General features: G+C 42.3%; 2 protein-coding genes across 2 annotated transcripts; both read right to left on the bottom strand.

The window, feature by feature from the left end:
• Positions 1–29,316: 29,316 nt before the first annotated feature.
• Positions 29,317–63,452, bottom strand: net1 (neuroepithelial cell transforming 1). The gene is given in 12 exon segments (XM_087177736.1): positions 29,317–31,119; positions 31,232–31,418; positions 31,644–31,795; positions 31,798–31,813; positions 31,927–32,184; positions 32,290–32,463; positions 32,698–32,760; positions 33,169–33,333; positions 33,447–33,554; positions 43,961–44,023; positions 54,181–54,244; positions 63,298–63,452. Coding segments are annotated over 12 exon segments (1,845 nt in total). The 5' UTR covers positions 63,438–63,452; the 3' UTR covers positions 29,317–30,664.
• Positions 63,453–64,103: 651 nt separating this feature from the next.
• rint1 (RAD50 interactor 1) lies at positions 64,104–71,232 on the bottom strand. The gene is made up of 12 exons (XM_023420409.2): positions 71,062–71,232; positions 70,810–70,950; positions 69,840–70,029; positions 69,499–69,609; positions 68,504–68,729; positions 67,314–67,451; positions 66,836–66,930; positions 66,014–66,118; positions 65,502–65,722; positions 65,243–65,423; positions 64,996–65,114; positions 64,104–64,665 (listed from the first exon to the last, which is right to left on the bottom strand). Exons 1-12 carry the CDS (start codon positions 71,211–71,213, stop codon positions 64,452–64,454), a joined length of 1,893 nt encoding a protein of 630 aa, XP_023276177.2. The 5' UTR covers positions 71,214–71,232; the 3' UTR covers positions 64,104–64,451.
• Between the last annotated feature and the right edge of the window lie 857 nt (positions 71,233–72,089).

The raw sequence follows: 72,089 nt of genomic DNA, 5'->3' as shown, positions 1-72,089 counted from the left end.
TGGTTTTCATTTGGTTTGTCTGTGGTTTTTTTCTTCAACATATTACCACAGTTTAACAAGCCCATTATCAGTAATAAACATCTCAACTCATGTGGCAAGACAAACCGAACAAAAGACATATTGTTGACTGAGACATGAGCTCACTAAAAGGCACATTTATCTCCATGAACCGGTTTTCTGACACATGACACTCTGTTTCCTCATAACCTTACAGCGACAGTAAAGGCATGCAGAGGGCCATTGCTTTTATGTATAGCTTTCAGTGAAGTCCAGCTGTACTAGGTAATGCCTATTATTTGTTATAGACTCTATTTGTTATCTACTCGGCTTTCACTTTTAAACCCTAACTATGTCCTAGACCACAATCCAAAGTATAACAAACACTAAATCACTCAAAGAGCAGTTGCAGTAGTCTGTAGTACTCACAGGCCTGTGGTTGCACTGTGGACTTGCAAATGGGATGCATGGTGGACCTGAGGAAAGACTTTTTTCCTGAGTCCAGTTTACCTCAGTTAAGTTCATGTTTCCATACATATCAAGTTCTGTGGTGTGTTGGAGATGTCTATATATTTTTTTTTTTTAAATAATGTAGTGTCCCAGTAGGTGTTTCTTCTTCACAATTAAGTAAGGAGATACTCGGGTTTCAAAGATCCACTGGGATATGCGGGGGTGTATTGTGTTGATTGACAGATCAAGCTATGACGCACACATAGTGGATGCCACATTTCTACCCTGTCGGCTCCACCTTAGCTCCACCCTGTCGCCAAGATATTTAGCACATAGTAAATTAAGACTTTAATTTAACTTTTAACGGTCATGTGCAAAGATTCGTTTATCCTGTTTATCAGCTAAGAATATTTAAGGCACTTCCTTTCTTGTTCTATCCATTTGGAGAAATTTATTCATGCTGTTATTTTTTCCCCATATTGATTAAAGATACAAGAAATATCATATATCTTGCTGCTGACGTTGGTGATCCCCATCCCATCACAGAAGACGAACCCTAATGACTTTGACGATCCCCGGACCTTTCCTCCAAAGTCACCAGCAGATCCAAGTGGTGGTATGAGGTGAAATATCCTAATAATTTAATATCTATAAATTTGTGGTCCACAGATAGTGAACCCTAATGACTTTGGCTTTTACCCTAGTGTCACTGTGTTTTATTGGATAGATAGATGGTACAAACATTCACCAAATTTGTGGTGATTCATGCTAATTATAAAATGTTACCATGTGGATACGCTAAATTATGATGGTGAAGATGGTAAATGTTATCATTATCATTAACATCCATGTCAAGGTAACACTGTATATAGCATCAGCACGTTAGCATTCTTATCAGCATGCTGACATTAGCTGTAAGCTCAAAGCCCTGCTGCGCCTTATCATGGCCTCACAAGACACCAGCATGACTCTCTTGTCTCTGTCAAATACTGATATCAACAGTTACCTTCAGTGTTAGTCTCCCTCCTAAAACACAGCACAGAACATCAAAGTCCAGAGGGAGGAACAGTGAAGCGGTGGTTTAGTCTGAGGACACAGACATTAAAGGACTATTAGGATCAGGACCAGGACCGTGACTGTTCTGATCTCTGAGGGCAAAGAACTGAGACACACTGAGAGTTGTTTATCTTATCTGCTGATATGGAGGTTTTGGCCTTTTTAATGTCTCATCCTCTCTTTGTCTCTCAGTTTTGTTATGTCTTCAGGTCTTTCACATCACTGTGAGTCACAATAAAAAAACCACAATTCATCCTTCTCCTTTTGTCATTCTAGGAAATTTTACCTCACAACACACATGACAGAAGAGCAGCATGAGCATGATTTTTAACACCACCACCACCACCAAGTGTAAATGACCTTTGGAGGGATTTTAATATTCATTTAATAGATGTTTTCTTAAAGCTGTGCAATTACCTGTCCGTTTAGTCACAAATAAGAAAGTTCAAACTCTTAATTTGAAGGTTTAATGTGTCACATGGTACGTGTGTGTCTTCTTAACAAAGGAAAATGAAATGTTTTGTGTTTGTTGAGCACCAGATGCGGGAAAAGTGTTAGTATTTTAACATTTGTAATGATCAATTAACATCCTTTAGCTTTGCTAGCTTGAAGAAATGCTGAACTATGAAGGTGTGTTTAACAGTAGTGCAGTCTTATACACTGCACTACTGAAGAGCACACCTGCAGCATGCCTTTATGTCATTTTAAAGTAAGTATGCAATACCTGTAGGACTCTATCAGAGATTTTCATCATGATAGTCAGAGGTTTATAGCACAAGATGTGCAAGACTTTGTGGTTAAATATTATTAGAAGATTGTACGGTTACAGTGCGATATTCTGTTAGGATATGTTGGGCTCCTTCGGTGTGTTTATGGAGACTTACTGTATATCTACAAATTTTGTTGAATTTAAAGTGATTGACTTGCAACTTTAATTTGAAGGTGTTTACCTCCACATTAAGGCAGCATGTCTAGAAATTATAGCGCTCAGAAAATGTAGAAACTTTAGAGGATCAAATCCAAGACAATGTCAAATTAATTCATTACGGTTCAAATTCTTTGCAGTCAGTAACTAATGACGTCTGTGACCAACAGACATCAGCAGACACTTGGTATTATACCTGAAGCTGGTCTGTCAGACCACAATTCTTACATGTTTTAAAAAACTGTTTTTTTTTTTTTTTAAATTAGTCTGCTCAGCAGCTGAAAGTACTTTAACCTCATAAACAATATTTCATTTCAAATATAATGTGCTGTAAGAGCCAAAACAATTAAAAGGTGTCACTCTCCTGTACTGCACAGTGAACCAATGGGTGATGCCGCTCCTGTTTTTCTTGTCAACTCTTAGCTCTTGCTGACGTATTTGTCTCACCTGTGGGAACTTTCCATTTTATCTTTAAACCTTTATTTATTCAGAGTAGTTTGACTGAGCTGCGTCCTCTCTTGTCCAGGAACGCCCTGATGGTTGGCTGGAAAAAGGAACGTCAAAGTGTGTGATTCAAATGTTTATATCATTACAGCTGATGACCTTCTGGTTTCTGAGAAAAGATCCCACAGCATCAACTGGTCATATTAGCAGAAATCAGCAGAGTAAAAATATCAGACCACCATGACTCTGTTGACACATCACTGACTGTGCTGGTACTGAGTACATGTTGCCTGTTTCTAATGCTGTAGTCACACTGTTACCAGATATAAAAACAAAGGCCATGTGCTAAGTTGAACTGCAAATTACTCTTGTGCCGACCTTATTAATGCCAGTCTGATGCTGCCTTTCACTATTTCAGATCCCTTTTATTGCAGATAGTTAAATTCTATTTCCCATTTTCTTAACATCTGGAATTTTTCCTTTTGCAACAATTTTTCTGAAACATTTCTGAAAGATAATCTGTTTTCTCTTTTGCATTTTCTGTTAATGCAGTTTGAGTGTTGGTAGAGTGTGTACTTTGTTTTAGTTCATGTTAAATCCCTGTCTATTACAGAGACCTATCTGACAGCAAGGGTTCTTCACATTTACCCAGTGGCCTACAGTGTTGAAACCTGTAGCCCTGTGTGCAGGTCACCTTTGTGGTGATAACTCAGTTGTGATTGTTGTTGTTGTTTCCATCACAACAGGAGTTCTGACTTTTCAAAATCAATCAATCAGTCAATCATTTTATTTGAATATCACTTTTCATACAGGTTAGTGCAGTTCAAAGTGCTTCAAAGATGACTGATAAATAGATTTAAAAAGATTTAAAAAGCTTTAAAAAGCTGCTTGCATTGCAGCCACATTTTTATGGGAACAAGAGGGGTAAGGGATTAAAAACAGGATTTTTCTTAAAGCTAAAACTCATCACATATTGTCACAACCTGTTGAGGAGTGACACAATATCTGACCTCACCTCGCCACCGACATATCAGCAATCAATCCTTATCAGTTCAACAATAGACCTGTACGCTCTCCCTCCTTATCCCCACAGCTACAGTACATCTGCCGCTGCTGCAGGACTCAACCACCCTGCTGGGACTGTGGGACTGGGGCATGAAGCTGAAGGGAAAAAAGGGGGTTTCCCATCACTTTTCTCAGGGAGGTTATTCCACAGCGCTGAGGATTAGTTTACAGAGACACAGTCTCACAGATCAGCTGCACCAGTCAATCATTGTTCGATCGCTGGCAGTTAATTCAGGACAAAGGGGAGAAGTGACAGCTTCTGAATAGAGGTTGCAGGAGAAAGTAGAGCAACAGCTTGACTTCAGGGGGAAGATAGAGGACAGTTACAGGACAATAAAACAATCTGATGAAGATGAAGACAGAGAACTTGGCTAATGTTTCAAGGAAAATTTTACTCTATGACAGCCGTGAGGATGCATTATGCAATTCAGGGTTCATTTTCATGACTTTTTTTTCCAATATTTAATCATTTCCATGAGCAGCAATTCTTTCAGAGGTGAAAATGTGACCATCTATCTATAATGTAACTGACAGACATTTTACCATCTTACCACAGTAGACTGATAGACCAGAATGGAAGTAAATGGTATGAGTCCTCATTTTCTCTTCCTCTCCTCACAAAAAACTGTAAACAATAGCATAGCTGAATACAATAGAATGGGGGGGGGGGGGCTATTTAAGGTCCCCCTGGCTCTGGAAGTCCCATTCATTTTTTAGACTATGTTATGTGGCTCACAGATGGAGAATATCTACTGTTTGGATTGGCATGAAAGTCTTGTGATTAAATCATCAGTACAAAAGATTAAGAACTCCATTAAAACTCTACTGAAAATATCTTAACCCTGATAAAAGTCCAAGGTCCAAGGTAGACGTTAACTACAAGTCCTAATGGCGTTTCAATTCATTTCATAAACATCCAATCACCGGGCTTGAAGCATGTTACGTGTTACGCCGCTGATAGCGAGTTGAAGCTAAATATGACAGTGATGAGAAATCTAACAACACAATCTGCAGCTTAAACAAGTTCTTTTTTAAATTCTTGGTCAACACTGTTGCATGTATGAGCTTTAGGATGAGTTTCCTCAGCGGATAAAAAGGTCATGACCGTTTTTGCTATAAATGGCCTATTCCTTGACGACTGAACTATAAGCAAAAGTATTAAAGAAGATATAATGAATATGCAACATGGCATATTGATGCTTCCACAGCTCCAAAACAGTATTCATCAACCTTTATCAGATGTTTCTCTCTATTTGCCTTCTATAACTTTTTCACCTCAGCCCAGTGGAAAAATTTTGTTCCACTTATGCACAAATTGAAAATACCCATACTGATAAAAAAAAGTATATCATACAGGCGGATCAAATGGACCCACAAATCCTGGATATTTTTAAAGTGACTGAGGCTGGACTTTTCTTTAAGTCACATTTCAGATAATCTCACTCATGTTCGGTTTTTCACTTTTCAAGCGTTTTATTTGACCTTTTGACAAATCCCCAAATCTCAGTGTAATTTAACATGTCCTCTCTCATGCTTGCCTCTGGAGCTCTAACAACAAGATGTTTGGTGTTGGTCTCTGAGCCTCTCTGTTGATTAGCTGACTGTGGCCCACTACTGTAGCTTGGTAGAAATCCTAGTATTTCAGAAAAAAAGAAATGTAACTCTCCATATTTTCCTCTTCTCCTGTGTTTTTAGGAAATGTTGAGTGTTGTTGTCCAAGTGAATTTTTGTGCCAAATCTAAACAAATTATCGTGGACACATGGATGTAAGTACGGACTGTCACTGGCGCGGAGGCACGATAAAAGTGAGCAGTATTTTCCAGAGTTAAAGTCACAAAGAAGCCCTGCCACTGCAACACTAACAGCATTTTCCTCGCTGTGTTTATAAGGAATAAATGCACATTACATTTCCAAACCAGGAGCTGAAACATCCAAAATCTCTACATCTCAACATCCGTCCCCTCAGTTCCCCGATGACACAAGCGGTTGCTTGGATGACATAATGCAGGTATTTAGTCAGGATATCTGATGTAATCGAGCCAACTTGGCAAAATTCAAACGGATACAGTTAAGAGTTCTTCATCAGTTTAATGACAGTGACCTCCCCTCTACCCAGAACAACAGCATGGAGTCATTAATAAAGCGTCCAGTGGGGGTAAACTGTTTTCATAGGAGCCTGGAGGACGCTCATAAAACAGGAAAAGGAAAACAGCATTGAGAGGTTGAGATTTTCATTTCTCTGCCTGCAGATTGCCATGTTGTTGTTTTTCATTAAATTTTCATTAGATGAAGTCATGGCTGATGGGTGTTATTATCTTTAACCATTACAAGGTAGTCATTGTTCATTTCCTTCCAGTTGCAGCATGAGAGGATGATTTAGGTTTGGTCTTATTAATGGACAAACACAAATTTACATAATAAGATTGTGGTTTAGTCAGCAGGACGTCAGTTTAAATGTTGAATGGGGTGATGGCTTGATGGTCTTATATTGCAGATGCTGTAGTACAAGGGTCTTGGCATACTTTAATTGAGAAATGAATTCCACTGAAAGCTGCTAATGACATTTTTACAAACCAAACACATGACCAGTTTATAAAATAGATGCAAAATTAGATTTAACTACTAAACAGTGTAAAGCTACTTGACGTTGTGACTTGAACATTGATGTTTAGTAAAGGCGTTTTATAATCCCATGAGCAGTGGCTCATGGAGATGGAACGGCACTTTAAATAAAATAAAATTCACCCGTTCATTTTTTCATTCAGGTTGTAGAGAATTTTAACACTGTGGTATTTAATCTCAGTGTAAGTTTAACTTATTCGACCACCGCTGAGCTCACAACTGAATGCCCCCCCAAGGTGATCAGAGGGCGCTTTAAGGGAAAACACCATGATTTTGTGGTAAAAAATTAACTATGAAAGTCTCCTGGTGTAGATGCCAAGGCAGTTAGCCGTAATGACTGTTGCAGGGGGGCGACTTTCTGTGTTTACTTTGAGTCAGAGAAAAGTGTTGGGAAAGATGAACGTAAAAACCATGTTTATTTTAATAGCTGTAGGAGGTCCTCACAGTTCACCCTGATGGAAATTGTTTGGTGTGCGTCGTCATTTCTTTCTCTACAACAAGGGGCGAGAGTGTTAAGTTGGCAGAGAGACGCAATCGCCATATAGGCCTACCAGAATTTTTATTTTAAGTTGCTGATGTAACCTTATTAAAGGTCCATATAGTATAAAGGTAGATGTCAATGTGTTATTTGATTATAACACAAGGACATTGTGTAGGATTTGCAGGTACCAGGGAGCTGCTATCACTAAGTGGGAAACTCCCAGAGGTTCTGGGTCTAGGATTTATGAAGCAGAGTCATAAAACTCCTTTATATGTACACAGTTTTTGCTCAAGTTGAGACATTGTCAGCTGGAGGGGATGCGTCTTCGCTTCAATCTGCATCTCCCCCAGGAGAATTCTCGTTTGCATGTCTTCCAACTGCACCGCTTTTAAAACTTGCCGTGTGTTGTATTTGAACTTATCGTCAAACTGCATCCTGTTTAAAGGTCTCATATTGTATAAAGGCAGGTCTGAGTTCTAATATTAATACTGTGAAAAATCAAAGCCTCAGTCCACAGAGAAATGCACACAGCCTGTATTCAGAAACTGAGCCTTAAAACCAGCCGTCAGGACTTCTGGAACTGAAGCCTGAGAGAGGAGATGTAAAACTACATTGAGATGGTCTTTGGTTCTTAAAACCACAAATATATCTTCTTGTGCATCAACACTTCAAATAGAATATGGAGCTTTAAATGAAGATTCCTTTGTATATTGTCATGGTGGCTTTGACATTTGAACTTACTGCCCTTTGTCCTTTTTTTGTTCTACGAACAGAAACATATTCTTATAGTTATGAGTTGCACCATTACAGTCATTCTGAGTTGCTTTGCCTCAACTTGTTGCTGCTTTTAAAGGCAGGAAAAGGCCTGAACCTCAGTTACATCAAGGGCAGTTCAACCTCAAATAAACCACATGACAGCTCAGAGTGCTCAGACAGATCTTCAGTGGCAGTTTCAAAGGGAATAAACTGACAACAATAGACAACAGATCAGTCCTTGTCTTCTAGACTTTGGAACAACCTTCCAGAGGAGTTTCTATCAGTTGTCAATCATTTCTTACACTCAATTATCAGAGCAGTAATCGCAGTACAATGAGGGTTAGCCTCCGACATGACCACAGCGTCAAGTCAACACCTGTGACACAGTTAGCAGTTACTGTAGGGTTGTTGTGTTGGATTATATTTGCAGGGTTGACAGGCTTTGATGCATTCAGAGAGACTGATACTGACGTAACAGCATTATGAAAGAACTGTCCAAATTTCAGTGATATATTTCATAATAGTTTGAGGGGATTATTGTAGGAATTCATCTCAAGCCTGAAGTTTCTCCGAACCCCCTCCGCTCTGCATTTTGAACACAACCGTAGGATGCCTCCCTTCCTTTCAAGCTAATCTCTGGCTTTTTATCTTCCTCCTGGTACTTACCTTGTCACCTGCTCTGTCACTTCAGAGAAGCAGAGAAATGAGGCGAGCATGCCGGCAGACAAAGGAGACATTGTTAAAACCTGCCCCAGGAACATCCACTAACACAAAAAAGAGGCCTGCTGGCTGACATCCAGAGAGCCGCGAGTCCACGACGCAACACGATCCAGGTGTGGAGGTACAGTCGGTGCACGTCGGTGATTTCACCTCACCCGGGCTTTGAACTTCTCTGTGATGTCAGACTCCAGAGGATCAGAGGCAAACAAAAGGGAGCTGGTTTGAGTGTCGAACACATCAGTAATAACAGTAACAGTAACCATCGGCTGACTAACTACAACTAATAGTAAAGCTCTTATTGTGACCGATGTGATTTAAAGGTTTGGCGCTGTAGTTGTTTGTTTCACAATCACGTCAACAGAACTTTTTCCTGCGCCTGACTGAACACAGCACTCATTAGCCTGTCATGTCTTCGCCTGCAGTTTTTAAGGCTGGGAAAACAAATCCACCAAATCCCTTTTCTGAGTAAATTGCATCCAGATATAGGTCAAGCAGTCGCAGAAAGAACAAACTGTACAAAACTTATTGGATTAAACTACAATCATTATAGATAAAAAAACACAAAAAAATAAAAAAGATTCTGTGAGAAAGCTGAATAACACAGATCCACAAACATGTATAAGGCTTGAGGAGGAGGATGTGACCTACTGACACTTGTGTCTTTTATAAGCAGATCTAGGGAAGGATACAAAAAGCATTTCTGCTGCAGTGAAGGTTCCCAAGAGCAAAGTGGCCTCCATCATTCTTACATTCATTCAACCAGGACTCTTCTAGAGCTGGACCTGGACTCAGGTGAAAGAGGAGACTAAGAACCTGATGGTGTCTCCAATAAGCTTCAGAAGCTTGTGATTAAATCTTCAGTCACTGCCTAAACCCTAAAACCTTAAACCCTAAAAAGAATCCATTACATCTGTCCCATCAGTCCAAAGGTTAATCCAATAGGCAGGATTCACAGTCCTGGTTGTTCCGAACGTCTTATTGGAACGATGGAAATCACTGTTCCTCCTGGGAACCTTCAAAGCAGCAGAATTTGTGCAGCTTTCCCCAGATCTGTGCCTCCAAACAAGCTGCTGTTTCATGTCGTGTTGGGTTGTATTGTTAGTATTGTTTCAGACTGAAGACAATGGATCTCTATAAACCACTTCTCATCGCAGCTGTGGTTCGCTCTTGTCTTCATGACTTGCAGCCTGTAGCAGCAACATCACATGTCATGAAACCTCTGGATAAAACCGATGAATCAGAAACCGTTGGATGTAAATGGACGAGTTGCCGTGGAGAGACGTCATATGTTATTGGTTTTGAACTAGAAACAGATGATGACTGTCGTCGTAAATATAAACTGATCATATTGAAAAGTGCGCTGATGACAGTGCTGTTATAATCATTTCACATGGACCCACAATACAAGAGTTTATAGAACTGGTGTGACTGATCTGTTTTCATTCAACACACAGACAGTCTGTGTTGAAGTGTTGAAATTGTCCAGACTCATAAAAACTAGAGAGCTGTGTTTGATGACAGACTGAGATTCTTTTGAAAATACAGATGTGATTATTAAAAAAAAAAAAGGCTCAGCAGCATCTGTTCTGTCTACACAAACTACTGACAACATCTTATTCCTCTTTCATTTTTATTTTCCTTTGCCAAAAGGACAAGAACTGATTGCAAGATGTTGTTAACCTCAGCTCTGACACACAAAGATCCCGCACATGGAAGATTATCAGCAGCAGCACACAAGTCTGATTACACAGAGCTAATGAGCTAATGAGCTAATGAGCTAATTAAAACAAAGAGAAGGAAGCCACAGTAGAAGAACCAGTCAGTTTGCTTTGTATATAGACTCATACATGACTTCTGCTCTTCTGTAACATGATGTGCCTTTGTGGTGTTGGACGTTATAGATCCTTGTGTATTGTAGCTTTTTATGAGTGTGATGAGTTGTGTGCTTACAGAAATTGCCGACACATACTGTACAAGTATCTGGGAACAGTGTTTGACTCTCAGCTTCAGTTTGATGGAAACATCGAGTCAGTTGTGAAGAGGGGACAACAGAGAATTCACTTCTCTCCTTTCATGTCTCTGATTCTGTTCTATGTCATTTTTTTTATCAATGATTGACTGAAAGTCTTCTAACTTGCTCATGTATGTATTGGTTTAATCGGTTGTCTGACAGTTAAAGTTAAATTCAGTCATTAATTTATTCATATCCTTTATTTACTGTATGAATTGTAACATAATGTGTTTGTTTCTTGTTTATTTGACTCACTGCTGCTCGATGCTCCTTGTATTGACCCGTATTTGTTGATCTGCTGCCTCTGACATTAACTGAAGTTGGGTAGAATGGCGGTTGTTGGGTTTAATAAAGTCTCAGTCTGACTCGCTGTCTTTAGCTGCTTTGCAGTCGGTGCTACAAAATGATGGAACCAGTCGACACGTTTGTATTTACTGGTCTTTTTGGCTCAGAAACCTTTTAACGTGTTGTCATGTTACATTATGTATTTGCTCCTTGTGGTTTCTTGTTTCTGTTTTATATATTTAGTATGTTTTCTTTGTGTTTTTACTTATTTTATACATTTGATTTACTTGCTTTTATGTATTTGAATGACCTCCGTACAGCTCTAGCTGTGTTTAAATGCGCTTGACTTGACTGAAGTGAAGTTCATCATATCTGATCGCTGCAGTCAGTCATCTTTACGGGACAATGATGATGATTTAATCTTTTTATTCAATTGACGTGAAGCCCTGTAAGTGACGGCAATGCAACATTCAAACAGTCAAACGTCAGGACAACAAGTTATATGAGGTTATATAAATGCAGTCAAACCTGACTCCTTGTTTTCACAGTCTCACAGTCACTATCATCATATTTGCGTGAAAGGCCTTTCAGAAATCAGATATCTTTGCTTGTGGCTGAGCTTTTTGATGTGGCACCACCTTCACTCTGACCTATTGTTTCAGAGGTTGCGAAATTGTTTTGTTGGTGAATCATTGTTTATGTGTTTTGTTCAGAGCTGTCTTCTCGCTTCTGCCTATCACCGCAGGCATGAGGCGTGTTCGTTGGCAAGGATCTGCTGCACTGGCGGCGGCGGGGGCCGTCTCACACGAAGATGTTCTGAAGAGGAAGGGAGGGAGTGAAGGTGTGAGTAATTGAGTTCTGAGGTGACTAATGGCTTGAATAATACGGTGTGTGTCCTGCGGCGGTGGAGAAGGTCCAGGTGGGTTACAGGAGGCTCACACGCAACAGACCGGAGCGGAGCGTTCGACTCTGGCGAGGTCAGACTGATGGAGCGAGGCGTCCGGTGGTTGGCCGCTGCCTTAATCTGCACTAATGTGTCGGGACGTGTTCGCACCGAGCAGCTCTAGAGCAGGTTATTCAAAGCCTGCGGCCATCTCCCTGTCACTTTGCTTCATTAGATCAGATCATTCTCACCTCCTGTGGCAGTGCAGCGACTGCACTTCCTCTTTTATGCAAAGTGTCATATAATTGCGGTCAGTGCACTCACACGTAGCACACCGTGTACACAGTGTACCTGGAAGGGAAGTGTTGTTCCAAATCACTGCACTCACCGGAAATGACGATAGCAACACAGTTGTTGCTCACCTGCAGCAGCTCTCACTCACTCGCTTCAAAATGAACGTTTTACTTTCCTCTGTGCGCCCACCCCATCGGTGGCCCCTCCCCTTCTGCTACGTAGCCAAGATGGTACAACAAACTGTTCATTTTGGAGGCTGTAGTTAGTGGTGGGGTTGTACTGGATTTACATATCCCAACCAATTTATACACATGTGGGGGACAAAATATGAGAAAATGAATAGGACATTGTGCTGTCTAATAGAAGATGAATGCTTACATCTCAAAATGTCTTTAGAATTGGATCAATAACTTTATAACAGACAGAACAAAAACACAACAGGCTTTGCAAAAGTTCATTACTGGTGTGTTTTATTGAATTACAATTCATCACATCGTACAGGTGAAACTAACACACTGCTATAGTCTGAAGTAACTATAGATAACATCACATTGAATGCTGCTGCTAACGTGCGGTAAATGGCAAGACCAGGCTGAGACTTGTATTCATCACTTATTCAGATTTCTGTCACCAAAATATCTGCTTAAAATCTACAGCCTGGCAAACTGAAGAGAACATTGACAGGACATTGTGCCAGAGAAGCTGCTTGTAAATCAGTGTTGAATTTATGTAACTAGACACCAAATCCCTCAAAGGCTCCGTGTGGTGGCGCTACCACATCTAAAGGGCAGACAGTGGTATTTGGAAACCTTTAGAGGGATGATGCCAAAAAAGCAGGTCAAAAAATGATATTTATAACAAACATGAACAAACAGAGAAAAAAAATGAAACCTGGGAAATTCAACAACAAAAACAAAAACACTCTAGCCTCACACCGAGCTGCCGCCTCCTCTCCTCCCTATTGACCCCTGCGTGTCACCTTCTCATACCACCTGCTCAGGTAAATATAGGGGTGAGCTTCACACACACACAAGTACAAGCAGACAGACACAACTGTAAACACCGGATTCTTCTGTCACAATCTATAATAAGCCTGTATCTCCCCACATCCTAACAAAGCCCCGCCCCTCACTACTAAGAGGACCTAATGATGCAACGCTTTGGATTTAGAAACATTTGTAATGTGACTGGAAAACAATGTAATTGTTAAGTTGTAATTACACCTCTCAGTAAAAATGTGATTATATTAGAAACTAATTACACACAATGTTGCGAACTACCAGCCAGGGATGCTGGGCAGGGAGAGGACCTGTCATAACACCCACAACACGTGAGTCAAAACCTACGAGGCCGAGTCCAAGTCAAAACACCCGTGAGACAGAGACAGGTCCAAGTCAAATCACACACACAAGACCAACACAAGTCACAAGTCAAAAGACCCACAGGGCCGAAGCAAGTCAGAGATACAAAGTCTCAAGAAAGAGACGAGACAGAGACAGACTCCAAAGCATCGCTAACAACTGGTTGAAACCAAAACAAGTAGCAGCTCGAGTAATACAGCAGCTGGAAGACATCAGCCAGAGGAAAAGGTGCTCTCACTGCCAGCAGACTGAGATGACCTGCATCGTCTGCAATGCGCATTGAGATCAAAGTCACACTGAAACGTCTGATTACCCCTTTAAAATATCCCTCCATATGTTTTTGTGTATTCCATGTTTGTAATCAGATCCTTCGCTAATGGATGCAAAGAATGTGAAGTGGGTCACTGTAACCTGGCAAAATGAATGCATCAAAAGTAAATGTCTCCACTCAGGAAAATAAAACACGCTGCAGGTCTGACTGATGCAGAGCAGCGACTTCACACCCACCAACCACACACTGAACTGCTGACCAATATGACTGATGTGCTTTGTTTTGCTTCCTCCACACCACTCACACCCAAAACCAAGAAACAGCAACCACATGTTTTTACGAGGCCGGTGGGTCACGGTCCAGCTGCTGAGATCAGCGTGGTTAATGACAGAGGCTGTTCTGTACATATACTCAATCTCAATGAATTTTATGTAGATATAAAATGAAAACACATATGTAAAAATCATGTTTAGAACTATTGAAATTGGAATAATTTTCATTTATTATATAAGCACATAGAGTTTTTATATGTATGTTATTTTAATAAACTTGTATACATAAATTAAATATACTGTATATAATTACCATATTTTTACGGTATACCATGTAAAAATTCATCATACAGATATTTTAATATATATACATATACAAGTTTTACTATGGGTATTTCATATATGTTATGAACTCATTTATGTGATAATAGTATATCCCCTTACAGGTGACATAGATGGCAACATCACTCTTGATACAGTGATGTCATATATTACATTTCTGTGTGGGTTCCTTTCTGAAGAAGAATTACTGCCGCAGTGATCACAACATATACTGATAGGCTTTGAGATGGATATATATTTATATAACATATGTCTATAAGCATATATACATAAACTATTTGTATGAGCTGGACGTAGCCTATATGTCAATATAAGAAATTTCTCCAATTTCTAACAGGGTTTATATATAACTTTTACATTTATGTCTCTATTTTATTTGTATATATATATATATATATTACGTTTGCATATGGGAAATAGTTGCGTGCACATGCACACATAACGTGACTCATCATCACTTTCCTTAAGTTTCATTCCTTTTTTCAACCCCTCAAAACCTGTCTCAGTTAATTACAAACAGTTGCACCTCAGGCGAGATGACTTCCTGCTAAAGTTCAAAAACACTGAAGAAGCCTGGCACCTGCTCACCTGCCCACCTACCTGTGTCTTTCTCATATTTCCAGTAAAACTCAACCCTTTAACACCCTCACCTCTTGACCTCTGACCTTGAGCCTGTGGATCTGTGCAAGCTGCAGCCAGGCAGCCACATCCACAGCCTGCGGGCGAATGCTGAGGTGTTATGAAAACAATCTTAGATAGATAGATAAATAGTGTCAATACACATCTGTGAATAAGTTTAAGGGTATTAAATATTGAGATGTAATTTCTACCAGTTTGTACTCTTCATCGGTCCACGCCCTGCGGAGTGAATTATCACCTACCAGCGGGTGTCATTTCCTGGTGACTTGGCGGAACGACATATACGGCATTACTGATCGAATAAATCACAACCAATTTTGCAGGTGGAGCTGCTTTCTGACACAAGATGTAAGGCGTCACTTTCCACTGAACGCTTTCATGTGCGTCTGAATGACAGGTGGCTGCTATTTTGCATTTGCATTTCAGGCATCTAGCCAGATCTCTCAGCAGGGTTCCCACACCCCTTTTCAAAAGTCTTGAATACTCTGATGCAAAGTGTGAGTTCGAAGAAATGTATAAGACCTGAAGGGATTTTAAAAGTGAAGATGTTTGATTTTTAATCAAATGCAGCTCATAAATTGATCAGTATGCCTCAGCTCTCCTGGCTGTTGTCTGACACAGCATCAGTGGTTTTTAATCAGGCAGAAAGGTTTACTCACACTGACACAGGTCTTCACAGGGCCCTTTGGTTGGTAGCTACAGAGACCTGATTTTGGACCCAAATGTGGGTCTAAACTGAGTCTAACTGGGTTAAATAGAGTCATTGTATTGTATGTGTTTCATATCAAAGTGGATTTGCCTACGAGCTCCGAGCATGTGTTAATCAAAATATCGTATTTTGATATAAGATGTAGAGTCTGTTTAGGCCAGTTTTGGATCGAGTCTAATTATACCGAGGACTATTTTGATGGGTTCTGACTGTGGCTGGGTGTATTTATATTAGGTTTGCGCAGGCTTTCCACAGGTCAGGATCTCTTGAGACTTGTATCAAGCAGTCCTCATAAATGAAACCATCATTTCCTGACATTATGAGGAGATTTCTCATTCTACACTATCTGCCCATGGAACAAGCAAATGGTTAAAGCAAGGGAAAGATTGTGGCCAATAAACTATAGTTAAGGTGTGGTTGGGGTGGGGCTCCAGCTCAGTTCCAGCCAGTGTTGCTTTTTTAATATTTAACCAAGACCACACTCTGCCCCTAACTTAAAGGTCCTATATAGTACAAAGGTAGATGTCCATGTCTATTTTATTATAAAGCAGGTCTAGCTTCTATATTAATACTGTGAAAGTATCAAAGCCTCAGTCCACAGAGAAATGCACACAGCCTGTATTCAGAAACTGAGCCTTAAAACCAGCCGTCAGGACTTCTGGAGCTGAAGCCTGAGAGAGAAGATGTAAAACTACATTGAGATGGTTTGAGAAATCTTCTTATGCATCAATTCTTCAAATAAAATATGGAGCTTGAAATGAAGATTTCCTGTATCCCTGTATCATCATGGTGGCTGGTCAGGACTTCTCGAGCTTTGTGATGTCACAACTATACAGTCACTGTCCTCAGCCATGCCCCAAGCCCCGCCTACCTGGACCCACCATCCAACCTTGCAGGATTTGGTTTCTCTCAGTGTTAACCTGAAATCTGCTATATTTTATTGGATCACTCAGAAAAGTCAGCCAATCAGAAGAGATGCTCAGAGCCTCCTCTCTTCTGATTGGCTCACTGACCTGTTGTTACTAGAGCTCCAGAGAGAAGCCTGAGAGAGGAGATGTAAAACTACATTGAGATGGTTTTTGGTTCTTAAAACCACAAATATATCTTCTTATGGAACAACACTTCAAATAAAACACAGAAGAAGAGGAAAATATGGAGCTTTAATCAACTGTTTTGAGTGACCGGACCTAAAAATGAAAATTGTTCAGCATATTTAATTTTGCAGTATATATTTTTGCTATTACATGATATTTATGCTTGCCTTTAAAGTGGGATTACATTTCCTACTCTCGTGTCTTTTTGAACATCATTTTTTTCGAGGCAGAGCTGTGTCATTAAAATACCTGAAACATTAGCTAGTGGTGTTATTATATCCTGAAAAGCACACCACACAACATCAAACACTGCATGTTCTCACAGGTGTAGTGTTTTTTTCTCTTCTGCAAATAAAATCAAGGATGTGCCCGGCTCACCACACCGCATACCTTCAGCTGCAGCGATTATACTGATACTTCGTACTTTGACAACATTTGCAAATACTTTCGAATTAAGGCATTAACTTCCTATCTGCCGAGTGTAAACTGTGTTACATCACTAATCTGCTGGCAATCTAACATAATGAACCTGAAGCAGCTCAGGGAGAAAAGAGGGAGTGATTCAGAGAGCGTAAGGACACAGGGGATTAGTTCTGCTGCTGTGGGGCCTTCGGAGATCTCAGGTTTGATGGAGGATCTGTGGTCGACAGGGAGGAGAGCACATAGTGTGACTGATAGGACACTGGCTGGCTTTGATGTCAGAGAGCGGAGCAACCATCTGGAAATAGATCACCGACTTTATGTAACTCTCTCTTACCTCATTTAACCTTTACAGGGATGTAGAGCAGGGAGTAGTTTAAATACCTCTCTGATCTTTGTCCCAGATGTTTTACGACCTCTAATGCAATGTTCTGAATGGTCTTATAAAGTAATACAACATTAATCTTTCAGGTAAATTTACGTAAAACTGCGAACAGAGAGGTTCAAAGAGCCCTACGTTAATGGAAAATCATCAATATGACATTTTAAGTGCGTTTCAAGAGAAATCTTGTGATGTCCATAGGCATATTATTCTTAATAATGCTGCATGTTTATGGCCAGATGTGGGGAAAACAATCAACCTCTGAGTGTTTGAGTTACAAAAACAGGAAATAATAATCAGAATCAGCTGTTCTGCCCTCTGATTTAAGTCAGAAGAAAAAGGTTGATGCACATTGCTTTAATGCTTTAATATATTATCCAGATAAAAGGTTTGCACTGAACTCTTGAGGAACTTTTATTTTTGATACATTGCAAGAGACACGCTGTGCATTGTGGGATAGGGAACCCTCAGTAGTAAACAAGCAGTGTTTGAAGCACAGATGTGAAGCGCAGGGTGAGAGCTTCTCCTGTGTCGTACACTTTTTTCTCACGCCCTCGAAAGCAACGGCTTTTCACTCCTGAGTTTTCACCTGTCACGCACAAAGATTGTCAATAGAGGAGTTCGCTCTCCGGCTCCTGACAATCGAGTTTGGCCGCCTGCTGAGCGAGCTTAAAGTGATAGTTCAGGTTATTTGACGTGGGATTGTGTGAGGGATTTATCCATAGTCAGTGAATTACCTGCAGCAGATTGAGATCAGAGCGCTGCCAGTTTAGAGAAGCAACATGAGCACCGGCACAGAAGCTGAGTGATGAGCTGCTGTGGACGGGGGTCAGCGGAAAAACATGTTTTAGCCATTTAAAAACATGCCCATAGAAAAAGACTAATAGCAGTTAAAGTGCTTTATTTTGAATGTTTTCAACACTTTATCTGCCATCAAACAGCCCTTTACTTTGGAACATTTATGGAGTAAGTAATATTGTAATATAGTGCGTGTTGTAGGTACACTTGTGCGTAGGAATACAGAAGTTCAACAGTTCACACACTGTAGTTCCAAAGGAAGGAACTATTGGCCACGCATTTGGCTGGACCTGCCAGAGTTAGTGAGTAAGTGAGTTAGTGAGTGATGAAGTTACACCATTGGTTGGTCGGGACCACTTTTCTTTTCTTTTTTTTTTTTTTAAAGTGACAAATCAAAACTTTTTGGACAAACCTGTGGCTACTTTGAGTGGCAAAGAAGTAGAGCAGCAGTTTGTTAGACAGACAGGTTGTGCGCTGTGTAAGAGACAAAATAAGAAATATATTCTGTCTCATATAGTCACTGAATATATAGAGCATATAATATACACTTTGCTTTTAATGTGCTTATGAAATCAGGATTTTAACAGCAGAGCAGCAGCTCGGAAGCGACTGCTGGTTAACATGTAGTCTTAACGGGCCGTGTTTCCCTCACCATTTCAAACTTGTTCCATTGTCATGACAACAGAAAGAGAAAAACATGAAAATGAGAAGAGCTTTGTTGGGAATTCGCCTGTATTAAAATACAGTATATGTAAGCACAGAGAGGAGGAGAGAGGAGAACAGATGAAGGGCTGAAACCAGTTGACAGTAGACTGAATGCAAATACGACACAATGACATCATGAATATGCTGATTGGTGTATTACATCATCTAGCAGTATTTAGCTACTTTTCCAGCAGCTGTATCTACCTTCCATTGAAAGTAGTTATTTACAGTGGTTCCCCAGCAGTTTTCAACTCTTCAGTTTCACACAATGATGATACACGGTCCAGACATGTACAGGGCTCTGGCCTAGTCTTTTTTATACATACAAGGAATTTGACTCTGTTTTGCAGAAGCACCCAATGCACATACACACAGAGCCAAGAACAAATGTTCAGACCTTCCTCTAGTTCCTAAAACCGGATAGACTTCTAAGTTCAAAAGATTTCTCATTGTCTTTTATTGTATAGTCTCGTGTGTTTCATGAACACCTGTAAAGCCTGTTTTATACAAATCCAGAATAAGGAGTTATTGTCGTTCACTGTTCTGAGTCAAGCCTTTTGCATTCAGACTTACAGGTTCTTAATCCGTGTCCACACAGAGAAGCAAAGCGCACTTTAAGCAGACAGGCCGTGGCTGGAGATCAGAGCCACATGGGATTACAGCACAGTGATGTTCCCCTGGTTCACTGCTGCTGCTCTTCTGTCTGACAAGAACAAAGTCCTGTACTGCTGAAGGCTGGTGGAAAGACGGGGGGGGGGCCACATTTTCTCCCGTTTTTTATTTTCCAGGTCTTTATTTGCTAACGTGATCTGTGGGTTTTTGTACAGTGAACAGTGGAATAGCTGCAGCTGCATCATATTTGATATTTCCTAAAAACAAACGTATGAACGAAATGAAGCTCAGAGTCATTTCAGTAAAAAGGATTCTGTTAACTTCCCCTGCAGCAATGAGAAAAAAGAAGATAAGAAAGTTTCAGAAAGTGTCAAAGTAACAAGAACAATGTACAACCTGCAGGATTTGACTGGATATGGGTCATGTCTCCTCTCTGTCCTCCTTCCCTGAACTTCCAACACCAGTTTGGACAACTGGCAAACACGGGCTGAGGGATCATGCAGACAGTCCAGCTCATAATTCTGATAATCAGCTCCTGTTTGCTTCCACGTCTCAGCATTTTCTTTAGGGGTGGGGGGGCAGGGGGGGACCACACAGCTTGGAGAAAACATCACTGGGGGTTACAGTCATACAGACTTCCTCCTGGGTCGAGGCGCTCAGATATGGATCTGTGTGGTCTTGAGGGAGGCAGGACATCCTGTCCACATCTATAAATCCAACTCCAGGTTCCCCCTCTACCTCTCTATGTTTTGTCTGTGGGGTTATATTTCTAAAAGCCTGACAGATGACACATTTTGCGCTCGTAAATGCGAAACTCCCTTACTTCCTGTCTTCCTTAAGGTGGAATAACTTTTATTTCTTCTTTCTTGTTCCTTCTTTAGTCTTGACTGGATTGCTGCTATGAGTCTGACCTTTCCCCTCTTTCATGCATTTCAGTGATGTAATAATTTAGACTTTTTACACAGCTGCATTCAGAGTACATTACATAAGCTAAAAGCCTGAAATCTAAATGTAAACCTTACAAACCTGTTATTTTTAGAGTCTGCCCAGAGGAAAGGATTCGATGAGAGGAACTGCTATCGAAGGATGAAATCACGATGTAAACTGTCGGAAGAATGAGAGTGAGAGTTGTATAAGATAAGCACTTCTCGCCGAAACAGTGTTGTAGCTTTGTGTGCACAGATGTAACGTGCACAATGTTCTCTGAGGGCCGCACAAAAGGTCTTGATGCTGTGGTGAAAGGTGTGTTCTCATCTGGATGCCGTGAGCGGACAGGCCGCTCCCGCCGAGGCGCAGCTGCACGCTGCCTCTGCAACCTGTGATTAGTCTCTCAGCCAAGTTTGATTAGGTCATCTGATTATTTAATACAATTATGTAATGGTAGAAGAGCAGCGTGGTGTGAAGAGAGGATCAAATAAGTAAGATTTCCATACAGATCAGTGATTGTACTGTTTGTTATTTTGCTTTGACAGATGTAACTGTTACTGATTTTAACTCTAAATCATTGTGATTTCAGTCTGGAAATGTGTTTATTTACTCTCTTGAGGAGGTGAAATTGAAGAAAACGCTCGTGTCTGTGCGTTAAGACCGGAGGAGTCACTGATATGTTTAGCCCAGCAAAGAACTTTAGAGATATCAGGTGGTTTTTAATGCTAAGCTAAGTCAATCACTCCTGGCTCTGGTCCTGCATAGTCACTGTAAAACATGAGAGTGGTCTGAATCAAGTCAATTCTTGACTCGAATCCTTAAAGGCAAAACTGAGGCTACGTCCACACTTCTACGTTTTAGTTTTAAAACGCATCACTTTTTCCACGTTTACGCCTGGCGTCCACACGCATCACGACCCGTGTTTGAGACTTTTGGAAACGCTGCTGACCACGTTTTCATTTGAAAACTCGGGGGTTGTGTTGTCGTCTGGAAACCCTTTGGAAACGATGATGTAGACACCCACGACCGATCTCTGATTGGGTCTCATCAGCCGAAGTGTAAAAGTGTGACTGACCTTGTTGTTTTTGCTAGGACCAACCATCTACAGAGTAGACAATCTGCCTCCTGTTTACACCAGCATGCACCTTCCCAGTGTATGTGAATGGTAGGGTTGCCACCCAGGATTTTTCTCTTTTTGGACACAAATGGTTCTGGTCGTCCTAACCACAGCGGCCCAGGATTAATCCAACCTGCGGCCCCTTGCTGCATGTCATCCCCTCTCTCTCCCCCTGAATTTCCTGTCTCTCTTTCACTGTAACTGTCAAAATAAAGGCAAAAATTTTAATAAAAAACATTGACAGAGGCTGTAAACAAGACAAGAGTTTACATGATTACCTAACCCGTGGATCCCATAGTTGCCAAAGAAAAATCTGAGCGGTCAAAAAATGATTACAGGATAGGAAAGCCCAAGTGAATTACTGGATGATTTAACCTTTAAAAAATGTTGAAATGAAACAATGAGAAAACTGAAATCTTTGGTAAAAGAATATAAACGCTGTTCTTTTCTTTGGTGAGTGCAATGTTATATTATAGAGAAGAACAGCAGCCAAAACTACAAAAATAAGGATTTGTTTCTGTAGAAGTGTTAGCACAGCTAATCTAAAAGCTACAGGCTCAGAAGTATTCACCAACTCTTAACCTTTTGTACTCGGTTATAAAAAGTCATTTCCCCCTGGACCTTGCAGACTTTGCCAGTTTTAATAATCCGTATAAGGTCATGTGTTTTTTTTTTTTATCACACAAACTCTGGTCCTTTTCCACAGCGATAAGAATCCTCCGCCGCTGCACAATGAGAGAACACGCGAGCTAATGCACCGCTCTCCGAGTCCCCCCTGATTGGCTCATTTGCTCCATCTGTCATAAGCTGTTTCTAAACCATAACCATTATCTGAGAATGTTGCTGCTTTAATCCCCATTAGACCCATGAAGGAATATTTATGGAAATCATACTGGAAGCGGTCCTGAGCCAGAAAATTGCCGGAGTGTCTCACATGGAAAATTACCTGTGGCTCCTGATGTAGACATGGAAAATTGCAGGACCATTTATGGCTTGTGGTCCAGTGAGAACGGGGCGACTAGGCACCAAACTCCCGGTGCAGTCTCTGATAATCCCAGATTCTCAGGTTTCCTCCGACTCAGCCAGCTTTGTTTTCTCAGCTAATCTTTTTTTTTTTTTTTTTTTTTTTTTTTAACATTCGGAGGCTTGGACAGGGACGAGAACGCACGAAACAATCCGGTGACAGATTTTAAAAACAAAGCACTCATACCTGACGGAGTAAGTCAGTGTGGTGAGGCAAGCGAGGAGGAGCGCCAGCTGCTATTTTAGACCTTGCCTGATGTGTTTGTGAATGTATGATATGTGGAGCAGATTCCTGCTTGATAGCTCTCGTGACAAGGAGAAAAACTCAATCAAAGCGGAGGCATTCCTCCCAAACTGGACCTGCGTGCTCTCACTCACAGTAATATGGAAAAATGCATCTTACAGTGTTTGATAACTATCTTTTTTGTGAGTTATTACACCACTCTTGGCCGGCCGTGTGCCCTTAAAGCACTTCTGCCGCGCTTTACCTCAGCCAATGTCAGCATATAAAGAGCGAATACTCACTCCCACAGACTCACAGCACAAGAAAGAAAGTTTGGCATCGCTGACGTCCAAGTAAAACTACCATTAGCTCAGAGTGAGAGGTCACTGTCTCATTCCTCCAAAGCCCTGGGCCTCCTCCAGAGGAAATGAAAGGGAGCTTGAATCTCCCCCGAACACAAAAAGCAATATTGGAGGATGAAAACCGTTTCACTGAACATCACACACACTTGTTGACATTGCTGTGTATTTTCTTTCAACTGGAACACCAGCTTACAGAGACGTCTCCGGTCCATCCTGAGCATCAGTATCCAGGCACATTTTAATGTTTCATCAGGTGAAAACCAGCTTCAATCTGTGAAGATTCATTCACGCAGGATTGCATAAGCGTGCAATTCTCAACACTGCGTAGTTCAGTATAGGCTTACTATAAATGTAGATGTAAAAAGGTTCTGTGTGCACTGCTCACCTCCACATATTCATGAACCTCAATGTTAACACATGGTTTACAACATGGTCGACCAATGTAGCTCAAACTTCATGTGATAAATGTGGTCCTTGTCTTCTTAGGCCCTGTTCAGACCTGGTATTAACATCCGATCACAAGCGGTCAGCTCTAAGTTCAGGTGTGAACGTACCCAAGACGCATCGAGGACTCATTTGAGATCCGATCACTCAGACCACATTCAGAGGAGGTCTGGAAACACATGAGGCCACATCCTTTCAGCAGAGTGAACGTGAATGTGTCCTGGACCACACTGAAGGACCGACTACTCCACTGATGCCCCCCCCCTCCGTGCCCCGCTCGCTCTCTCTCTACATCAACACATACCTGTTTATTTGCATATAAAGCAGGAAGTGAGATGCGATCGCAAGTGGTCACTGGAGACGCATGTGGAGACTCGTTTTTAAAGTCAGGCGTGAGCTGACACACTCAGAGCTGAGGACGCATGTTTAATGCAGGTCTGAACATCTTCCTCCTCAGGCTCCCTCTCGCATCATCATCCTCACTCTGTCTCTCTTCCTCTTACTGCAACGTTTCCTTTTTGTTGAAATTCAAACTGAAACTCAGCCGTTGCCTTTTTTAGAGTGCTTACGCCTGAGACCCAGTTTCTCCTTACTCATAATAATGATTTAATGAGAACGAGTTTCATAACCAACCAGATGCACCCAGTGATATTCTCTATGGGAAAACTGTGTAGGACTTTTATGTCAGACGTGGCCTGATACTACAACCCTGCCCACTTGATTGTCAATCATTTTATTGTACTTCGTAAGACTGTTGTTCATGAGATAAAGACTGTTCAAAGTAGCCTCTGGGTTATGTCAGTTCAAGACAAGCTCCTGCTGTTGCAAACCAGCCGTGCTTTTATGCAGAACGTCCCTGCGGGGAAATATTTCCATCACCCTTTTAAAATAGATGAATATTTTAGTGAGCCAATAATTGTTGTTCAAGGTTTTTTTTCTTTCCCACCCTCACACGTCATCTCCTGAGGCGAAAGAGATCTGTGAGAGACAAGGTGATATTTATCTATCGGCAGAAACACGCCGGGGCCGACAGCTGCTCTCAGAAGCGAGAGGGTGATGACTGAAGCTGCTCCTGGATCTGTCAGGACCAGCGGAGGAGGAGAGTGTTTTGACATAAACACGTCCAGTCCAGGTTTTGATAGAGAAGTTGCTGTGAACCTGTTTGACCCGCAGTCGTCTGAGGTCGCCTCCAAGCGCCACTTCGCTGGTCAGATTAAGTCGTGTGCTTATTGTCTCGCAGGTGGTGGGTGTGGTCTCATCTCCGGGGGGGGGGGGGGTTTCCAGTACCTTCCTAACATCTGAACCGGCAGTAATGAAAGAGATGTTGTTGCTTTAGAGGAAACAGACAGGCCACACTACTTGTAAGGCTTTGTTTATGCGCATGTTAATCTCACAGACAATCTCTATATTATCTCCGCTGAGTGCGGGGCTGCGTTGACCTTTTCGCCATGCATAAGCCGTGAGCGAGTTAATTCATCGCCCCCCCACATGGTCCGCCAGCACTGATGACAGTGGGCCTTCAACGGGCTGCATTGTCCTGTCATGTACACGTGTTCCTCCTGTTGTTTTACCAGACCAGTCTTTGTCCACAGTCTTTTTTTTTTTTGTTGACGAGTTCCTTCAGGTTTAGACTGGCCTATACGTCCCAGCAGAGTTTGTGAGCTCCTTCCACATCCTCAGTACTGGATGAAGCCGGATTAATATTGACTGTGTGTGATTTTAGAGAACTAGTCAGCATTTGGGTGTCTAAGCAGCCAGTAACAGGGTCTGCTGACTACAGCCTGGCTCTATCACACAGCTCTATAATCCTCACTGCTTAACGTGTATCTTGTTTGCTTAAGATATGGCATCAATCTCTTGCTCTATTTCCCACAATGTGGAATGATTCCTTTAATCAACAGTGACAACATCAATGTGAATGTGACAGGGTTAGCACAACAGCTGATCTGATTGTACTTAAAACAACTTTTATTTATAAAACACTTATTTATTGCTTACCATCAGGATAAAGAGGTCAGAACTCCAGCAGCACTTGAAGTAAACAGAAGAACTTTATTAGACCAAAGCGCGTCACCTTCTGGCATTCATCAAGGGTCATGGTCTTCAAGGCAAAATGCCAGTGGTTCAATGAAGTTCTTCTGTATACTTCAAGTGCTGCTGGAGTTTTGACCTCTTTAGACTTTTTCCTTTCTCCATACGCCTTGGAAGGAGGTGAAGTTGTGCCAGTTGTGCTTTTACCATAATAAAGTATGGTTTACTAAACTTTTTTTTTTTTTCTTATGGAAAATGCCTCTAATGGCCTTATTGTGTTTCAGGCCAGTTGGGGACAGTGAAACAAGCTTGACTTATTAACTTATCCCCTTGCTGATGTGACTAATGTGTGTGCAAACATTTGCCAGTTTACACATTCAGAGCAACAATAGCATTCCTTTGAGGTCATGTTTCTGTCCATCTGATGAATTTTAGTCCAATACAGTTGCTAACTGGGAACAACTGTGGGGAAAAATGTGATAATCACATTAGAAAAGACAAAGCTAAAGAATTGTGAAAAAATGGTAAATTCCTTCAGTACATACAACAGCGTCTGACAATGACTTACAGCCACCATAGGATCTATATTAGTCCCAGATGACTCCTGACACATTCTGCCATCTCAGCTCCTTGTCACATTAGTGAATGTCCAGTATCAGGCGTCACTTCCACATTGTACTTATGGTAATAGGGAAACTGGGTGTCTGAGTCAGAGCAGTCAGAGAAGTTTCTGTTTCCCTGAGTTCATCTTATCCTTCAGGGTTGAGGTCAGATCTAAGCCATCAGGGTGTGTTTGTGGAATTTTTTAGCTGAGGTGATCTGGAGTGTCAGAGGATGCGACAGTGACGTATCACTGACAGAGGGCTTAGCTGTCTGCGTCTGTCAATAATCTGGCCCACAGCTCTTTCGCTAGCACAGCTGAGCTGCCGAGAGAAGTTTGCGGTACACTGCAGGGAGGTTCCTGATGGCCCTGTTGTGTTTCGGCTGCTTCTCGGCTAGGTTGTTTTGCTGTTACGGCTGCTGGTTTAAAGCTGCATGTGTTTGTTACATAACCTGTAACATCTCCAAAAGAGCCGTATTGTTACGTAGCAGCAGCTTGTGTGTGGCATCGTAAAATCAACCGCAGTCGCTGCGTTTGCTTACTCACCAAAAACTTTGATTCACCAGATGAAACCGACACTCAGATAAACAACAGAGTTTTTGATTGTTATGGATGACAGGCAAACAAAAACAGGTACATTCGCTTTAACAGGGGTAAACAAAGGGACAAAGAGAGGTTAGGCCCGAGGTTGAGATACGCCCTTTTTTTTGCCAATTGGTTGTTGGATGCTGTTCTTTAAATATCTCTTTAATCCTGTGATTTTGTGTTTCAGACACGATACTACGCAACTCAGCACCTCCCTGTCACCACCTTTGCTATAAGAGATTCAATATTTTTTTCAATTAGAATTAACCTTGAATGCACAAAAAGCACATTTATGGCATTTGGTTTTATTTTCATTGAAATGCTTTTCTTTTGCAGCTTGGAAACATCTTGTTCGAGCCACATTTTTAACTGTTTTAGATAATGGTTATCCCCTGTACGTAGGCTTGACCTGTGTGTCATTCATCTATGTCTTCTATTTTGAATGTTGTTACAAGAACTCATGACTCTAATTTATACAAGTTAACTTGATGGACTTTAGAGATGTCTTCTGTAAACTTCCTGTTTACCCTCCTGAAATGCTTCTCCTGTTTATAACAGCTATCAGACCTGATCATCTAGATCTTCAGTGTCCCTAGAGTCTGCTCACATCTTGGTTAAACAGCACCCTGGACTACCTTCATATCAGACATTCAAACATGACTTTCGAAAAATGTTTCAGAGGGAATTTAATTGTTCTAAACAGACAAGTTTTATTTCTCTCATGTGTCTCTGGTCTTGCTTTGTTGTGCTTCATGTGACTGTTGTAATTTAATGATCTTTGTATGTGATACTTATCTTACTTTGCTATTTTGGCCAGGTCTCTCTGGCAAAAGAGATAATGTATCTCAAGAGACTTTTTTGGTTAAATAAAGGTTAATTGAATAGATAGAAATAGATTATTTTTGCACCAATTGGATTTACTCCACCACCACCACTGCCATCGCCTATGGGCGTATAGTTAAAAGGATAATTCTGGTTTATCATAACTTGGATCTTGACATTTTAGCCATTATTGGCTGTAGTAGGCAGTTGACAGAGGAAATATGGGGAGCAGAAGCTTACAGTATACTCTACAGTATCTGCATATGGCTATAAACTCTATACTGTTTAAGGTTAGGAAAAGATTAGGGTTAAGGCTTTTGGTTAATTGTAGGTCTGTGATGGGACACAAACTCAGACATGCTACATGCCCATGTTGATTTTGAGGTATGGACTCGACCTTCATGGATGTAGTATTTCCAGTTAATGGGCTTAATTATAGGGTATCATACTATAATAGCACTTGGCTATCAGAAGGCTCCAACTTTGAGTTTTGGCACCATTTCAAAAAATAACACGGTCAATCTATCAGTTTACAGACCAGCGTCTTGGTTCATCTTTGACCTACTTGTAGCGATGCGCATATTTTTCCAATGCAAAGAGGAATAGCCATTATTTAGTGTGGCCTACTTTCAGTTTGACCTCCAAATAAAATAGTAGCTAATCTAGCTAAAATGTTAGCTTATCTGCTCCTGTTTGTTGCTAAGCTGGACATACAGTATTTTCACTGACATTGCCATGTTTTGAGATGTTAGCCATTACTCTGAAAACATTGATGGATTATTTGCAACATTCCAGGTGCGCTCACTTTTCGGAGGATACAACTTTAATGTCAGCAAAAATGACACCCAAAACTTTATAAAAAGCTATATATTCTTGAGAGTTCAGGACAGTTTTCACTCATTTTATCATTTTCTCTGTTGACACCCGCTGCTGTCTGACATTCATCACAGGCTGCCCAGGAACTTAACAACATCCATTTCATTAACTGTACTGCTGGTACGTGTTCAAGTTCCATTAAAAGTAAATGGGCGACTGTGTGGAGAGCATGAGCAAATGTTTGGAGAATGTCTGAGAGACAGACGTAAGACCTAACATACATAATAAAATCACAAGCAGCGTCTGGGTTGTGCCAAGCAGACAAATTCAAAAGGAAGAAAATCTGCCTCGCTATGAACGATTCTTTATGTGTGACATTTTAAGAGCTCAGTCTCTATGGTTTCTCTCTGGTGATCACTTTAACTCATCTTTATCTTATACGCCAGAGTGAAGTGTTAATTCTCTACATTTAAAAACAGTTAAAAGGTTTGACGGCCTCTTGTAGACCATTGGTCAAGTCTTCCAAATGGAAATCACAGACCTGATAAAAAAGCGGTTTCCTCTGAAAGAGACTGTCAACAAATAAGTTCTCTCAAGCAGGGAGCAGGCAGGGATGTCGCAGTTTAAAAAAGCAAATCCTGATTAATTCTTTCACTGGACATGTTTCTCTTGGCTCCTATGTGAAACCAGCTGTTTAGTTAAGAGTTAAGCAGACATAAATCAGTGGACAGAAGTCAGAGTGAAGAAGTATGAAGACACGAAACCAAAATGTTCAGATGCAAATCTTACACAGATTTTTATTGTTCTCTTTTATTAAATACAGTTTGTGGCAAGCAAATTGCCTTTTCCTTTTCTTTTCTTTTTTCCATCTCAATGACAAAAACATCTTGTGCACATACAAAAACCTTCTTTTTCATCGCTCTTCCCCTACATACTTTTTCCATTGATTACACTCACTTGAGTTTTACCGACCAACCATCCATCTACGAGCAAGATACCACATCAACTTACACAAGGGGAAGTTGTTGGATTGACACATCTTGCACATACACTCTATTTCAGTTTCCAAATCACACTTTATCCATCTCGTCTTTAATCTCTTCAGCCTTCGGACAACATTCTTCTAGTTTCATTTACAAATCCTTTACATGTTTAACTTTCCCGTCCCTCAGGACAAGTTCAAACATCCTGCTGCCTCGACAGGTGCAAGCAGTGCCCACAACTACAGCTCCATGCAAGATGCTACACTGAGAAATTTCATTTTGTTTCATTCTGAAAAGTCAGCTTTTTAAAAAAAAAAAAAAACCAACATGGCTCAGTTCAAAAATGTTGTGTTTAAACAAAACTCCTCGTCTCTTCTTTGACATGATTCAACGTCTGATGACTTGTTATTGTTCTGACAGCCAGAAACTGAAATCTCACCTGTTAGGGATTTAAATTAATGCCTCTGACTGCAGTATCTGCAAAAAAAAAAAAAGTCTGGGTCCAAACATCTGTCATTTAAGGAATGTATAAAAATAAGATCTCATTAATGTAAAAATCAGACTTTTACAGATGAAGGTGTGTAGCTTTGTGTAGTACATCTTATCTATTTGGGGATTCTCTTTCTTTCTTGCCTCCTAAACACACTCAAAATGTCAAATAACTTCACCTAAAGCTAAAACAGTGCTGCTTTATATCTAAAAAAAATACTACAATCGATTTTAGGATATAAAAATGTAAAACTTTCATTATGTCCCCCAAAAATGGTCTAAAATAATGTTTAAATATCAAATTAAGAGTAAACAGGATTTGATGCACCACCTCTACCTTCAAGAAACCCACTTATGACACAAAGATTCATGTGTGAAAAGTGTGTTTGCTTCTCGTTATGCTTCCCTTTGTAGGAAGGCGGGCACGTCCCCCTCCCCGGTTCTGTGTCTCTGTGGGATGCACTTGGAAGGAGGGGTGAGGTAAATAGCTGCCAAAGAGGACAGTAACACAGAACACTGTTGTAATAATACGCACGCACGCAGACACACATAAATACAAGTCCTGCGCTTCTCTGCGCTGTTTCTGAATTTATGTACAAAAAAACAAAATGTCCGCCCTGGAGTCCATTGTCTCCTGTCAGCTCAGTTCACACCATCGTCTCTTTCCTCTTCCCTAAAGAACACAGAGACTTCTTGTCCTTTTTGGTTTTTTGCGACGCGGATGAGGAGACGGGGGACGTCGAGGATGACGACGTCGTCGACGAAGCTGAGGAGCAGGATGACGGGGATGAGGAGGAGGAGGTGGGGCTGGGGGCCGCGTTGTTGCACGGCGAGCTGGGGGCAGACTGCGACGTCGGCTGCAGGCAGTTCTCGTCCGCTTCCTCCATGTGGATGATGGCCGAGACGGAGGAGGGGCGGCGCTTGGTGCGGGCGGCGCTCGTGGGCGGGCTCGGGGTGGAGGGCTCGTTGAGGGGCCGGTGGACGGAAATGGCGCTACGGAGGCAGTTGAGCCACTGCTGCTTGTGGAAGACGTCGTTGACTTGCAGCGTGTGGGACTGCGCCTGGCTCGGGTCTTGGGAACGCACTCGGAAAATGTTCTTGGCTGTTGAAGAAACAGAAAAAATGAAATTAGCAATTTGATATAAATGATATGAGACAAAATCTAAAGCTGCATTAACTGCCACAAATGTTCTGACATTGGACGTGAGCCTTACCTTTGTCTGCGTTGCTGAAAGCGCCTCTGAAGGAGCCGCCCATTCGGACGTCGCCGTCCTGCAGGTCCTCCAGCACCAGATCCTGCACTGGGATTGGCTGCCGGTAAACCTGAAAACACTGGCGCTCGTTCCTGGTGACGGGGCGGGTCAGAACCAGCAGCTCAGTAAACAGGAACACATGCAGTTTCTGGTAGGAATCAAAAAACAAAGAAATATTAAAACCAGAACATTGATATATTACATAAGCACCACCAAAAGTTTCCTGGAAGATGTTAACGGCTCATACTCGTGCGGTGAAATCACCGGGTGGTTGGGGGATCGGGGGAAAGCAGGTGGTCACAGCCAGTGTGTAAAGAGGCAGCCAAAGAGGCCATGTGTTGCTGAGAGGGAAGTGAGTGTGTGTTTTGCTCACCGTGCCGCTCTTGTTGCGCAGCTCGCCGTGACACAGCAGGCTCTTGCACTGCTCGATGCGAGGGTCCTTCTGCCTGTCGTCCAGATACTCCAGCTTGTCGATGTAGTACTGGCACTCAGACTCTCCCTTCTTCATGTTGATGTCGGACAGGACCCCTGGATGACGGTGATCTGAACACACGGGGAATCAAATGATTAACTTCAGCTACATTTTAAAGATCTGCAGATGAAGCTGGTTCCTGTGTTAAACAAATGTGTTGATTTGTTTGTGTCTTCCGACTCACCGCTTCCTCCAGGCTCGCAGCGTCGGGGTGCTCTGGTGGAGTGTGTCTCAGTATCTCCTTGAGCAGCAGCGGGTACTTGACCAGACGGGAGCGTGGAATATCCAGGAAGCTCCACAGGTCCAGCTTCCTGCTGAAGGGAGACTCCAGGCAACGCTGCAGGAAGTCCTGCACCCGCCTGTCCTGCTTCTTCTGGTCCAGCAGCGCCTTGGCTGCCAGCTGGTTGCTGCAGTAGTCCTTGTAGGCATTTAGCCTGGGCAGCTGCAAAAGAAGGAGGGACACCGTCACTAACTGCCCGCCGTAGTTGAAACCCAGAATATTAAGAGAATCAAACAGTGTCCGGCGACTTGGTGAAAGGACGCTTACCCAGCTAACGACAATCTGTCCGATCTGGCCCACCGTCCCGTCAGGCCCCGTGGCTTTGGAGAGCTGGGTCAGCAGGTCTTCATGCAGAGGGATGTAGGCGTCCAGGTTGCCGAAGATGTGAGTGAGCTCCTCCTCAGACATAATGGAGAGCTTCAGCATTGGGTCGTGGTACGCCTGTGGACGGGAGCAGAGCCAAAACGGTCAAATAACAATATCCCAGCAGGCCAAGAGGGGCGGATGCTAAGAATAGCTGAGCTAAGAGCTTGAGGGGCACAACAGAAAGACAGAGGAATAATTCCTGTCTTTTTATAGTCGCTGGCTTGGCTGAGTGGAAGGCCTGCCAGACTTTGATTTAATCTGTTTGCTTTACATGTACTCCCTCCGCCTCAGAGGTTTAAAAGTACAAACCTTGCGTGCCAGCTGGAGGTCCTCAATCAGGTCCTGTTCTCCACGAGACAGCTCAAATATGGCCTGGGGAGGGAGGAGGAGGAGGCACAGAAAGAAAGTTTTTTAGCAAAACACATGAATCAGGATGTCGTGACAGGATTGCAACTGACAGTGATTGGACTAAATCTAAACCTGTGATGGAGCCAAACGACTGAGGTCAAACTTTGAAATCTGTCTGGCTGCTCGCTCCCTCTCAATCTCTCTCTCGATGTTTAAAACTTTATGGATGTTGACAGTTGGATAAGATATATGACATATGCAGGACAAAAGGAGGGGTTGGGGGGAGCTTCTGGCCCCATTCACAGTATTTGACACAAATACTACAGGGATATGTGAAACTACTCTGTCTGGATGTCTGACTCTATGACTTTTCCTCTTTTCCCCTGTGTGTCCTCTACTTGTCTTTTCTACTGCATTTAAAATGATTCTCACCTCCTGCCGCTTGATCTCTTTAGTGGAGAACGTTCCCTTCTGGTGGACGTCGAGTGTCTCCGACCACAGCGTACTGTTCCTCCTTTTAGGCGGTGTGGGGGCCGCTGCCTTGCTGCAAGGCTTCTGGGGCATGCCCGGCGACTTGCCATCGCCCCGGAACGAGGCCTGTAGACGGCAAAACGGGAAGCCCCAGATGTCAGACATGTTGCATTTGGACACCAACTTGTTTGGTGCGACATATACAACAGCAAAGAGGTGTCGAGGGAGGGGGGGACTACCTGGATGGTTTGGCCGAAGCGCCGGACGGCCCCATTCTTTACCGGAGAGATGAGGTTGGCTAGCGACGTCACCCTGCCGAGAGGACGGACACGCTTGTTGCTGGGTTCCTTGAGAGAAAAAAAGGAAGGAGAGATTAGTCAGGCAGCTTTATCACGACTCATGTCAAAGGACAGTCGTGCATTTTCATTCTTTGTCCAGCAACACGGAACCAATGGATCAGCGACTCAGACTGTGAGACCTCAGCACTGAGTCCAGGCGCTCCCTTGTGACTTGAACACATCGAGTCGGATCATTAATGATCATTATTGACTCCACTCTCTGCTTTGGGGCGAGGACATACGAGTAGCTGGAGCCGAGGTGGCGCTGCACCCAGACAGACCGGCGCACAGACAGAGATACTGGGGCGCAGGAAGCAGCTCCAGCAGCTGTTGGCTCCATCATGTGAAGAGCCCACTGAGCACAAAGACCCTCTCTGACTGCTGATCTGCAGGGGAAGGAGGTCTGGTGGAATGCCAGGAATGCACAAGATCCTGCTCTCAGCTGTTAAACACCCCCTCCCCACACACACACATACACACACACTGCTACTATCTGGCCCAACAGCAGCTACAACTCCACTCGAGGACGGATCTGTTCCGTCACTCAAACAGTGTGAGATAAACTCTTACTGATTTAACTGCCTTTCCCAGGGCGACGGGGCATTATGGGAGAGTGTGGCAGACCGACAATGTGAGTCAGGGGGAAGTAGCAGCAGTCGTAAACAGACAGCGAAATCTGCCCCCCCACCCATCCTCAAGTGTTTACACAGTGCCGCGTCACAGGGGGTGCACTGCGGTGTTTATGGCTGCGAGTCGAGACAGGCTCTTCGACAAACCTCGCGTGAGAGCAGCAACACACCTGGGCCAGGTGACCTCCCCCTCTCCCACTCCTCCCCTCACCCTGCCCCGAGGCTGGGAGAAAGGAGAGAGAGAGAGAGCTGCTTGGCCTCGTGCCAACAACAACAGGCCACAGGAATCAAAGAGCTGAAGATCTGAGGTAATGATTTCAGGACCTCTTCTGAAATACGACAGGACGAGACAGCCACAGCCATAATTAGCATTTCCAAAAGTTTGCACTCCCCGCAAAACATTTTCCTTTTTTCTTCTTTTTACAAACTACACACTAATGAAGCCTTGCTCTTTGAAATGGAGCGCAGCACTCGAGCAGTCGCCTGTGCTTTCTCCTGACTCAGGCCAAATGGGGATTTTGCCTTGGCTCAGCGAATCTGGGAAACAGAGCCGTCATTGAGGCTCCGGGGCCGTGCAGACACAGCTGCAGAACAGATCCACTTAAGTCTGGCGTGGCCTGAGAGCTGCCGAGGCTGCGGTTGAGTCACAGTCTGCTGTGGCCGGGGTCTCCACATGGGATCAGATGGGAACAGCCAGACAGTCCGGACAAGCCCTCTAGTGGCGGGGGACTGTGGTGAACATGTGAGGACACAAGTTTTTTAACTTGTCTGTGCAGAGTCTGCCTCTAATTTGTGACCTTTAAATATCTGTAGACAAAGAAAAAAAAAAAAAAGCAAAAGTTGGAGGAGGGTGGTGGTGGTGGAGGGGGGTTCCCAAAGTCAACATTGGAAACGCGTGTTGGCCATTATGCCCTTCCTGTCCTTTTGGGACTGGCCCCAGAATAACAAAAGGCCACTAAAGCCTCTCATTGTGAATCAGCTGTAAAGTGAAACAGTGCATACGGCGAAAGTTGCTATTCCTGAACTCTGTGGGGTTTCACTGAGTCTGGCTCACTTCAGAAAAACCAGACGGATCCGGGATTTGTGCTGCTGCTATGGGGAACTAATATCAGTGGAACAAAATATATATTGTACTCATGTGCTCCTTAAACTCCTAACCTAAGACAGAGGTTTTTCAGGGGATCCAAAAAAGCGTTCCAGCGCTTTTCTCTTTGAGCTAAAACCCCAGACGTGTCCCTGCGACTGCAGCACAGCTTGAGCTGATAGGAGCTTAGAACAGAACAGCCAAGCCATGAATGAAAGAGTCGAGGTCAGCACAGAAGAAAAAAAAAAAAAAAAAACTGCACGGGGCCTGAGAGTGTCTCAATTGTGCAACTCACTTCACAAATTGTCCTCAGACTTCTCCTTTGTCAAGTGGTTTACTGTCAATGAAACCACATCATCCCAAAACCCTGTTCTGAAGGGGAACCATGCAAGCCTCAAAAGGGGAAGGAAGGAGTGAAGTTGTGGCTTTTATCAGTGCAGAGGGCACACCTGGGTTTCAGCAACCGCGTCCCTTTGATAGTGTTTGAAGCTGGAGGAATGCTCTCGGGCTGCTGTGCTTCGTTTGCATTAGAGACCTGCTTCGACTTCAGTCAGAGGTCAAAAGAAAAGTATTTGTAGACGGGACTGAGCTAAAAGGGACACAAGGGTTGTTGACTGAGAATCCCCCCCCCCTGCTGCTTCACTGTTTGAGGCACTTTGAGTCTACTGTTTATCCTGATCTCTCCGTATCCCACCAAGGCTGAGCTGTTGGGCAGTTGAATGTTTACAGCGCCATTCAGGTGCAGTGTAACCCAATGATTAACCTCTCCAGGTTAGGCAGTATCTCAAGCATTGTTCTAAGAGCCTCGGCTCAAAGTTCAAAGTCTCATGTCACTGCACACCCAGCTCAGATAAAAAAACAACTAAAAAAGAAACAGGGTTAGGCGCTGATTCACTCGCAATCCGACACATGACACAGAGATATGACTTCATATAAATGAACTCCAGTCAAACATTTACTGACAGATACAGATAGCAGATAAACACCCCACAAGTATCAGCCACCATCACCGCCATGGTTTGAGTTTTTGCATCTCACCTCTGACTCCTTGTTGGCTTGGTTCTGGTAGTCTATCACTTGCAGAGTCCGTTTGATAGGCACCAAGCTACCCAGTTCATCGTAAGCCACCATAGCTTTCAGTAAAAACACAATATCCGTTTTTTTAATCCTGGCGGGTCGGTTTTCAAGTAATCCACATCAGAGAGAAAAAAAAAAGTTGATGAACCTCAAAAGGTTGTGTGAGAGTAAAAAGACCCTAAATAAATAAATACGCCTCCCTCCTCCTGTTCGTTTTCTTCTTCTTCTTCTTCTTCTTCCCTCAGGGGGCAGAGCTTTCTGAAAGCTCTCCTCACACACTCTTTCTAAACTTTGGTCTGAGGTGTAGTGAGGGGGGAGAGGCCTTTATACCAGAAGGAGAGACGGGGAGGAGCCTCTGCTCAGCCCTCATGGCTGCAGGGCAGCACATGAGGCGGGACTGGGTTTACTTGGAAGTGAGCACAGGCTGCCTGTATGCTCTGTTGATCCAGCCACTGCGTGAAAACAGTAGTGAGAATTTAGAAGAAGAAGATCACAGGTAAAGCTTACTACACAAACAACTGTGATGAGGTCAAAGCAAAGCTAGGGGACGACTGAACCTTGTCTGACATGATACGGGTTTCGCTCAGGAAACTGGGCTGGGATTTGAAGAAAAGTCTGAGAATTCACTTTGGTATTTGATGTTCAAAAAAGCTTTTTTAATACATTTTGTTTTCATAAACACATGACAGAAAATGCCACATTTGGTTCTAATACTTATGCTGCGGATGCTGCAGTTGAGCAATTGGCTTTTACTGTCAAAGATGACAGTAAGAGCAAATATGAAGCACTGTTTGAACAGTTCATTTAACTGGAAAACATTATAGATATCAATTAACTGAGAATAGAAAATTAACTAGCAACAGTTTTTGGTTCCAGTTTCCTTTCCCATTCAGACCGACACAGTGACGTGGGTTAAACCTGCATCAGGGGTCTAAGTGTCCCTTCTCTCAACACAGGGGTCGGATGCTGCACGGCTTTGGTGAAATGCTACCAGGGATGGAAATAAATGAATACCAATGTTTAAATGTCAATTAACTGTCCCACAGAAGAAAAAAAAACAGAGAGAGAGAAAAGGGGAAAGAGAGAAAGCGAAAATGCGCATGTGAGACGAGACTAAGAGAGAGAGAAAGAGAGAGAGAGAGAGAAAGCATACAGGTGGACAGACAGAGGGGTGGCAGTGAAACTGAACGGTCTCTACGAAACTCCCTAGACTTCCTAGACATTTTAAATAAATAAATAAAATAAAATTTTTAAAAAGTTGACTGATGAAAAATAACAACTATTTATTGATTATTAATACAACTGTAATAAAATCAGTATTGGCAGATAATCTGCCTCTTGATTTACTGGTCAGGTTGTAATTATCAGAATTATGTTTTTAGGATCTGATGGCGTCTGTTTGTGAAATAGACTGATTTAAAAAAATCCAGCATAAACACAGCTTCAATTAAAACTATATTTTATTAAATTACTCTGATCATTAATGACCATTATAATAATGATGCCATAAATCACTATTACTAACTATTGCACATGCTCCAAGTGAAATTTAATGCTTCAATATTTCAGATTGTCAGTGCTACTAATGCGAATGAAACTAAAATCATTACGCACAATCAATGCTGCAGCACCAACACAAAAGACGTCTGGTATCAGGTGCTAAAAGGTTTGAAACTAAATGAATAATTCTGTTTAATATAGTTCAAATGAAAAAGTGACAAAGAGATTTTTGCTTTGGTTTTTCTTGCCGGCTCATTAATCAAACAGTCTCTGCTCTGACGCCTCACTCTCTGCGCTGCACTTTTAACAGAGCCGTTATCAGTCTCATCAGCTGAAAAGGGGGGAGGTGATCAATTAGAATATCAATAGCTGGGCCGCAGTGACACACTCAGCCAGATGTTTGAACTGAAACCTGTATATTGAGTACTGCAGGGGGGGTCGGGGTGCAACTGCCACCCATATGTTGATTGGTGTAATGGGAGGGAGAGAGGGTTAATGTGTTTGCCAATTTCAGTTAAGACAAAGGGCTAGAGTGGAGCAGGGAATCAAACCTGTGGTTCTTTTTCATGCACGTGTGCACACCCCCCCCCCCGCCGAGACCGGCTGAGGGACAACCACCCCTGAAGCCTACACACCCACACAGCTGCTGCACAAATGCACAAGAAAAAGTGGAGGTGTCAGGTCTGATGGAGTGGCTAATGTGTACTGCAAGGCAGGGTGTCACCGTGTGTGTGTGTGTGTGTGTGAGAATGTGTGTGTGTGAGAACGTGTGTGTGAGAATGTGTTTTGGGCAAATGGGCGAGCCTGTTCATGACTCTACTTCATCCTCCTGGGTCAACATGGAGGTGTGAAGAAGGACACAGGCTTCATGCTGCTACTGTGTGTGTGTGTGTGTGTGTGTGTGTGTGTGTGTGTGTGTGTGTGTGTGTGTGTGTGAGCGTGTGACAGAACACAGATGCTGATTGGGGTGTATGGACGTTGACACCTTGTTCTGAGGGTTTGTTGACGGAGGGCTCATCAGACCAACAGGACGCCGTGTCAGGCTTACATCATCATGACCCTTCAAAATAAAGTGGAGCAGTAGAGTAAATCAAGACTACAGGATCTGAACCAGAAAGGATCAGGCTTTGGATCAGTGTGAGAGAAAGGACGGCAGACTGAAGAAGTATGCAGACTGAGGAGTCAGAGAGGATCTAATAAAAAATGAAACAGTCTGTGTGTAGTCTGTGCACGCCTGAGGAGGACACTGTGCAGCCTTGCTGTTACTCACGCTGTATGTGGAGACCTTGGGCTGAATCAGCTGTACATCTGGCCCCGCCACTATAAAAAACTAAACACAACATGGCTAGGCCTGTCTGGCCCTCCTCACCACTAGTCACGCTGAGCTGCAGCTGGAGCGCAGCCGTGATTTACACTCCAAAACATACACACACACACACATGCCCGTCTGAGCACGAGAGCGGCGGAGACGGATGAGTAATGCAGCGAGTGGCGTGGAGTTTCACCGCTGCCTAACCTATGCCGTGCCAGGGACGGACCGAGCCCCGAGGCCTGAGGGGCTGAGCTCATCTTAACCTCCACATCAGCAGCAGCGAGTACAGGACGCACAGAGTGTAATTGCAGCTCTGGGAAAGGCATTAAGCAGCAGCTCTGGTGCTGCTCGCTTGACGGTGGAGGTGCTGCTGCCCTCTGCTGATTGAGGTCAGCAGCAACAGGAAGTGAACACTTCATCTTTCTAGGTATCAACAAGTGACCTGTCAGGTCGAGACTTTTTTGTTTTAGCCAAACCACCAACATTTCCTGTATTTGACATTCCTTCTATTTCTGAGTGAGGAAAAATGAAGAGAGAAAAAGAACATGTTGTTTTGCCACCTCAGTGTTCCAGGACAGCTTCAGTGTTCTTTGTAATAACAGATTCTTTGAGATTCTCCAAAATATAGTCCATCTTTTGGTGTTTTGATGGCGGTGGTGGTGGAGGGTGCTGTCCAAATCCCTTCTCAGACATAGAATATAAATGTTCGTTCTTCATTTCTTGGTATTTTTGAAAGAAGAAGAAGCTTTCTTTCTCACAGGCTGCATCACTGATAGAGTTTAAAACTCATTTTATCTCAATCACCGACCTGTGTGAGAGTGACGCTCTCCTAATCCTCTCACACAGAGTCCGTTAATAGAGTTTCTCGGTTTCTGTTTAATTCCTGTTTGCTATATATTCATTTATTCATCACAGCAGATAACGTGAATGAAAACTTACAATGTAAGGAGGTCTGCAGAAGGAAAGATTGTTTTTTATTTCTCTCCAATCATATTTAACCTTGTTGCTTTATCATTTACATTAATCCGAGAGTTTCGCAGAAGTGCTCCTGTCAAACTCTCATCACCTTTATGGGAAAAAGGAGCTTCATGAGAAAAATGAATTGCTCCTTTCCTAGGTTTTCAGTTGGATTGAGATGTGCTGACTATGAACACAGGATGTGATTCACATCATTATCACACTCATCAAACCATCAGCGATCTTATGCTCTGTGTTAAAGCATCTCCACTGGTTATATGTCTCTAACCTGAATATTAAAGGAACAGGTATTATGATTAAGAGGTAATTTCGAACAAACCGTCTTGGAACATTAAACTGAGAACACTCCCGAGGGTTTGGGAGAGAGTACATTTCTAAACCAGGCCCTCAGTTGAGGCACGTTTGAGAGATTTGAACTCCTACTGATCGAGGAAGTTTCTGCTCTGCGGGCAGGGACTATAAATACCTCCCCTCTCTCTGTACCTACATGAGGATACACACAAGGTGTAGACAGTGATCTAATAACACAACAGCCTGTAGAAACAATGAAAACCTTCAGGTTACTCAATAGTTTTCAGCTTCTTTTTTTTGTTAAGTTTTGTTTTGTCAGTGTTCACGCCCAGCGCAGCCCTGGTTGCTACCAAACACAGCGCGGTAACTAAGACTCACAGACAAAAACCGCCAACGCTTTGTAGACAGAACAAACTGATACACTGATAGAGCTTCAGCGGGCAAACGCACAAATAGAAAAACACACCAGGTGATTTGTAATGTTGGAATTACAAAGCAACATAGGGACAGTTCACAGAGAGGTGTTCTGTATTTATGACACAGGAAAGGAACAGCAGAGCAGCACCGCAGTACAAAGACAGAGCTCGGCAAACCGCCAGAAAATATATTTGCTGTTCTTCTTCTTTCACTTCTAAGGTGCAGAGTTTTTCAGAAAAATTAAAACAAGTAAACGGGTTTCATTTTCTTGCTCTGAAGTTTTTCGGGGAATTCAGGCTCGAGTTGCAGCGCAGGTGATTAAACAAACAGCATTTGCGTCATCAACGCTGAAATGTTTATTGTGATGACAATCTCACTTCAAGTAAAAGACACTGGGGCATGACCTGGAGGCAGGACCAGACCTGTGGATGGGCAGGGCGAAGGCGTCGTCCCCTGACTTGCTCCACCAAACCCACACAGGAAGCTGGACAGCCAGGATACAGGTAGATGATCTAAAGGTGGACGTTTAGGGGGTTCACAGCAGAGCTGACTGATACGATGATATTTACTATATGAGGCGTCACCAATCTGTCTGTCATATTTCTCCACATGCTTTATTCCTTTGATATCTGTGGATCTACCATTTAATGTGTATATTTTTCAAAATAAAGACCTGCTTTTTAATTTATCAATTCATCAAATGCTGGATAATAGTAAAAAAAAAAAAAAAAAAAAAACCTTTTTAAAAGAGCAAGGTGACGTCTTCTGATGTCTTGTTTTGTTCAACCAACGGCCCAAAAGCCAAAGATAATCAGTTCACTATCATGTTGAAAGAAAAGCATCAAATCCTCACATTTCAAAAGCTGGAAACATCAAATATTTGTTATTTCCACTTGAAAAAATTACTAAAATGAATAATCGATTACCAAAACTAGCTGCTAATTCCTTTTTTGTGGATCGACTAATTGATTAAGCAACTAAAATTGGTCACTTTAGATCTACTTAAAAAAAAGCAGATCGACCGATAATTAGAAGAATTGTTATTCACAGACCTAATCATGACAAAATCAAACAGTACACAACTAAATTGTTGGAAAGCCACTTTCTCAGACAACTCCTTGTAACTCTGATTTTACTTAACAGCTCCATTTGGAGTCAGAGCCAAAGGGCAGCAGTGCGCCATATGTTTAACAAGGGCTTTCTACAACAACTGTCTCTGTGTGTGCAACAGAGTGTGTGGGGATTAGACTGCGCTGGAAGCGGCTCAATTAGAAAAGAAGATACACAAAAACATTGTTTGGATTTTGTTTAGCTAAATCACAGCAACTGATCCAACTGGTTAAAGAAGTGCAGGCTGTAGGTCTCTGCTAATCCCTCTCCCGTGGGTGCAGGACAAAAACAGCCTGTATGGAGACAGAATGGATGGAGGGAGGCGACGGGCTGATTGTAAACTGTTGGGTCCATTGATGTTACTCTCAGCCCAAATATTTCAAAGAAGAGACAGCAATCTCTTATTTGCGCCACTTTTGTTTACACGAGTAATTCAGATTTCCACATTTGGAAATGTGACACGTCTGGGGTGATAGTGAAATGTGCCTGAAGCTAAAAGGTGTTCAGTTATGAGAAGCACTGACAGATCTTTGTGTAGGTGTGCTCACTCAACACCCACACACCAAATGAGGTGTATTTTCCAGCCTGGCCAGTCCTGTCTGTCACATCTCTAAATCTAGGAACCTGCTTTGGCGTTAACTACGAGCAGAACTCAACGGGCTCTTCACCAAACAAACACAGGCTCTATCTAGATGTCTTCCGGTGATACGCTAGGCCATTTGTGATGATGCGCTCTGGATAAACAGGACCGAGCACAGACTTCAGATACAAGCAACAGATTAGATATGGTCTCCAGTTTTCAGTCGTGCAACCAGGGGTTTTTGTTTCCATCGAATGTTTCTTAACGACACTATAAATTAGACTGACACGAGACAGATCTACACTTTAGTCTATGTTTCACTAATCATGTGTAGAGCGCGGCAGGAGCAACAGTCAGAGCACCAGAAATGAGCTGGAACTACACTGATCAGCCATGTTTACACTGGAGAAGATTACTCTGAAAATGCTGTTTACATGTGCAAACAACTTTCAGTCACATCAGTGTTGTCAGGGCGTTTCACCAAATGTCTCTATCAGTGAGCCTCTTCCTCTCTTCCTCCTCTTTCAGTCAGAAAACAAATGCAATGTCTATTGCAGGCAACATTTAGTACAACGTAAAATTAATAATAATACAACAAAAACCTAAACAGTCTGATCATTTCAACAAAACAGTTTCAGTTTTTCTTCATCTCTCCTTAGATTTAATCAACCAGCCGCTGTCGCCCGATCACAGCCTCTTACAAACACATCATTTAGAAAGCAGTATAAAACAGTGATTGGATCATAAATGCTGCCTGTTATCTGACTGTCCCTCTCATACAGCTCGTTGATTGGCACTGGCCGTTATCTTTAAAAAAAATCATTCAGTGGTTCCCAGCTATGGGACCTCAGATCCAGGAACAGATCATTTCATTTTATTTCAGAGTTCTGTTCACAATGACCAGCAGTTTAAAAGTAGCGGAGAAGCAGAGGAAGTGAGCCTGATCGGCTATTTTCATAATGCATATCTAAAGTAGCATCAGTTTACATAAGATAGGGACCCACTTTAACAAGCCAGCTGTGCATGTTTTCTCTTGTGTCTTCCTTTACAGCAAAGCAGCTGTTTTACTGGCCTGTTATCAATATGTCTATTAACATGTCATATAAAACGTTTTTTGGAGGGTTGCTTTACTTTATAATTCCTGTTGTAATGCTTTTATTTCCTTGTGTGTTTTTCAGTTTGTGAGATATGATTGAACGGGTGTATGGGTGGTCTGTGACATGAAGAAGGAGATGTGTGGATCCCATTTAGTGGTTGTAGTGGTAAGTAAAGTCTGCAGATCACCAGGGGCCTCTGAAGCAGCACTGCAGGGCTCCCAGCAAAACAAGACAATGTTAACTTTCTAACTAAGGCTACGTCCACAACTGTAACATACAGTTGTGCTGTAATGAGATTAGTGTGCAGTGAGGTAGGAGTGTTGTTTGATGTGTGTTTTACCTTGAAGTCGAAGCTGCAGAGGCTGACTGCGTCACCGTCATCCTTATCCCTGCGCTTCCGCTTCTGTGGAAAGAGAGGCATGATGAGGGCGTGGGCAAGAACAAGCTGATCTACCATCAAACTACTTAATGATGCACAGTGTGGGGAGTCATATCTGCCGTGAACACCTACAACAAGTGGCGTCAGTGTGGAATACACACTAAATATATATAAATATACAGTTTTTTGTTTTTCTTCAGATGCGGTTTAGATTGATGAGCTAAATACGAAATGATCTCAAATTAACATAAACACTTCTCAAATGTCTGGATTTCATGACCTCGTCTGTATGTCTTTAAAGATCCCTGATTGAAAAAGAATGAGAGAGCACTTGCATGTGGTAACAGCTAACATGTGGTGTATATTTTCTTTGCTTTGTGTTGCAGTACACATCCCTGTCTGGGTGCCAAGATGAGACTAGCATGTAGAGAAATTTACAGCCACCCCATTCCTTGCTTGTACTCCAGGCCAGTTATGCTCATTTCCCCCTGTAGCTCTATTGTAAAGCTGCAACATACACTGCTGTAGGTCCTGCAGAGAACAGGAAAGGGTTAATTAGGCAGCGGGACGCTTTAACACCTGCATGCGGACTGTCAGTTAGCAGGTGAGAACAGCAGTCTGGCCTGTTGAGGTCTGAGGGTTGTAAAAGCCCCCGAGGTGCAGCGGTGGCTGCTGGGACCCCCGGGGGCCCGGTCACTGCGCTCCATTAACCATGGAGGCCAGAATGCTTCTGGCTGGACACACAGGATGTCAAGACCTGATTGACCAGCGAGGTGAGGAGGGCCAAAATGGATACATAATGGTCAGGGGTGGCTGACGATGAATGGCCGAGCTTGTGTGTTTGTTTGTTTTAAAGGCGGGTGGTGGTGGTGGTGGTGCGGGGGCATTTCCTCTCCGTCAGGCCAAACTGTTTGTTTTCCCACATCCATAAAGTTTAAGAGCTATCTGCTCGACGAATTCAACTAGACACTTTAAATATTTCCCCCAGCATGCATTTCAGGTGGTGTTGTCGCCGACTGTTGCCTGTAACATACCAGTGAATAGCTTGGTTTGTTCATGTTGGTTGCATCACAATAGGAGGCTGCAAATAACAAAAGATTGTGTAATTCTCTTCTACATAGCAAACTTTCATTCAGTGTCGCAGCTGAGCACAACAGGAGTTTCACTGTTAGCATTAAAGCTAGCTGAGGAGTGAACTGACAACCTGGCACATTAGATAAAGCCTATACATGTACGTGTGTGTGTGTATAAGTGTATGTGAGAAGGGTAACATTCAGACTGGGATATGAAAGCCTCAGTCGTGGAGTTAGGAACAGTTCAGCGGGTCAGTCGAAGTCAGCAGCTCATTGTCTGCGAAGCGTGCATGCTCAGTGTGAAAGCTCCCTCCAAGTTAAATATTTGCCTTAAGCTCGGGTCTTACATGTGAGATAAAAACGACACTAGAGTAATCTCTGTGCAAAAACAGACAACGGGTCGAAAGGAGGAGAAAATTAGCCATCCTGTTCCTCCCACCTTTGGAAATCCCTCCGTCAGCAGCTCGCAGATAGAATAACACACTCCAAGCAGCGACTTGTCCAAAGGTTGGCTGGGTTCAGTGTAAATATCTGACTCAACACAACTCCCTCTGCTCTCTCTGCTCATTACACACACACACACACACACACACACACACTGAGGCTAGAGCAGCTTGTGCAGGTTACTCTGTTACTCATGTGGGGAGTGACTGATAGATTTGTGTGTTACATAAAAAAGGATCATGAAGTCCACACACAACAGAAACACACAAACGATGAACATCCGTCACCACACACAAGTTTCAGACACAGACAATGAGGCGTTTTACCTTTTCTGTCTGCGCAAGAAGTTTTACCGCTGCCGTGATTCATACAGTTTTCACATACGTTACATACACGTCTCTTGTTACCATGACATCATGTGTTGGACCTTCAAAGAAAAACTAAATCCACCCTATGACCTGACCACCTGCTCGTTCTGACCCAAGCCTGTATTAGATAGGGGGCGAACTAGCCAAGAAAGGTTTAACACACACAGTTTGGTGAGAAGGAGGATAAATATTTACTCGGCAGACAGGAAGAGGTGGAGGGAGAGAGATAGAGAAAGAAGAAAGAGATAAATAAAATACACAAAAAGAGGAAAAAGCAGAGACAAGTTTATGTCTGCAAATCAAATGTAAACACTGAAGAAAGGAGCTGGCAGAGACGCCTGTGTAAGAGTTCTGCCAAAAAGCGTATTGAGTTAGGCAGAGACAGTGAAAGATGCTTACTGAGGGAGTGGGGGCATAGAAAAAAAAAAGCCACAACCCCCCCAGCACTCATCATTGTTCTGCTTCAGTTACATGTAAATGACAGTAAAACAATAAGCTGGTGACAAGGGGGATGTGTGGAGCCACAGGTATCCCGCGGTGCTACATCCAGTCCAAATGCATTTATGTGGCTGAAAACTACGTGTTTGAAAGATGTGAAGAAAAGAACCTCATATACAGTGCAGTGGCAGGCAGGACCCTCTCAAAAATAATGTTTTTATTTATCAGCTTACGTCATATAAAGTGCAGAAAAAAACTCAAATCAAATCAATGTTTGGTGTGAGCAGCATTTTCCTTTAAAAGACCAATCCTCCCATCTCTCGAGGGAACCTGGCAGGTATATTGTTCCAAGCAGCTTGGAGAACCTGCCACAGTTCTTCTGTGTTTCTTTGTGTGACCTGAGACTGACTCCCTGTGGGGGTCAGACCATCTGCTGCAGGACTCCTTGTTCTCCTTGTCACTGAAGATGTTTGGGGTCATCCTCATGCTGAATAATGAATTTGAGGCCATTAAGACCCCCCCACACACACACACTTCAAATTGTTTTTATAAATTTCTGAAGTTATAACACTCCCTACATTTGAGCTCATGAACTCATGAAATTTTGTTTTGTCAGTACTGTAATCTGGTTGGTGCAATATCTATGTGGGTGGGCAGTAAAAATAGAGCGTTACATCACCTCGATTCCAAGCAGCACACCGTCCGTCCACCAGCCACAGGCTGATGTTGTTGGCCGTTGGCCCCATCTCTGACAACAGTACAACAGTGCTGAGTGTACGGGACGGCCTGCTGCTGTGTGAGTTTCCACAGTTTGGTCATTTGGTATCACCCCAACTGAACGCATTAAAAGAGCTACAGCTAATGACGCCCTGGATTCTTAAAGGCCGGTGGAGGAGCGCTGAGTGTGCAGGAGCCAATGATGACTCGACAGAAAGCTAACCTGAACTGAAGGCCAAGGCCCCGGGAAAAATGGGGGTCTAAAATTTTAGGTCTTGTTTAAATATTTATGGTAAAAATGCTTCCTTTTCTTACCTGATTTTCTTGTCTGTCATGACATTACTTTGTGGTGTCCAGTGGGAGGGATGTAAGGTCAGGGGCACACGTCGGCCATCAGTCCTGTCAATCACTATCAGTCATTGTCAACGTCATGATGATGGATAACAGCGGAGTGAAAAAAGGAAAAAGAGGAACATGAACCTTCAAAGACTTCCTAAGTAGAAGGGATATTTTAAGTACCGACAGGTGAAGTCCAGGCTGGTCCAGCTAGCATGGCAGAAGCACACTCAACCACCTTCAGCTAGATGACCTTGGATGACTGCTATTTAACAGATCACTGCCCACGGACACTGTGTTATCAGAGGTATGCCACAACAAGGATGCAGATTTCTAAGCAATCTGAAAGAATCTGAAAACAGCAGCTTTTTTTCCAAAGCTCACTTTCAAAGAAGGCTCCCAAATGGTGAGTATGTGATGCAGGAGTGGCTGCTGTATCCCTCTTCTACCGGGTCTATCTTCTGCTTTTCCTGCCGCCTTTTTGGTAATGGGTAGTCTTCTTTTGAAACCAGCTACAGCTGCTGGAAGCGTGTCAAAGAACGATTAGCTGAACACGAAAACAGTGATGGCCACAGAGTGACCATGGGGGTTCTTAGGTCCTTCTCCCCCCATTGCTCAGTTCTAGGAAGCTCTAGAAGAGTCCTGGTTGCTCCAGACTTCTTCATGTCAGAATGACGGAGGCCGCTGTTCTTCTTGGGAACCTTCAACGCAATCCTGTCTCTGCAGCAGTTCCTTCCTCCCCAAGTCTTGCTTTTTGCTCTGATATGCATTGTCAGCTGTGAGACATTATAGACAGGTGCATGTCTTTCCAAACCAGGTCCAACCAGCTGACTTTACCACAGGTGCACTCCAGTCAAGGTGTAGAAACATCTCACAGATGATCAAAAGAAATGGGAGAACCTGAGCTGGATTTAAAGTGTCATAGCAAAGAGTCTGAACACCTTTGCCAACGTGATATTTCAATTTCTCCTTTTCAATAAACAAACATAATAAAATGTGGGTCTGAATACTTTCTGAATCCACTGTATATTTTTCAGGCCTACATGTAGAAAACAGACCGATAAAATCCTGCACCACTTACAGACATCAACTTCATCGATCACTCTGAGCACAGACACGACTGAAAGAAGCTGCTCACTAATTCATCTGCGCTGTTTGTGTTGACAGGACATCAGCCAGACGTCTGCAGACATCTCTTAACTAGCTATTCAGCAGAGACAGTAAAAATCAAACCCACGCACTGTTCAGTCGACTTCCACGGCTTCACATCTCGTAGCCAGAGATATTATCTCTTCAACAAACACAAGCCGAGAGCTGGGAGCAGTGTGCAGTCGTTCTTCAGTCGATCCCTCTCATAGATGCAGACTCTAGATTGGCTACAAGTCAGCAAACCATCCTGAGTCACGACAGTCCCGAAAGACTGGCAGGTTCACACAGACTGCAACTGTTCACATCACAACTTATAAGAGGGTCATGACTCAAGGCGCCTCTTATCGGCTACGTTATTTTTTCACTTATTAATCTATTAAAACACATTGTAATAACTTAACAATTTCTGTAAAGTAGACATTTTCCTCATGATGCAGCCCTGAACTGAACCACTCACTGCCTACACGAAACAATCAGCGCAGACGTACATGTTTACTAAAAAAAAAAAGGCACAAAGATCATTCTTGGCTTTTTAAGAGCTGATATCAGATCAGTCATATAAAAATCACGATTCAGCTGTTGCTTTTTATACAAATATGTTTAATCTTCTCATGCCTCATGCTGCATTTTCATTACAGTTTGTGTTTCCTTACCCAAAAAGGGAGGAAATTAAAATTTCAGTTTGACTTAAAACACGTGGATCACGTTGGGTCTCTAGGAGAAAAACCTGATCAGATATGATGCCTGACCGCAGCATTACAACATACATTTATGACCCTCCATCAAAAGCCTGTAAAACATCATAGAGACCTTGTAAAACAGGCTGAAATTTTATTTCATGTAACACGTGTTATGAACTATTAAGAGGCATTAATCCAAGATACTGGACAACTGCAATGCAACATCAAAGTGCGATCTATCCACAGAGGGATGATGCAGCTGTGCTGGGGTCTCTCACTGATATGGATGGGCGTCCACTAGACAGCAGCACCTTGGGATGCTCTGTGTTATCCAGGGTTGCGCGATATAAATCCCGCTGTCTATGGAATGCAGGGGAATCTTCAGACAGTCAGCAAAGTAATGAAATAAGTCTTCCTTTTGAATACAAATTGCTGTTGATATGGGCAAAGACCTTCCCACAATAATTATCAATGTTTGTGTGAAAAGCCAGCTGCGTCTCGGCGGCCGACAGCCACATTAAATCACGTCGTCTGATTAAAGCTGGAATGCTTCTTATCAGACGAGCCACTCTCGAGGGGCTGACATCTCTGGCCGTCTGAACTTGTTGCTCGACGTTACTCGAAAAAAAATAAATAAAAGCTCAGAATCTGACTCTGGGTCTTGTTAATTACCTTCACATTCCACCAAATGGCAGTCTGGTTTGATGTGCTCCACCTTGGCACTGGGATGGAAACCTGACTCACATTCTTGCCATGACAGAAAAGCCCATCAAGGCCTCGGGTCTGATGTAGTCTGAGAGAATGCATCAAGTGCCTCGGGAATGCATTGCCTCGCCTGCTTCCAAGGTTCGCCTCGGGGCCATTGCTCCCCCCACCTTTACCTGGCCATGCTCCAGGCAACAGTAAACCCCCCCCCAAACCACTTCAAAGCCCAAAGACCTGGATACAAATGTATTTAAAGGTCTGGCAAAATCTTCGAGCTTAAAGTGGCAAGAGTGAGGTGGGGCAATGAGGGGCAACGAGACAAAGACTCCTCCAGGATTCTTTCATTGCTCGTTGTTAGATTTATAAGTGACAGGTAAATTGGGGGGGGGGGGCAGATTGAAAGGGTTAGCTAATGAGGTCCACATGGTTTTTGGTGGATGAGCTAAGCGTGCCATGTTTGTGAATCAAAGGCAGCAGGCTGGCACAAGATAAAGAGCCGTTGGCCCTCTCTCCCTCTTCGCTTTTATTTCTCCCCCTCTGCCTTCAGACCAGCGATGGATTGTGTTTTCGGCAGCTGTAAACCCTGGAATGCCTACGCTCTCGTCATGTTGCTCGCTCATCTAATCTGTACGCTATTTTCTGTTTCTAATCAGCTCGTTTCATTTAAGGCCGACTGTAAACCACAAGCAGGCCGGTGTATCAGAGCCAGCAGCTCTCTGTAGGTCATTATGTTCCTCTGGTGGCGAGGATAAGAAATCGGAGCAGGCTGGATTTTCTTTATCCAGCATTTGGTCTGTGGCCACATGAACAGGCCGTGGTTCAGCTATGAAGGAGCCACATAACAATAGTCCCCTGAGTGAGGTATTAGATGTAGATACACGCTCAGTGCTGACAGCTGCCGAAGGGGAGAGCTGGCCTTGAATTTAGAGAAAGTTTTACGAGGATCAAGGCTGGTGATCGCTATGAAGCAATTATTGTAGAGGCCAGGGGCCGTACCCACAAACATCCCACATATGGATTCAAAAAGATGGGACGGGAACGGCTGCTACTCATTGTGAATGAGACCTGTGCCCCCCCGCACACCGTGATTCAACAGTTCAAGTGCCCAGCTACACAACAGGGGGGAAGTTGAGAAGGTTTCAACTTAATGCATCACAATCTTCCTGGAAGCGGAAGCACACTGCTGTTTACTACTCCACTCCACGACACAAAAGAACTTTAACCTTAAACAAAATGGCTTCCCGACACTGACATTGCTGGAGCGTCTGGTGCCGGCAGATACGTCAGAAAACAACTGTCCGGTTTGTAAATGACACGCTCAACGTAACACACCCGGGCCAGACACCGCAAACGACCTTGTATCTGTATGTGTGAAGGCATCAGTGGGCTAAAAGTAGCTCCTAACTGGCGGCGTAATCCGAGACTAATCGAAAGGGTCTGTGGTTCGATTCCCGGCTCCCCAAGTCCGCATATGGAAGTGTCCTCGACCAAGATACTGAAGCCCCAAGTCGCCCTCGATGTATCATTGGTGTCTGAATGTGCATGTATGGAAGAAAAGTGCTGTGTGAACGTGGCTTCCAATATAAAGCTCTTTTAGTGGTTGAAAAGAGTAGAAAAGCGTTTTTATAAGCACAGTCAATATAAGAGAAATTCACAAAGCCATTTAGCGTTAAGCATGTAAATTACACATATTAACTACTACTACTTAGAATACTCAGAAGTTTGATCTACTTGCAGTAGAATATTTTTTACTGCTGATTAACTCTGTATCTGGCGTGAAGTGTTGAGCTGCAGAGAAGATGTTGGATGGAACTACAGAAACAGTGATGTTACAGAGTGGAGCTACTTCACTCACAGATGATCTTTGGCTGAGTACGAACACCGACCGTAATCAAACAACAAACAAGTTTAAATGCGTTCTGTCATCAAGTTACTCATCAGATTACTATTAATTAGCGACAGCTGATATGAGCTGTCGCTGCCAACGTTTGTCATTTCAACTGGTAAAAGCAGCTGCTAAAGATGAGAAGCTGCTACCTGAATGTTTCGTACACCGGTCTTCGATAACGAGAAAAGATTAAATAATTGATTTATCAGTGCAGGATCATGTAGCAAATCAGTGTTTAATACCAAACTGAGTGTCAGAACTCAAAAGTGTGAACACTTGAATTTACAGCTGCACTGTAGAGCCTGGCTGTTGTAAAGTAGAGCAGTGGTGGAACACTGGACAGAACACAGTAGATAAGCAGTACTCTTACTTATCTTAATTACAAGATAATGTGTAAGACAGATTGTTACATCAACTACTTTCTGTTTTCCTGTAAACATGTGCATACTTCCACACGTTTGTTAAGTGTGTCTTTATGACAGCATATATTCATGAGTAAATGAGCAACAGTCAAAGTTTAAATTGAAAAAAACAAACAAACATAAAAACAAACAAACATTATTTAGTAGGCCAATTATGTATCATGAGTCTACAACTCAGTTAATCTGCTTTATCAGGACTGTGTATGGGCGGGTTCACCAGATTTGATTGACAGTGCTAGTAACATACGCAAATATCCTCGCAGTTGTCATCACATTATGATTCAAATGTTGCTGAAGGAAATGTTTTCAAAGTGAGGTCAACCCACTTTAAACCAGTGTGAAAAGCAAAAGGTAAAAATCTCTCATGTGTTAACTCTGGTACAAAACTGTGATTTAACAATCTGATTGAAAAAAATGTCTATGTCTTGTGCATGTACATTTTCTTTACTTCAGTAATAATAAACCATTCCCACAAATTTCTCCTTTTGTATAACCCATAATAACTACAACTTATAATACAACCTAAATAAGCAGCTGAGTGGTGGAGGCCGTGACCCTTTGACAACCTTGATTTTACATCTATTTGTAAAGAGAGGTCTAGTGGGCAAATGAACTTTGACCCTATCATTTTCTACCTGGTCAGTAAAGCACTGCCAGCTGCTGTAAAACATATACTTGCAGTTTATCTGTTGCTAAACTAGTTAGCCACAAAGCTAGCTAATGCCATGGCCTGTACCTGTAATTATAAGATAATATCAGTGAAAGACAGCTAATGAGCTGTTAATTGTATATCATTATACTCATGAAATAATGGTAAATAACAGACAATAGACTCTCATGCCAGGACAGTTTCAGTGTGTGCTTGTCTCAAAGTTTAAAGCAGACACACGGTGCAGTTTCAGAATGAATTAGCTAATGTCTGGCCATTACAATTCAACACAGCTGTTCACAACTGGCAATATTAGAAGGATTATTAGACCAGAGGTAAAACAATAGAAATAAACATGCCCACTGAGACAAGTAAATGACAGTGAAAGCTGATTCAGACCCTCCCATGAGCTCAACAATAACTGACTACACTGTGCAAAGTTCTTTGTTTATGTTATGTAGTTGTGTTAAAAAAAAAATAATATCAGCAGAAATATTGTTAACCTTAAAAATCCAATACAGGTACTAAAAGACCTATCTGCCATCTGCTTCTGTTGTTTTCTGTGAGTTAAGTGTTGTTATTGTGGATCGTCAATGAGTTTTGCTGTAAGATTTATTTTCTTATGAGCAATAAAAACTACACATTTTGACCCAATAAATGGAAAAAACAGAATTGCGGCCAACTGCAAAAGTGAAGGAAAAAAAGGTTTTTATACCACAGAATTGAAGAATTTTTCCTAAATACCCTAAAAAAGAATGAACTAAATTGCTTAAAATTTTGGTTGTGATTTAGTAAAATATGTCCCTAATGTAAACAATCAGACATTTATCCTCCAGTCTGGGTGGTTTATCTGAGTCACAGTGGCTGTGGTCCAGTGAGGAGCTGCCCTTTCATCACTGTGACGGTGAACAGCGACACCGTTTCCTGGACATTTGTTGAAAACTCTGGGGTTTGAGATTTAAAGCCAAAAGACATTGTTATGATGGGAAGCAGCGCTGAAGTGTGTTTGCACGAGAGGACAGAAGTCAGCCAGAAGCCAAGTCGCAGAAATGTGCAGACCATAAATGTATATATCATGCACGTACTGTACTGTATATCACAGATGAAGTAAATAAGGCAGGTATCTACATTTCTTGCTGCTGGGAACTGTGTGTCTCGACAGTGGACCCCCTGGTACATTTTTTTTTTTTTAACTTCCCTCTGCTGTAGGTTGTTTTGATTAGTGATAAACGAGCCAAACTGTATGCATGTGTCCTGCAGGTGGTCTTATATAATATGAACATGGCAATATGAACAGGCCTGCTGCACTCACCAGACTGAAGTCCCATTGTGGTCCTGGGGTGAGGAAGGTGAAGGAGCTTCCTCTTCGCAGGGACCTGTGGGAGCAGAGGGAGGGAGGGTCAGACTTCCAACAAAACTACAGTACATCAAAAATCACCTTCTACAGCACAGAGCCTGTTTATCATGGCCTCTCACTGAGGCCTCAATGTCATCTCAAGATCATCCCACACTGTGCTCTGGATAAGCATGACTCAAAACCAATTATGAGAATATTTATGAAGCATCAGATAGATTTAAACCACCAGTGGACTCCACCCTGACCTACAGTCCCAGCCAAACAGTGACTTAGTGAGTTCAAAGCTTTCATGAGGTGAACTGTGACTCAGTGAGTGGTGATGTCCTGAGAAAACATTCACCTCCCGTTACCTACCACAGCCTCAGCATGGTGGAGCTGCAGCGCTGTCCTCCGGTCCAGACCAGGGCTGACAGATCAGGATCCACCCAGTCAGAGTGAAAAGGGCAACATGACTCCCAGTCTACTTCCTCTAAGAAGCCGCATCAGCCACTAAGCTGTCCTGAGCCCGGAGACCCCTGTGACATTTGAAGGAGGAGTCATTTATCCAACACCTTCCTCCCTCCCAGAGATTTGGAGGGTGCCCAAATGTCTTTTTGGCGGGATACTCTGAAAGGGGAGAGGTTTGCCTTTTTTGGGACTCGGCGGTGGGATCGTCCGGACTGAACACTCCCCCCAAAAACCAGCCACGCATACGGTAAATCCCTCTCATGTCAAACAACTTATCTTCAATCCGTGTGATTATTAAAGTATTACAACAAGGTTAGGCCGGATAAGGCCACACTGAAGACCGTTACACAACACATGGCGCTCAGTAAATGGATGGTTACACAGCGAGAAAAAAAACATCAAAGCAGGGCCTAAATCTGTCCTGTACCAACAATAAATTGGATTTTTATTGAAGCACTATTTCACACAGATGAAATACTTTCAATGAGAAGCGTGCCTCAGAGCGCCATACATGGCAAAGTGACTGCAACTTATGAAACTAAGTAAGAGAAGGCGGAGGTTTTCTTGATAAAGACATTAAGGCCTTTAGTAGGAGGAATTTTAATGCCACTTGAAAAAAGAAAAATTAGGAAAAAACTATTTAAAAAAAAAAAAAAAGGTTCCATGATCCCATATTTGAACTCATAAGAAAATGAAAACAAAAGATGAAATGTTAAGACACTGTGGAGTATGTTTAAAGGAACGACCACGCAATAACGGCTCATCATGAAACACAGCGAATCAAACCACCTACATTGCTCAGCTTTCATAACCCAGTGTGGGACTCACACATTATCAGAAATGGTGTCAGAACAGTTTATACTATCCAAGACTTATGTCACGGGGGGCTTTGATGGTGGGACCCTAAAGAGTCATGAGCATCCGGAGAATGTGGAGATGCTCAGAAACACTTGTCCTGTGTGTGTGTGTGTGTGTGTGTGTGTGTGTGTGTGTGTGTGTGTGTGTCCGCCAAGTGCTGCTCGTAAGGCTGAGTCATTCCAGTCATACTGCCGCTCTGCTACTGTTGCTTCAGGCGGCATTTCATCAAATGACACAGCAACTGTCCTGCAGTCAGCACTGCTGGCTGCTGCAGCTCCCTGCACCCGTTCACACCTCCCAAACATGGACTAGTGCTGGGCTACATGTTCATTTATAATCATTCCACATCAGCAGAATGGATAATGTTTTATCTACAGTGGTTGAGTGTCATCATATCAGCTTTGGGTGTTTGTCATCACCAAAAAACAATCCTTAATTAATCTTATATAACTACAAAAAAAAAAAATCTTGATTATTCAATTAATCATTTGGTTCAATTAGAGCCAAATGTCAGCCTCACACCAAACACCTTCTCAAGCAATTTGTCAGACAAATTTCCAATGCAGAATAGAATCATGAGTTTTGCTAAAGTTGTGGCGCGCTCCCGTCATCTCCATCGTTCGGTGTACGGTGACCGTCCCAGCTGTCTTAACTCGGTCTGTTGTCCACTTTGACGTTCCGATAAAATCAAACTGAACTTTGTAACTGGAACTTGTCCACTGTCAGTTAATCAGTCAACTTGATTAATAAACTAATTGCTTTAGCTCAATTGAAAACCCTATTGAGCTGTGTGAAGTCCAGTAACATGACAATGCTCCAAACAGACCTGAGCGCTTCATTTATTCATCACTTTAGTAACAATTACTACCAGCAGTTACTATCAGCACTTTGAACGGACCACTGTTACTGTAGAACAGAAACGTCTGGCAGCACTTAACACAACCCTGCTATCCAGTAGCTGCTGCACAGGAAGTGAGACATTGTGTGGTTCAGTAACAGTAACAGCAGTCTGTGTGGCAGCGTCCGTCTTTTAGCACTAGCTCTTAACACATGACATTTATAGTAACAGTCACACTTCATACTAGAGCCCCACCGATAATGGATTTTTGAGGCCAATGCCGATAACGATATTAGACAGTAAAAAAATTCAGATATCGATATATCGGCCAACATATATATATATGAACACTTGTGAAAAAGAAAAATTGCGTCCAAAATTACATTAGTGCACTGAAACGGTAAACTTCTTTGGGAATTAAATAAAATAACTATAAAAATAAATAACTATAAATAAAAACATAACAACATATATATATATATATATATATATATGTAAAACTTGAATGAAAACAAAGGATGAAATATACATAAAATGCTGTCTATATAACTTGACTTGGCCCGAGAATTTCCACTGCATTCTTGCTTCTTAATAAAAGCATTCATATCAGAGCATTTCAGAGAATATATGCGCAGATACTTATCGGTCAGGCTCTACTTCATAGAGGGGGGAGGCACAATATTGTCTAAATATATGAGTAGGGCATATTTTCAGTCTCTCCAAAAGACATTCGTAGTGCTGCAACTAAGCAGCCAGGTCCTGTGGAGCTCAGTGGGTTAAACTGTGGACTAACACACTAATTAACTAATGTTGGTTTGGACTTCCTGTTGGGACCACCCATGTTGGAACTGTATGCACTGATGCTGCTGTAAGGTGTTTTGGATAAACAGCATGTGCTGTGGAATAACAGCAATAGCTAAAGAGAGAAGGAAAATGAGAAGCTCCCTGGGTGTCCAAGGGGCAAGTTAGGGGTTAAAGGTCACTGCAGGTGTTGTTCAGACTTAACTGTCAAAGTGCTTAATTAATGGGACACTCCTGAACAGGGTAATTTGTTCTGTTGAAGTGTCCTCAGCTCCCCACTTGAAATATCAATGAATAAACTTCTACAGGAGGGAATATACTGTTGATGCTCAGAAGATCACGGATGCACTGAACATAATCAGATGTCAAGATACAACATCGGTTGATCCAAACAAAATCAACTCAACTACTTTTAAAGGTCGATTTATTATAAAAGTTATTTTATAAGCAAAAACATTTGAAGGTTTCAGGATCTCAAATGGGAGAATTTGCTAGATCTAGATCTAGAGCTTTAGATTTATCAATGTGCAAAATAAAAATGTCAAATCATGTCACTGAAAACTAACAAGCATTGGTCCAAGAGGCTGGGCCACACTCACAGTACTTCATGCTGACGATCCAGACATTGGCCGATTTCTCACACTTGACGTAGAAAGACACGCTGGGAATCTTAGTGTTAAACAAAAGCAGTCTCCTGCTCATCGACTTAATATCTCACCGCTTAATCTAAACAACTGTTGTAGAGCAAGTGTCACTGGAGCGGACAAGGATGCTCGTAATAAAAGAGGTTTGAGGAAGTGAGCTCATCATCAAAAGGGCCACCAGTGAGAAATAACCCCCCCCTTCAACAGCTACTGCTCAGGGCTCTTGTTGAAGACACACACAGGCAGTGGCAGACTGTCAAGAGTGAGACAGTGTTAGCAGGTTGGCGTCTTGCTTCAAGAACAAGTAAGACAATGAAATATAACAGAGGAAGACCATAAGAGAACCATGTGATGAAAGACTATGAGGCAGGAATCACAACAGAAAGTTATGATACTGACTAAGGATGGATATTAAGGACCAGTCTGAAATTGTTACTGAGTCCTGATTGGTCAGAATTAAAAATACAGAGAGGCTCATGGGCCGTTAGCTTTGATTGATTCTAATATAGTTGATGAGTATTTCCCTCGCCAACTGACACTTGTTTTTTTTTTTACATCTTAACATCTCTCTACGTGCGTGTATATGGATCCTAACGATGGCACATCCAGCCTTTACGTCTGACGTTTTATTTACATTGAATCCACGCCTGCAGGCTGGAGTGTAATGTTATGGTTGAACTGGATGAGCTACTGGACACCAGTACTCACAACTAGAGTGGGATGAATGATTTTTGGTTGTGGTTGTTATTTTTCCACAGTAGGGAGATGACTTTGGCCCTCAATCCCAATTATCACATCCCTTCCAGAAGCACATGCTCATACCTGCTTGGTATGATGTTGAAATGAAAAACATCTGTATCAAAAGCGCCCTTAACTACTGATGGGTGGAGCAGTATTGCACAGGATCACTATCTCACAGTGACTGTCCACTGTGTCAGTGAAGGTCTGCCTTGACAGGTTGGGTTTGAAAGGAGAAATAGGGAGTGGGGGAGGAGAGAGAGAGAGAGATAGACCATGGACAGCAGTACACACTGTTGATTGTTAATTGTAACAGTGAAAATAAAAACAGTTATACCCATTGGTAATGGTGTTATTGTGTTAATTGTTATAGTGGAAATAATCATACTAATGCGTACAGAAAGTCAAAATGTCTGCTCTGGAAAAGGTCAATGGTGACTAGGGGAATTAATGGATGTGGCTCTAAGAGAAGATTGCTGATTCTACACAGTAATTTATTTTTATCTTTAGCTGTAATGTTGCATTTTAAATCTAAACTGAGATGTAAACATTGATCAGTTTCCTTCTTTTGCTTTTATTTTAACCCTGGAACTGTTTTGCTTTCAGGCAGCTCTGCCTTTTATTTTTTTTTCCAGTTTATGGCTGTTTGACTGACGGGGCGGACATGTTTGTGTTACTGCATATTACAAAGGCTTCGTCTGACCTCTACTTTCCGTGGATTTCTCAGAAACTGAAAGCACCCGATAATGCAGTAAACACATGACCTCATTCTCACATCTACTTTAACTTAAGGTAAAAGACTAAAGGTCCAACACTGGCCTAGTTGTTGGTGAGATCATCCCGTGAGCGTTCAGGTTCAGTGCAGCTGAATGTACGTCAACAGTTTTGTATTCTTTCAAAGAGAGAGAGAGAGAGAAACCAAATCCCTGTTTACTCTGTGTGATTTGCCTGTGGACAGATGAGCAACAACTAAACATGTGACACTCAATTCTTCAAAGAGAATCAGAATACACGGCTGGTTCTATTACCTGCTGTACCCTGCGTGCAATGTACAGAACTATTGTTGCTATCTTAACAAATTATCCGGTAACCAAACATCTCATCAGATGTGGACTTGTCCACTGTGCATGAATCATGAGCATAGTTCCTTAATATTCATGACAAAACAACAACTGCAACTTTTATACTGCACAGAGCTGACGGGGACCAGTATGAAACAAGGTGGATCCTATCACACACCCGCAAACACAAACAAAAACACACACACACACACACACACGATGACATCACAATTTAGCAGTCCAACAAAAAGCTGGTTGCGTGAGCTGTACCCATTTCTAGCTCATTGTATCTACTGTTGTGTTGTCTTGTGTTGTTTGACTATTTGTAGCTTGTTGTTGTCTCCTTTTAAACGGGACATCTGGGTATTTTTTTAGCTAAACGTATTGCACATCACAATCAGTGCATTTCAGTATTTTACTCTACTCTGATATCTGTGGTTTTATGATACTGAAAACTGACTGTTTTAATTACACTGCACACGTGAAGCCAAACTACAGGCAGAGTTTAGCAACAGCTATAAACTCTCTGTGCAACACACCAGATTCATGCTTTGTACCGGAACTGTACTGTTTATGTTCATATGTACATATGTACTGTTTATCTAATAGTGTATAGAAACTTGCATTGCATGCTTTTATATCCAGCAGACCTGATGCCTGTAATTCTCTCCTACTGGTCTACCCAAAAACGTTATAAACCGGGTTCAGCTGATTCAGGATCTGCAGCCCGAGTGCTGACCAGGACCAAAAGGAGACAACAAAGTTTCCATAGTGATTTTAAAATCCTTTTACTTGTTTTTAAAGCACTTCAGGGTCTTGCACCAGCATATAGTATGTTTCACATGCTTACAGCTTACGAACCTGTACGACTTATTTGTTCCAAAGTGCAGGATTCAAACCTTTGGCGAGGCAGCTTTTAGCTTTTATGCTCCGAGCTGATGGAACAGTCTGAGATTTTCTTACGGGTTTTTTTTGTTTGCTAATGTTATTATAGCTTTTTTAATCTATTTTTATCATTATCATTATTATCATTTTATCAAATATCACTTCAGTCTTCTGTGAATCACTTTGAACTGCACTAACCTGTATGAAAAGTGCTATACAAATAAGGTTTGATTGGTTGATAATGATTCTAATGCCATTTAAAGTATTCAGCAATATCCAGTATTGCATGAAAGCACGCACAACAGCACTGTTCACTAGGGGAACCACTGAGATGTCATATTTCCCATAGTTGAGCTGTTTTGAAACCCGATCGCTCCCATGTGTGTAACTTTTTCATGAATACGTGATTGATGTCACCACACATTCCTCGCCACCACAAGCCAGGGGACAAAGGTCGTTTCTCCTCCTCTACCTGCTCTTATGTGTACAGGGAAGTGCACCCCGTGAGTCAGTGGATCAGCATCCCACTTAGCCCTGCCCTTGTTTGTTAAAGCTGGCTAAATGTGAAACTGAACTATCTGCTGACCCCACCTCCACCCACACGTCCTCCTCTGTCTTTTTCTACTGATACTACAGAAGAACGCGCCACTGTAGAAGTCATTCAGATCATCTCATACTACTCTTATGAAGCAATTACATCGCACCAATTCAACTTGGTGTTTTAAATATGTTGCTTTACATGGACAAGAAAACTTACAAAGTTGAGTTCACAAACTCTGAACCAACCTTGTTTATTTCTGCTCGCTCTTGGCAGCGAGACCACTCAGAAATTAAAAAAATCCACTGCCAGTCTAGTTTTTTAATGTCGGTATCTCTTGGGAAATCAAGACTTATTTTCTCTCACTCAACATTTATGTGATTTATGTGTTTTTTTTTCCATAAACCGTTTTATTGCAGTCAAATATTGGGCGGGGGTCAAATATCGGGTGATGTTTTTTCCATGTTTGTCTGCAGAGCCAGCTGGGCACTGGGCAGGACTGGGACACTTTGGCACACAATATGGAAAGCCTTTCAAAAAAAGAGTCCAACATAAATGCTCCCAGTGCTTTATTTTTCCAAAACATACTGATTACTCTGATGTTAGCCACCAGTCTGAGAATCTATGCAAAAAATCTCATTGTGTATAAATGAGCTCCGGGAGACTAAGTCCCGGTCACATGTATGGCCAATACATGAAAGACATAGCCTGGAGAGATAGTGTTTGTGTTGCCTGGATACACTTTGTGATTGAAAGATGATTCAAAAGTTACTGTATGTACAGACGTAGGGTTGGAAGAACAATGCGCACACAAGGCTTACTATTATGAGTACCGCCTTGGGAATTTCAAAAATCTCTCCTCTCCATAAATAGAGATGAGGCAATAATGTGCTTATTGGCTAATATCAGCTTTAACTGTAGAGCTCGTTTTCACACCAGCAGTTGTTGTTAATTATTTTTAGGGCATTTTACTCAAATAGCAGGTTAACATTTTTTCGAGTTTGTCATAAAACAAGACTCACACACCACTTTGTACATTAAAAGAGTTATTGCGTACTCTAATAATTCCTTCTCTCAATATTGGCTGTGAATTGATCCCTTCCAGGAAGTGTTCTCTTTCAAGAGTAACTCCAGTTCAGCTGAAACGAATGAGACTTCAGCAGTTGGCATTAGTTACATCAGATACAGTAGGTATCTTCCACAGTCACAACTCTTTTAGTACAAAGTTTGCACACTGTGTTTTGTCAGACACATATGGGTGAGTATTGTTAGAAGACAGTGTTTTGTTTGTTTCATTTTTTCTTGTTTATTATTTTTCTCTAGTTTTATTATAATTTATTTTTTCTTCTGATGTATAACATTCCTATTTTTGTTACTATTTGCTCAATTTTTTTCTATTGTGATCTGCAATTATTATGAAAGTGACCTGTGCTTCTTGATTGTATTGTAAAGATTGAAATGATGTTGTAATGTTATGATCAGACTAGAAAAACGGAACTTATCCTTTAATATAACTGTCTAACCAGCAACAGACAAAAGTAACTTGGTCTTTATAAAAGACTTATTTACAATGTGGTTTATGAATCTGACATACACATACATTTGTATTAAGACTTAAAAACACAGGTTAACAGCTGATTTGGAAAACAGTGCATCTGAATGATAAAAGACACAGGGCCAAAAGTTTGACACAGTAAAATCAGAACCCCCTCATCATTGTAACAAGGACTGGAAAACACCTCTACTCAAGACTTTACATTTAACATTACAGATTTCAAATTGCTCAAATAAATCATACAAATAAAAGCGGATAAATAACGGCAAATTAAACCCACTGGAAATATAAAAGGGTACAAATGGCAGACTACACTTTCCAACACGGGAGGCCGCACAGTAAGCGTTTGCTGACATCTAGTGGCGTTTTGACGCAACTGAAAATATGTGCACACTTTAAAACAATGTAAAACGCAACAAATATATTTTAAATATTTGGTAGCATGACACGACTAACGCCACTATCTTACTCTGTGCTATTTAAAACTTATAGTTTCGTCGTTTAAAGAGACTACGCCGCTCATTACTGATAAGTTTACAGCAGCAATGTGCCGAGCTAAAGCCCAGCCACATTTAGCTTATCAGTAACTGTTGCTCCGGGCTAATAACCACTAATGGTTTGGCGCCGACGCTTCTGTCGGTATTATTAATTTTGATACTGCAGTTTTTGTGAGTTGGTCGAAGTCTGACTAGAATGTATGGGCTCACCGTCGCAGACTCCTGTTGTTATTCTCGGGGGACGACTCTTCTTCAGCTGAAAACTTCCTCTTCAAGCTCCTGGAGCTCGGTTGTCTCTTTGGTTTCTCCCCGTTGGAGACATGAGCTGGGACCTCATCGGTTTCACCCATTTGAAATGTCACTAACACAGATCGGTGGTAATTACGTGTTACTGAAAGGGTTAAACAAAATAACAACAATAAATCTCACTAATACAACAGAGACTCGTGACTATTTTTGAATATGGCGGAAGTCCAAGTATTGACCAATGAGAGAATAGAGGAACTCGTTTCCGGGATGTCACAATAACTGGGCGGGGCGAGAGTAATTCAAGGGACCGTAGTGTCTGATAAAACGAAAATAATGTTATAATCAAACATATGAGACAAACAAATGAGATAATATAAAAATATGTGAAAAGTTGTGATATCAAAAAAGCCCAATATCTTTAAGAATATCCATGCACTTTAATAGTGGACTACTTTCTTGTTTCATTATGTTTATTTTTATTTTATATTTTTTCTTGTTTATTATAAGTGTATTATTTTTCTCAAGTTTTCTTTTTTTTTCCCTCTGACCTATAATGTTCCTGTTTTTGTTACCGTTTGCTCAGTTGTTTCTATTGTGATCTGCAAATGCCCAAACGTGACTTGTGCCTTTTTTGAATGTATTATAAAGAATCTCATAAAAAGAAAAAAGAAAAAGATGCCGTAATGTTATAATCAGATATCAAAGAACTGGTTATCACACACAGATGCACACACACACAAACATAAAAACAGTAGTTATGGGGCAACTGAAGATGAGAGCATTGTTTATTACATAATCTACCAGACAGAGGACAATTGTTATATATACTTACATACTGTTATATACTGTTGTGGTATACTTTAGCCAACTGAGGTGACAGGTAAGTAGGTCCCTCAAAAATAAGTGCAACACATTAAAGACATACGGTGACTATTCAGTAGTATCAACTTGAACACAATCTGAACAGCCATAACTTATTGCATATAACTTAAAGATATTACCTGTCTTGTTTATAAAGATTAAAGCTGCTGATAAAAATGTATTCAAAAAAATTCGACCAGCACTCAATCTGATGCACACTCCTCACCAGCAACAAACACTGCTGGGGGTTAATGTCACTGTCCCGGCCAGGAGGCTCTGAGCTTGAGGAGAATCTGCACATCACAGGGTGCCAAGCAGTAAACCCCCAACTCATTCAACGCAGACTCGGGTGGAGGGTCCTCTATACCTCCCATATCTCTCGTCTCCTCCTCTGAGTCTTTAAGGAGATCCCTTAGCAGAATAGCAGAGCCCACATTCAGGCACAAGATGATGCACGCCTCCTTAACACTGTGAAGACACAGAGAGACACAGACTAATCATGATGCCGGTAGAACTTGGTCTCTTTATCTTCACTTGTCTTTCTTATAATCCTCATACCATGTTTTGTTTTTAGCTTGGTAATTCATTTTGTGATCATTACTATCGTCATAAACTGTTACACACATGATATATGCACTCTAACCCTAACCAGCAACATCCAGTTGTTGAAACATTTAGTCACATGTATGAGCCTGTGGTAAAAAAGTGTTACACATGTGCATGCACACACACGCATACTTGTTTGGGCGTTTTGAGCCACACACACACACACACACACACACACACACACACACTCACTGCTTAAAGAAGTTCTCAGGTCTTTTGCAGTAGTGACCAAACAGAGGAAACAGGTTTCTGGTCATGTCGAACTGAAGCTGAGCCGCTCCGCCGTCACTGAAGTGATTGGACAGGACCACCTGACAGAGAGAGAGAGACACAAGGAGCTCATTGTAACTGCGCTGATAGGAAATCACATGGATCTGCTGTTTATAGCAAGCATTACAACAGAACAGAAGCGGGGCTTTAGTGGGTATTCATCCCTTACATCCTGGTAGAGGAAGTTGTCAAGTCTCTCTGCCAGGCCCTGCCAGGCCAGCTGGAACAGAGAAAGACTCAGGACCTGATGAAGGTTCAACAGTCTGTCCCTCACACACAGCATCATGGGACATGCTGAACTGGACAGGGACATGGTGGACTGGTCGTGCTGGGATGGTAGAGATAACCACCTAAAGGAAAGCGAATAAGTGAGAGTTAATGTTTATTCTTTGGCCGTCCTGTTCAAATCCTGTTCACTCATGTCTCACCTGTCTTGGCCGTACGGTCTGGCTTTCTCTGTGATTTCTCTCATGGTCCATTCCAGCAGTCTTCCCATCATGTCTCCCTTCAGTCGATCCAGCAGAGCCAGCAGACCTTCAAACAGAGAGCCCTCCAGAGAAGCCAGGCGACCCACCTCCATCACCCCGAGATCTCCCAGCACCGTCTCCTCACCGAGGGAAACGGCCGCCTGCTGCAGCTGCAGGAAGAACTGAGGGGAGAGGAAAGGAGCTGGTAAACACAAACCTCAGTGAGAAGCAAAACCCAGGTCCAAATGTGTCCAAGTTTCTATGCTGTCATCGAATCCTTGCTCAGACTCACACTGGTCTTCACTTCCTGTTTGATCAGGCAGTTTCTGAATCAAATCGTGATTCTAGAAATTTAATTTGAACTAAATTGAAGAACTACTAATTTAATTATAATTGAGAAACCCAACTGAGAACTGGCAAAAAACTGACACAAATGAAATAAATATAAAATGAATTGAATAAACTCCACTCACCACATTGTCTCCCCAGTCTCCCAGAATGGTGGAAATGTAGTTGACAGCATTAAGGATGGCACAATAACGGGCTCCGAGTGGACAGCGAGACTCCTCCTTCATCACCTGGCAAAGAAATACAATTTTTTAGATTTTACTGTGTTTTAAATGTATGTTTTTCGAGTCACAGTGTCTTCTATGTCGCTTCCGTTTTTTTCACCATTATTATGAATTATTATTATTATTTTATCATATCCTTTATTCAACCAAAAAGTCTCATTGAGATGAAAGTCTCTTTCTTTACAGTGACCAGGGCAAGGCAGAAGCATCAACAGTGTAACAACAGTAAACACAAACAACTGAACAAACAAGTGAACACAAATCCGGTTACTGTGCAACACTAAAATGATTTCGGTGCAAATTTAGGAGCAGTTACGTTCACCAACAGTACTGGTTTCTTGATCCTTTCAAACTGACATATATTCCTCCATAGTAATAAACTCAGTCCTTCTGCAGATTACCTGCAGATTATCTGGTTTACAGCTGTTACACCTACACCTCCTTACAACACACAACCTCCTTAGAATTCACAATGTCCCTCTGACATGTCAAAAACAGAGAGCAGCGAAACACTGACTTTCATCCTGGTGCTTTAAAGAAAAGTTTCTCCATGTTCCAACATGTCCAGTATCACCCAGTGAAAGCTTGTGTCTCCCTCCATCATTTCTTTAATGTTTTCCTCATAATCATAAGCCCAACACCTCACGTCTTCTTTTACTGTCCTTCCTTCATTGCTTGACTGTTTTCTCTTTATTAACACCAGCGTGTTTTTGTCATCATTACCTGGGTCAGTCGGATGCGGAAATCATCCACGAGTTCTCTCTGTAGCCCCAGGAACTTCAGTTGTGCTGAAGGACAGGGCAGGCCCCGGTACCGCTCTGAGAACAGCCACATGACAGAAAACACAAACAGAAGAAGAAAAAGAAGAAGAAGACGAAGGAGGAGGAGGAGAAGCAGAAGATGAAGAAGGAGGAGGAGGAGGAGAAGAAGAGGAAGGAGGAGTAAAAGAAGGACAGGTATACCTGATGATGATTCCAGCCTCAACATTACTATATCGTCAGAGAATGGAGATTCATTTTGACTACGGTAACATGAAACTATAATAAATTATATTCTGAACTGAAGGTTTTTCTTTCCATCTGAACCCAGTGGAAAACATTCAGGATGTGGTACAATAGGAGGTGTTTGATGCAAAAAAAAAAAAAAAAGCAAACTGGCAGTGTCTCAATTTTATTGAGTGGAGTGGACTGATAGTCTTTACCAGTGATGACCTGCAGCAGAGTCATGAAGGTCTCAGCACAATCAGGAGCCTTCAGCTCATCCATGTCACTGATGTCTTTGTACTGAGAGCTCCACGCGCCCTCAGCTGACAGCATGGCGTCCATCTTCTCCACTGCCACTGTGTATACAGAGGGACACAGGGTTATAACAACAGCAAACTTACTGCGACCGTGATGATTGTGTGTGTAAGCATGTGACTGAAAACTCAACTGTTGACATGCTGATCTTTTATTTTTGAGTTCTGTGGATATCAACTTGGTAAGTTAGGAAGCTGTAGACGGATCAGCTACAGTTTGTCTTTGACTGTAGAACGTTGTAACTGTGTTAATCCGAACTGATTCAGCAGCACATTTTTACAGCGTTGTCTCCTTGAGTAAGGGTGGAATAGTTTGTATGGTGTAATACAAGTGTGTAAGGAAGAAACACAACTTAATTAATTATCTGAATTATTATAATAACAACACACAGGTGGCTGGCTAAAACCCTGTGTAGGTGATACAACATAAAATGTGGATGGAAACTGATAAAAGTGGTACAAACGATGAAGTGGTGTAGTTGGTGTAGTAAAATTCACTTTGATACAAACATAAATTGTAGTTAACCTCATAACTAGAATTCGGGCCTCGTGGTTGTTTCCTCCACCAACCAGACAAATCGCAAGAAATATGGTCAGAGTCTTTTCTGAGTTACAGTGTTGAATGATAATAATTGTTGTATTGTAAATGTTTATGCAGAGCATTATGATGTCACAGTGAAGGTGACCTTTAAATGTCATCACTTCATAATTTTATCCTATTAGACATCTGTGTTACATTGTGTCATAATTAGTGAATAAATTTGTGAGTTATGGACAAAAATGTGTTTAATGAGGTCACAGTGACCTTTGACCACCAAATTCTAATCAGTTTATCTTTGAGTCCAAGTGAATGTTTGTGCCAAATCTGAAGGGATTGCCTCAAGGTGTTACTGAGGTATCATGTTCACAAGAATGGGACGGACATACAGACAACCCAAAAACAAAAAACCTCTGGCCCTGGCTGTCATCGACGCAGCGGCCTAATAAACTGAAGTAATAATAATGGAATAACTAAATTATGCCTTTGACTAACAATCACACAGAGGAACGAGTGACAGACAGCGCCAGTCCTGGCCTCATACTTGACCACTTACTCTTCCTCTCCACAGTAAGCCACTTCTGGAGCACTGCGTCGTCCAGCAGGAGGTGGAGCAGCCCGGGCAGCACCGCTGGGTAGTTCTGGTTGCTGCGCAGCTCCTTCTCAAACTGCAGCACCTCCTCCATCAAGTGACAGAAGAGCACATCATCATACAGCAGTCTGGAGGCATCGCTGGCCACTTTGTCCTGGACCAGACACAACAGGCCTCGACACAGCTCCACCTGTACACACGCACGCACGCACACGCACACGCACACGCACACGCACACACACACACACACACAGCAACGTCAGCAACACATCTTGGAGTAGTGTTCAAAAGATATTACATCATATGTTGTAATAAACACAATGTCAACAATACAGAGGTTTGGAGTCCTTGATAACCAATCATTGTTTCAGTTGTTTTATATAAATATTACATACATTACAATTCAATTTCAGTTAACGTCTTAAAGCAAGAGTGGGTCGGAACCTAGTATCATTCTGGCCCATCTATGGTCAAATGATTTTATAACTGTGACATCATCTGATAAAATAACCAAACACATAAATAAGATCTGTGATTTCAGCTGTGCCTACTATAACATGACTCAGAGTGAGTGTTTTTTTCTGCTTTTATTACAGTCATAGTGAGAGAGAGAGAGAGAGAGAGAGAGAGAGGATGACACGCAGCAAAGGGCCACATTACTGGGTCACATCATGTTTTGTGAGATCCCTGTGATCTTGATCTTTGACCTTTGACCTTTGACTACCAAGATCTAATCAGTTCAACTTTTGAGTCCAAGTGAATGTTTGTGCCAAATTTGAAGAAATCCCCTAGAGGTGTTACTGAGACATTGTGTTCACAGACGGACGGACGTACAGATGGACGGACAACCCACCTCCGGACCTGGCTGTTGCCTGTGCGGAGGCATTGAAATACCTGTGTGGACCACACTTAACCAGAGAGGATCAAAACAATCAAGTAGTCGTTGTAGAAGAACATACCCTGGCACTGATGGCGGCCCCGGCTCGGTCCAGGATAGGTTGGATCTTTTCCTCCATGAAGGTGGAGCTGTTCCCCATCCACATCAGAACCTGTGTGAGGTACCACTCCGGCTGGAAAAAAAAAAAAAAAAAACACAGACAGAGGATGAGTTGGAGGTTTGAGAGATTTTCTCCTGTGTGGGAACATTCAGCCTCTCACTGATCCACTTGTCTGTGCTTGTAAAATTAAAAAATAGAGAATCATATGCATTTGTGTATAACTTCACTGTGATGTGTGTGTGTGTGTGTGTGTGTGTGTGTGTGTGTGTGTGTGTGTGTGTGTGTGTGTGTGTGTGTAAGACCTTGCTGAGGGAGTTGGTCTGTCGATTCCCGTAGAAGTGGTATCTGAATCTCCTGCTGAGCGGCAGCAGCATGATCTGGATGGGCAGACAGAGGGGAGGAGCCTGAGACGGAGGTGTGGCTGACGACGCAGGCTGGGCAGAGGGTGCACCGTGACCGGAGGCCAAAGCCCTCTGAGATATGAGGTCATCACTGTCAGGGGACGTTAAAGAAACGAGCACATGCAGTGTCCTGGTCTCACACCATCACACAGTGCAGTCAGAAAGTATTCAGACCCCCTCAGGTTTTTCATGTTTTATCGTTATGCTTAAGCTAAAGTAAAAAAATAATTTTCCCTCATCAATCTACACTCAATATTCCACAATGACAAAGTGAAAACTGAATTTTTGTAATTTCTGAAGATTTATTAAAAAAATTAAAACTGAAATATCACATTGACATAAGTATTCAGTCACCAATCTGCAGCAGTTCCTTCCTCCTCATGGTTTCTGCTCTGATCTACATTGTCAGCTGTGAGGCCTTATATAGACAGGGGTGTGTCCAATCAGCTGAGTTTACCACAGGTGGACTCCAACCAAGGTGTAGATGATCAAGAAAAATGGGAGGAACCTGGACTGAATTTAAAGTGTCTGAATACTTATGCCAATGTGTTTTCATTTCTAGTTTTCATAAATTTCTAAAATTCTGTTTTTGCTTTGAACATAACATAATGTGAAAAAAGTGAAGGGGTCTGAATACTTTCTGAAAAGTTTGAATCCTGCTGGGAATCCTGCTGTTTCATGTCACCCTGTCCCCCTCTACTTTACAACTACCGTCATCAATTTGTTAAAAACTACAATAATGATACTCATGCTTTAAAGATTGGAAGATGCCTGTACATAAAAGAGCAATACATACTGTATGTAGTGATTATTTGCAGCTAATCTTCGTTAGAGGTCTACAGAACATAGATGTGAAGAAAGTGAAGGATACGAGGTCTGCAGGGCGAGTAGCTGAGTGACGAGCAGCTCCAGCTGACTGTTGATCTCCTGACCGTTGGCAGTGGGTGTCAGTGACTGAGTTGGAGGGGAGATGATCGGCCAGTGAAGCTGAGTCAAAACTTTCTCAAAATCACTGTGGAAGGAAGAGGAGGACTGAGCTCATATGGTGAACACAGCATAATGATACAGTATTTATAGAGTATATAAAAGAACACTGTGTGGGGGGGACTGGGTGGAGGTTTACCTGGACAGTCGGTCTTTGATAATCTTGTGCCAGAAGTGAAGTGTTTCTCGGAGGAAGTCCTGGAGGTGAGAGCATCCAGATTGGTTGAGTCCAGCATCCAGTGCAGCCATGCTGTCTACTGCCCTGATGGCCTCCCAAACACTGCTGGTCATCAGACACTGCTGGACTGCAGCACTGCAGACACACAACACTTCACACATTACTGCTTCTGTCAGCCCACAGAAGACTGAAGGCAGGAAGAACGCTTTTTAAAGGTCAAACTAAAACTCAGCATGTCTCACTGCCCTTTCTCTCCAGGGTCTTAGAAAAAGTTAGTGTTGAACTGACTGCCCTTCTTAGAGTCATGAATGATCTGCTGGTTGAAAATCTTCACTTTCAGTTCTATTAAATTCAAGTTATCTAACTGTTGGTAAATCTGTTTTATTGGATCATCTCCACCTCTGGGTTGGCATCTCTGGTTCCCTTATAAATTGGTTTTATGCTTATTTACAAGATACATTTCTTAATGTGGGCAGGTCACGGTCATCCTCTGTGAAGATGACCTGTGGAGTCCATCAGGTGTCTGTCCTTGGGCCTCTATTCTTCTCTCTATACATGTTACCACTGGAGCATGTCATCTGGAGACATAATGTCAGCTTTCGTTTCTAACTACTATTGGCCCTGACAAAGTAAATGCTTGTACCTCTCATTTCCAAAAATCTTGGTGTCACCTTTGATAACCTCCTCAGTTTGAACAAGCATGTCAATATAGGACTTAGGGTTTGAATTCACTTTCAACTTTAAGTCACTTCTTAAAACCCATTATTAAACTAAGTCATCATCCTGATACTTATTTTATCAACTATTTCAAACATTTAAGAATATTCTATTACTCTACCTCATTTGTAGTACTTCTGCTCTTTTCTCATCTTTAATGTTGTATAATCTTTAACCTGTTTTTAATTGTTTTCTATTGTTTTTATTTTGTCTTGTAAAGCACTTTGTAGCTATGTATTGAAAGATGCTAAATAAATAAAGCTTATTATTAT

The sequence above is a fragment of the Seriola lalandi genome, unplaced genomic scaffold (genome assembly GCF_002814215.2).
Source record: "Seriola lalandi dorsalis isolate HSWRI2012SDOR001 ecotype SW California unplaced genomic scaffold, Sedor1 jcf7180002054641, whole genome shotgun sequence".
Classification (NCBI taxonomy): Eukaryota; Metazoa; Chordata; class Actinopteri; order Carangiformes; family Carangidae; genus Seriola; species Seriola lalandi.
The sequence above is the reverse complement of the archived record's forward strand: the minus strand, read 5'-3'. Positions and strand labels throughout refer to the sequence as shown.

Coding starts and splice junctions, on each gene's coding strand:
- rint1 (XM_023420409.2), bottom strand. CDS start 71,213: ATGACCAGCAGTGTTTGGGAGGCCATCAGGGCAGTAGACAGCATGGCT. Junction 67,452..68,503: donor GCTTACTGTGGAGAGGAAGA/GTAAGTGGTCAA, acceptor CTGTATACACAG/TGGCAGTGGAGAAGATGGAC. Junction 65,723..66,013: donor GAGACTGGGGAGACAATGTG/GTGAGTGGAGTT, acceptor CTCTCCCCTCAG/TTCTTCCTGCAGCTGCAGCA.